This window comes from Phoenix dactylifera, chromosome 3 (genome assembly GCF_051530095.1).
Source record: "Phoenix dactylifera cultivar Ajwa chromosome 3, Ajwa_hap1_PhDact_Kaust_v1.1, whole genome shotgun sequence".
Classification (NCBI taxonomy): domain Eukaryota; kingdom Viridiplantae; phylum Streptophyta; class Magnoliopsida; order Arecales; family Arecaceae; genus Phoenix; species Phoenix dactylifera.
The window spans coordinates 15,154,653-15,226,741 of record NC_143192.1 but is presented as its reverse complement, the minus strand read 5'-3'; the positions used below and the strand labels follow the sequence as shown (position 1 = coordinate 15,226,741).

The following is a 72,089-nucleotide window of genomic DNA, read 5'->3' as shown; positions in this document are numbered from 1 at the left end:
TTCATGATCTGGCACGTAAAAAATAAAAATGAGCGATTGAGACTTCATAATTGAATAAAAATGACGAGCTAAAGATGTTAGGGCCACCGCGATGCTTTTGCAACACGCTCAATTTTTTTGTGCACTTGCTACAATTAAACGATCCTCGTTAGATAATTCGTCCAACCCAAGGATAGCTATAATGTCCTTAAGTTCTTTGTGATGTTGTGAAGTTTGTTTAAAGCCACACACGGATAGTAATGTTCCTAGAATAAGGATGCCCACTCTTTTTTTTCAATGAGAAAAACGAGGTATGGCTGAAAATTATCAAAAAAAAAAGTCTCTTAAATAAAATCAAGCAAAAACATAAAGTTCAACATTCGAATATATCTTGTCAAATCCCCATTCTCCAAAATCTGAGATTTAAAATATTGAAAAAAAAGAGGCTAAAAGAAGATGAAACAAACCAAGTATCATATCTTGAGAAAGCCATTGCTCTCGCCATGCATCAAGCTTGCATTTCTTTCAATTTTATGGATCGACTTGTCTGATGAGTAAGAAAATATCTAAAAGAAACCATCAATAAACAAACTTCCAAAAGACAAAAAAAAAATAAATAGATCTTGAATTGATTTGATTCTATTTGCATCAATTTGATCAATAATCTTTATCATCTTTGGTGACCTAAGAGGTTTGATTTTAATGATGCGGAATATTTGAGTAAAAAATTTATCAATCACTTGTTTGGAGTGAACTAGAATACTCAGAGGAAGCCAAAATGATATCAATCCATAACTCCCAATGTGGAAGAATGAAATCAAATTTATAAAGTTCTGCACTGAAGGAGTCGACCCTAAGAACACTATGAGCCGACCTTTGAACGTCCAAAGGCAAAAATAGAATACTTCAACTTTGGGTTGTTTCATGAGTAGACCCAGAAAAAATACGTATCAAAGACTAGCATGCCTTCACGAGTCGACCCCTGGATCAAACGAGCCAACCCTGAAACAATCTCAGAAGAAAAACAGAGAGGAGTAAAAAATCTACGCCTTTATTAGTCAACCCTAGAACAATCTCCGAAGAAAGATAGAAGATCTAAAAATCTACACATTCATTAGTCGACCCTTAAATATCACGAGCCAACTCCTGTTGGACAAGAGTCGACCCTCGAATAGTTGACCCTAGAATGGCCATAGATAGAAAACAAAAAGAAACCAAAATCAGCATGTTAGAAAGTTAACCTTAAAGGACCACGAGTTGACCCCCAATCATGGATGGTTGATCCCAAAGAATGGAAGACTCGACTCCACAATGACCTCAAGCAAAAGACAAAGTGCAACAAAAATAGAAATTTTCTCAAGTCAACTCTAGAAAATCATAAGTCGACCCCTAAAGAAGTCGAGTCAACCCATCTACGCCTGACAATAGGAACGACTAGTTATCTCGTAAATCAGAATGGTGGTTTTTTGCATCATAATGGCTCTTTTAGCCTATCTAATGGCTGGATATATTTTCCACCACCTTTCAAAGCTATAAATAAATAAGAGCACCTAAGGAAGACAAGAAGTGAAAAAGGGAGAAAATTATAACAAGAAAAAGAAGGAAAATATGAAGTGCATTAATGAGAGCTTAAAGTTCACACCTTCCATTGTTAAAGAGAGTCGGTGAAGAGCATTCAGCCTATTTAAGGCCAACCAACTGCTTCCAAGAGCTCCAATAATTCTTTGTCAATTTTTTTTGGATATCTTTACTTTGTTTTTTTTTATTGCAATTTCTTATACTCTGTTGCGACAAATTTCGAGGATTGAAACTTAGGAGAAGGTCCATCCAAACCGTGAATTAGATTGATTTCTATAAGATGTGATAATACTAGTGCAATAAACTTAAGTAAAAATCCTATAAAATATTGAAGAACTAAACACATTGAGATAAGACATCATTTCATAAAAGATCATGTTCAAAATGATGATATGATGCTTGATTTTGTTATCACTGATAAATTATTAGCTGACTTCTTTACCAAATCCCATAATGAAGATAAATTTAGCATGATAAGGGATGAGCTAGGAGTGTGTGATCCTTTTAATTAAAAATCACTCCTCTAAGCCCTTGATTGTTCATTAATTTCCTTGTTGATTAATCTGATTTCATTCCAATTTTTGACTCAAAAGAAAACCCCATTGTATTATCTCCTTCCTTCTGAAGAGCCGACTCTTAGTCTGAAGAGTTAACCCTTTGGAGTGAGGGGGAACTTTGAGTCAATTTAAAAGTGAATGAGAGTCAACTCGAGGCTCTGCAGGCTATGGAGGAGTTGACTTATAGAAATTGACGAGTTGACCCCCCCACTCAGGAGTTGACTGAAGGATTAATTTGAGTTGCCCCCTGTGTCGAGAGACATGTTTTATACCCGAGTCGTCCCTATTCCATTTCATTTCAAATGCTCTTCACTCTCATTCAAAGCTTTCTCCTACTCTCCTCTCTTCCAAAATCACCCATTCCAAGCCCTAGCTTTCCTCTCCTTTGGGTCAATTTGGTCTCTCTTGGCTTCATGGAAGCAACTCACTCAATGGATGAAGTGGACAGAAATCCTAATTCTGTCAGAATAGCAAAGAAAGGCAAGGCCTGACTACATTCCTCCACTAGTTGAAGAGCTAGTTCCCTCTCCTCCTCAAATAACTTCTAATAAGATATCCCTCTCTGCTAGAATTGTTGCCAATGGGAGAAAGGTGGACTTTTATTTTTTGGAACAAGAGGGTTTCTCTATCGGGAGAAGGTTTCTCTATCGGGAGAAAGTTCAAAAAGATAAGATGGAAGTTTGTTTTCTCTTTGGATGTCCCTACTTACCCCAACCTAGTCAGAAATCTCAGTGGAAACATGAAGTTTGGCGTATGAAGCTTGGATTCCACAAACAAGGGGACTCAGATTCTTCTAATGTGCTGAGTTTGAGGAGGCTTCTTCGAATGCTAACTGATGGATCTTCTGTAGGCCGTCTAGACGAGCATAGGATTGGACTCCAACACATTTTGGGATGTGAGGACATTGGTGAGCTAGAGGAAGTCAATGCTAGTCAGTTGTCTATGAAGATGAGGCTCCTTCATCACATGATCAGTAGAATATTCTTTTTCAAGTTGGAAAATTTTGATTTTGTATCTGAAAGAAATATTATGGTGATGTTTCATGTTCTTAGGAAGTATCCCCCGAATTTTTCCGCACTTATGTTCTGCCAAATGCATAAGGCAGTGAGTACGTCGAAGATATCTCTATCTTATGGCATAATATTGACCTTACTATTTAGGAAATATGGTGTTGAGCTCGAGAAAGAAACCTCAAGAGTATTGTTGCACACGACGCCTACAATGACTGCTCACTACACAAGATGGGATACAATAAGATTGACGGTCAATGAGTGCGTCATCATGGAGGTCGTAGGCATGATGAGACTAGAGGAGATGAGCACTATCATCCAGAGGCCGAACCCAGTGAGCCTGCTAAGGATATCGACCCGACTGCCCTCGATGCCTTTTGTAGTACCGGAGATTCTATTGCAGCATGGAGCTGGAGATTTCTCTGCATCTTTTGACTTTTAACCTCTACATTCAGAGAGCAGCACAACTTATACTGCCAAATTGGATGAGTATCAGATGAGATCTATAATGGAGCAGGTGATTACTGGACTGACAGCATCTGAAGCCTTCAAGAAAGGAGAGCAGAGGGCACCTGTGTGGTGCACTACCTACTAATCAAATAGTGGAGACTTGTGTTTCCACTCTAACTCAAATGGTGATGGACTTGAGGCATGACATCTGAGATATTCATCTCTTGGTGAGTAGCTAGCTTAGGAGGTTGCCGATATCGAGAGTGGGGCGAGATTTGTGCAGACCTCTATCCAGGTTGACATGAGGAGATTCACTGCTGAAGCATAGAGGTTGGGGAGCGAGATTCATAGTATGATCAAGGACGCTCGAGATGAGTCAAGGAGATAGATCGATTCTCTCACTGCTATCATCCAAGTGCTTGGGGTATTCACTCAGAAGATGAGAGCCAATCGACCCTTTCATCCTTTTTTTGCTCAACTTAGACCCTCTAGACCATTAGCCTCTAGATCTAGAAGATCTGCCATTCACTGTACCTATCAAAGCTCATTTCATCTTCATCCTTATCTTTTGATTAGTCACCTAGGAAACCTCTATCCTCTTTTTGTACAGACTCCTAGGGTTTTCAGAATTTCAACTTATATGAGCTCTTAAAAGAAGAATATGATGAAGTTATCTTTTTGTATGACTCTTTGCATGAAGTTATTTCTTTGTATGTATATATGGTTATGTACTATTGAACTTATATGTGATTTTGTCTTAATTGTATCTTGTGGAATTCTCACTTCCATCTTTTGTGTATATGCCTCTTAGCATAATAATTCCTTTCAGTCTCTTACTTTCACTTTTATGTGTTTATATGGTCATCATAACTTTTTGATTTTGACAAAAAGAGGGAGAATTATGGTAGTACGAAATAACCAAAATTTTAAAGGAGAATTTCTCAAATCTTAAAAGATTTTAACATTAAGAGGATAAAAGTCTTATACAAACTTTTTTAAGAAAATTATAAAGCAATGCAAATCAATAGAAATTGAAGCACTATTTCTATATGATTAAGCACTATTTTTTGTATGATTCAATTAAGAGTAATAGTGAATTCTATAAATCAATTTAGTATCAAAAGGGATGTTGTTCTCTTCTATACTATTTTCTTTGATTCAATTAAGCACTTATATGGTCTCCTAATTTTCTTAAACCTTAGTGGAGGACGGGTGGCAATCCCGGTGTCTAGTACAATCACAAAGAGACTTAACAACTTCTAGGCCAAGATATTTAAAATTTATTCATGGTTTCATTTATGTGCATTCTAGAGTTCAAATGTTGGAATAAGTGCAGTAGAGTGCTTAGAAAATGCTACTATTGTAGATGCTAATGGTTTTTCTTATCACCCAAATTTGAAAGTAACTTTTCATTGTTATTAAATCCACAAACTAATCAACAGCAACTTTCCCTAGTATTTCTAATTTCAATTTGAAAAGAAAAGGTACCATTTTTTTAAGAAATAGGTTGGGGGCTTAAAAGCTGATAGTTTACATGATAAACTTCATTAGATCCACATTAACATTAATATGATTTGTGAAAAAAGAAAAAGTATGTTGCTTTTACTTGCTATACCTATTTCCAATCAACATGTCTATAAATTTATAAAAATTAGGCAAGTGAAACATGTATAAATGTGAACAACTTCGACTGTCAAATTTTTCATCCCTAAAAAGTTAATATACACAAGTGGCATATAAAAATATGTACAATATATCATTGAAATGTTTAATATTTTTTCTCTGAATTTTTAAAGATTCTTCCATCTTCCTGTGTTCATTGTTCCAACAACCTTTCTCAATAGGAAAAAAATAGAAAACCTTATTAAGTTTGCTCCTATCACCCCACCTCTCTCTCTCTCCTCTCTCTATTCAAATAGCCATTCATAAATTATTGACTTTTCCTTGGCCTCTCTTATTCCCTAACTTTGTCTATTTGGTGAATTGAACCAATCTGAATTATAGAAATTTAAAATAGAAAGATAACAAACATACCCGTGATAGTAGAGATGACAAGATTATCATTAGTCTTTCCAACAATCTCCCTTAAGTTGGAGTATGAAAATTTTGACCATCCAATTTGTCAAGATTTAATATGGTGCATCATTTTTTAAGAAGTATCTTTATCCATATTTTACATATGTCTACATACTAGATGTACAACAAACTTGTTGCATAGCTTCAAAAAAAATTGTGCATCATTTTACTGAACACTACATAACTTCAATGCAAGTTGTGCAGATTATGGGCTATGAAATACTCGCATAGTGTGAAGTAAAAGTTGTGGATCTTTTAAGAATATTTTTGAAATTTAATATATTGTACACATACCTTTACTTGTTATTACATAGTTTAATCATTATAGAAAAACTTGCTTAGCATGATAACATAAGTTGTGCATCTTTTGAAGAAATTTGCACACAATACTATATAATATGCACCTTATATGCCATTGTGCACATTAACCTTAATAGATAACATGTGTAACTTGACAAATATGCTTGATACACCTTTATATATATAGTATGTAGCTAGACCAAGGGAGAGAGGGAGGGAGAGGGAGAAGCTGATGAGGATCTTCCTTTCCTCTATAGTTCAAAATTGCTAACCAATATTATGAATGTCATTGTAACAAATAGAAGAAACAAAGCATGAATTACAACAATATAAAGAAAATTTTGCATCTTTAATACTGTGCATATCAACCATGATGGATAGCCAACATAAGTTGACCACAAGAGTTACACATCTTTATATTCAAGTTGCCTCCCTTGGTTTCTTGAAAAGTTAGTAATGGACCGTCATAAGGTAGGGACCGTGAAAATCAAATGTTTACATAAAATATTGCAACCATGTCATTTGTGATATATTGTTCACATTAGAATGACAATTCAATCTACAATCTCCTTACACATCATAATTTCTTCTATTAATTCAAATATTTCATATATTTATCATCATATTGGGACTATGCATAAAGTTTTATATGAGGGAAGAAGGGGTAGAAAGGAGAGAAAGGAGACTTCAGTGGCATGGAGCTTATTATAAAATGAAGTATTAGAGATCGACAAACCACAATAAATAGTCAATGACATTATATCAATCTTGATCTAATTGATTATTTATGATAGATTAATTTTAGCCACTTGTGACACATGCAAGAGCTTACGTTTAGATAGATGTTTGCTTGAATTGACTATCCAAGAGAAGCAATTAGGATGAGTTATTTCTGCATGTCACCACTAGCAACCACTACGAAAAGAGTTGCCGAGTCATGAAACTACTAAAAAATGATAGTAATTGCTAGAAATAACTACAAATCTATATCATAAAAAAAGAAAGATCCAAGCGAAAGAAGGCTAATTAACTAATAATGATTGATCGACAATGTTGCTCAACTATACAGCCCAAGAGGAAAAGTAAATTAGGTTTTTCAAAAACTTTAACTAACAATGCAGAAGAATTAAATGCTTGATAAAGAAAAATAAATTCCAGCAAGTGATTAATTAGTGAAAGAAATGAAGATAAAGATAAAAAGATCAAGCAATGCAAATACAAAAAAAATTATAATAGTTCGGTGCTAACCCTGTACCTACATCCACTCTCCAAGATTTTTTCTTGAAAATTCTACTAAAATCTATAACCCATACTACAACCCAATTATTTTGTAGATTCACAACCAAACTCAATTAATTTTTTTAGGTTAATCAACTAAAATCTAAACTGATTGTTTTCCAAGTTCACAACCAATCCAGTTGATTTTTTAGGCAATGAACCAAAACCTTCCTTCCGAGCCTATCCTAGGCTCAACACAATCCAATTTCAGATTTGAATGGACCTTTCTCAAGTTTCAATCCCTAAAACTTGTTACAGTAAAGAATAAAAATAATTAAATATCGATACAGTAAATACAACTCTAGGACAATAAATACAAAATAATAAATGGAGCTACACTTTGTTGGTTGACTTGAATGCTTATGAATACGCTTCACCAACTCTATGATGTTGATTTGAATACGCTTCACCACTCTATTGGTTGACTTGTATGTCCTCTAAGACTGCTCTGCGGCCGACTTGCGATCCGTTGGAGTTGGCTCGTGAAGGTGTATCAGTTAGCGACAGTGTACTAAGGTCGACTCATTGCAAGCTTGGGGTCGACTCTAGTGGCAGCTCAGAATGAAATTTTCTATGCTTATATGTGAGCTTCCAATAAATATTTTCATAGTTTTTTGGAGTTTAGCTTCTTGATGTGGAGTTAATCTTCTTTTGAGAGTGGTTGAAGGCTTTCTTCTTTACTTTCTGAAATTTATCACATAAACTCAAAGCAAATAAATTAGTCAACTCTTGACTCAATTGTTTTGCATCATCAAAATCAACTTTTTAGGTTCAACTGACCAAGACCAGAGTATGCCATTCAACAAAATTGAACAACTAAGGCCAGAAATTACTAGGCAATTGAAAGCATTAAATGGACCAAGACAAGGAAAGGTCAATTAACTAGAATAGCCAATTGACCAAAAAATACTTATTGATCAAAACATTTCTTCATGTCGACTACAAACAATAGCATGAAAGATGACAATTGATCGTACAAAATCATTTTTTGTTATTTTTTTTTACCTTGTTTGGCTATTATGGGTGCTCCTTTAGTAAGAACTGGTGCAATGCTGTGGGTACTCACAGTGCATATATCCTACACTAAATAAGATGTGTCTCTAATTATCCACTACCATGGCTGATAGACTTTGGTCAATATTTTTTATAGTCAATCAATAAGTATTGGCTTATGTTTTTTGGCTCAATATATATGTTCATTTTAATTAAGCTAAATGGGGTATTGATTTTTATAAAAAGTAAAATTCTCAACTACAATAGATAGTTAATGACAGTATGTCAACCTTGGTTCAATTAATCATTTATGGATAATATGTAATTAGATTATAATTGCCACTTGCGACACCTACAGGAGGCTACATTTGGGTAGTTAGTTGAAAGAATTAACTATCCAAGAGTAGTTAATAGGACAATAAGGAGTTATTCCAGAAAATAACTACCAGCAACCACCAAGAAGAGTTTGCAAGATACCGCCAAAAGAGAGTAGCCTCTAATTTTAGATTTAGGTTTCTTAAGTGAAATTGATCTCCAAATTAAATCTTAGTTTCATATCAAATATCTATGAAATCAGATTGAATGAAGGTGGATTCTTTTCTACTTTCTAATCTAGTCTCTCTCTTTGATGCCTGCCGTAAGTTTTTTTTTTTCTGGTTTTGTGCATGAAATGTGTCACGGTATATTTATTTGGATCAATGGAAGTCGATCCATTTTTTATTCTAATCTAGCTCATCTCTTTGACGCTTCGCCTAGTCAATCATTTGGTATATCGAAGAGATACGAAATGGGATTGGATAAAGATCAATATTTTTTCCTTTCCTTTTATCTAATTCATTCTTTTTGATTCTCATCTCTCTTTTTTTTTTCATGTCTACTTAACATATTTTAAATTCTCTTACTCGAGGCATGAAAAGGAATCCGGGCAGTCCTCTAATCAATCTAAACTAAGGTCGAGTATGAGAGGAAATTAAAATGTGGGAACACATGGCGTGCAGCATAATCCCAAAGACCAAAACCCGACCATATGTTTTGGAGGAATGATATGGAAATAAGAGGAACACAGGCATGTCTATGTATATTTGGGATATTTTGCATGCGGAATAAGGTTTTTTTCCTGTGACCAATCATTCTATTCCATTAACTTCCATAAAGTATTGCTGGGTGGGCTGGTTTGGAATTCAAAATTCCATGCTCAAATCTTTTCAGCATAATAACATAAGAAATTATGGCATGTTACATGATGCACATAAGATAGGGTGCTCATAATGATACTCGGAAATAATAACCAATTTTGAGAACAGTGCTTTTTCTATGCATGCATGCATGCATGCATGCATGCATGCATTGAATTTTCTAGATCGAGTATATATCCACAATCAAAATGGATGTCTGACCATCTTCTCTCTTACCTAGCACCACGGCGAGGAAAAGGATATATAGATGTGTGGATCTTTAGTCAGATGGGATGTACATCAGGTGCAATGCAAACTGTGAACCCAATAGTCCATCGAAATGCCAATGGAAGCAAATGAAAGATATTAGAAATCCATCTTCATATATTTCCCAATTAACATCGTTCATTTGATACATGATGCTTTGTGGATTATGTGATATAAAACAGCATTAATTTCAAACTCCTATCTCAAAAAATTGCCAAAAAAAGAATGAATGTGCCAATTCCAGTTCTATTTCTTTTTTTTTAACAGATTTTTGTTTTTCGAATGAAGAAGGCTTTTCTTCTTCTATTTTTCAAAAAACATAAGATGAATTTTTGTTCTCGTAGCTATAAAATTGTGGATAATCCAGAACATTTAATAGTTATAGTTACATCAAAGAATTAGTTTTGAGGGTGAAAAACTCACTCCATCGCAATAAATTTAAACACCGAGGCTCTGTTTGATTGCCAAGAAAAAAATATATACCAAATTTGGAATCAGAATTTTCTCCAACCACTGTTAAATTTTTCCTCTCCAAGAGATAGAGATTTAAAAAATAAAATAAAATAAAATAAAATAACTTTAAATAATGATTTAGTTAACATAACACCTATTCTATCAAACAAGAAAAAATTTTCAACTTTTTTCTTGACCTTTCTACTGCAACTAAACAATAGTTTTTTTCCTTCCATTTTCCATAATAGAAATTTTTATTATTCAGACTTTCTCAGCAACCAAAGTCGTGGCCAACTCTTAAAAAATATCAAACAGTGAAAATGATAAGTGACCCACAGCCGCAGAACAAGGGCAGCCGGACCTAAGAAGGCCTCCAAAACTTCTTGACCCATAGAGTAACGCAAATCCGCAGCCAGTTAATTTCTTTTCCATTCATTTCTTTTTCTTTTTGCGATGCATAAAGATCACCTGTCAGGCTTTGAAAAGTTTAATAAGATCTCCGATACAATAGCAGGAAATCTAAATAACAAGTATATTAAAGCTCTCTCTGGTACCGTTGAACAAAACATGAAAATTGAAACAAAAACCTATTTGATAGAGAAACCTATTTTTTATTTCTAAAAGATTCTATTTTGATTTTTCAGAAACAAAAAATCTATATTATAAAAAACTCTTTTAAAAAGAGAAACAGATCTTTTTACAACTGCTCTGGCCATCACCGCCAACATCATCTCTGTCAGGCTTTGAAAAGTTTAATAAGATCTCCGATACAATAGCAGGAAATCTAAATAACAAGTATATTAAAGCTCTCTCTGGTACCGTTGAACAAAACATGAAAATTGAAACAAAAACCTATTTGATAGAGAAACCTATTTTTTATTTCTAAAAGATTCTATTTTGATTTTTCAGAAACAAAAAATCTATATTAAAAATAACTCTTTTAAAAAGAGAAACAGATCTATTTATCCCTCTCTTTCCTACCACCACCGCCACAACTGCTCTGGCCATCACCGCCAAACATCATACTGCTGCTGCCTCTACCACCATCATTGCTATTCCTGCGATCGCCATCATGGCTAACACCACTTATAAAACATATATTAATATTTTTTATGGACAATAGAATATGCCACACGCCTTTTTTACGATTCAGAAAAAACAGAGATAATTTAAATTTTTAGATTTCAAAAACAGAAAACTGGGCAAAATGGCAAAGCAAATGCAGCAAAAGTTTTTTACTTACTACTTACTGCTAACAATTCAATTTTTTCAGGAAAAACAAACTAGGATAGAAAATCCTGGCCAAAATCACAGCTTTTCAATTCTCACCACATAATCACAGCTTTTCCAAGATCTGTAGCCACGAACTCTGAAGACATCAAATGATACAGCATGCAACGTACTTCAGTCTCATCATCACCTCACGAGTAAATGAACAGTATAACTAGGCTAGAACTACAACTCCCCAACATAAAACAGCATCCCCAGGGATCTGCAAGCAAGGGGAACCACGAGTTCAGAGCACATCTACAACTCAAATTAATGAGAAGACAGCTCGCACTAAATTGAAGGCTTATATCCAAAACCAACTCATTCACTGCTGATAATATCCCCAATGATCAATATGACTGAAATGGTGAAAATAAATTACAAAGATGATGCCAGAACTAATCTGCAAAAGGGCGATGTTACATTAAAAGAAACTTCGGAAAAAAAAAGAGCTATTGTGAGATCTTAAAGTTTTTACAAAAAATAGTGGAAAATAGTTCAACATTGATTAGTACCAAAAGCTACCCCCGGCCATGGGACCTCCTTGGCGACCTCCTCGAAAAATCAGAAGAGGTTCTATTTCTTCCATCTGCATCTGGCTTCTCCTTGGGATCAGATGCTGCTTTCTGCTTTCGCATCATGTCTTCCACATATCGGTGCCAGAGGTACTCTCGGTCTTTAGTAGGCATTTTCAAGTACCTTGGATCAGGCTTTAGAAGGCGTTTTGCTTCTGACCAAGAACTCAGAATAGTCTTTCCATCATCTCTTGTTTGGGCAGCTGCTTCTGCAGTTATAACTTCAGATAGCAGCAACCGGAAGTCGCGTGCACAACGCTGGACATGATACAGGGCAATATAAGGACTATGCCTTTGTACTACTATAAAGGATAAGCCTATGAACTGGCCATTCAAAGACAACTACTAATTGACATCTGAGAAGTGAACCATTTAAAAATGCAAACACAAATGGCTCAAGGATACGTATTTCAGATTTTAAACAAAATGAGCAAAACTACCAATGGCTTCTTATGCATTAACTGAAAGTAAAACTAGAAATAAAAATTTCTTTTAAGAATAGTTCAGCAAACAAGATGCCACTTCTTATTTACAAGCCATTATGTTTAATCTCTTGAGCTCAAGCTTGCCATGGAATGTTAGCTTTTTAAATTATAACTAGAAAATTAGTTTATTGCACATCTTGAGTGGACAACCCTTCTAAGATTAGGAGGGCAGAATTCCCATATTTTTCTCCTATACCCACTCCACCCATCGAGGGTTGACTCCAACTCAAGGTCTACTATGCCAGTACCGAGCACCGAACCGGTTGCCCGGCGGCACGAATCGGTACAGGCCGTACCGGGCCCGTAGCAGGAGACAAAACCAGCCAAAGCCGGAAAAGGAGAAGAGAGAACGAGGGAGGGAGGGAGGGAGAAGGAGCGGCCGCGAACGCCTGCGGAGGGCCGCGGGAGCGCGGCAAAGGCCAAGACCGCAGCTACGTCCCTTGTTTTGATTTTTATTCTAGTTGTTTTTTTCTATAAAGCTGTCCATATTTTTGAAATGAGCAGTTTATATTTGTCATCCTGTCCGGATGATAACCTGTTATCCCATGAAAATCTTCCACCTGAACTCTCCACAGTCCACACCCCTCTCTAGGCTTGCCCTTTCTCGCATTCTCTTTCTATCTTCCTACCTCTTTTCACACAGTTGAGAGAGAGCAAGAGAGATCCTATTTTTTAGAAAAAATTGGTAACTAGAATCGTAAACATTTAAATATCTATTTTGCCCTTCATAATTTTAAAGGCTGAGATTTAATGCAGAGAATAGTAACTATCTTTTAAAAAAAAATGAATCGAAGCAAAACTCATCATAATTAAACTGGGTAACATAACCTCAGTGTTGGTACAAGATCTGAACCTAAAGGATAAATATGATTGAACATAAAATCATAGTATATCAAAGTGAGTGCCTGGAAATAATTAAATGAAAGCAAACATTCATGAGTTGATTAGTTGACCTAACAAGTCTGTTTTATCATTCTTGTTCAAGACAGACCCTGTGGATCCGATAATTCTACAGCAATTTTTTCTCCAAAAAAGAAAAAGATATTCCTACAGCATTAAGCTTAACTGTAATTACTGTGAAAACAATAAGAAATTTGATGGAGAATTGAGTATGGAGCTCATGCTATATGTCAAACAGTTCATGGTATGGTTCTAGTGCAGGCAGCATTATGACAATGATTTAGCAAAACACAACCAATAAGCAGTTGCAAGTAAGCAGAATAGAATTACCTCATACAAGTCCTTGACATGATCCCGAAATAGTTTCTCTGCATCTCCTTGGCCCAGATCAAGATTTGTTGCACGGCCCTGAGGATCCTTCTCTAGTTTGGGCTTAGATTCAGTCCAAGATGCCTATGAAAGATACGGCAATTTAAAGTTCAAGACATTACATTAAAGTTGCAGAAAAGAAGAAAGCAGCAACTGCCAATTGCCTACTGAAATTAGTCCTGCAGTTTGGATACCGAATAGTTAACTGGGTTTTTCCTTTTTTTTTAAGAAGGGGGGGGGTTGATAAATTAACTAAACCATTGGTAACCACTCCCTAACCAGATATCCAGGGATGTGAGTTATTCACTGTTTGGTTGACATTTTGAGGGTTAGAGAGATAAGCTGTGGAAAAAGTAACAACAGAGAAGTGAGAGCGTTGGGGGTTAACCCTAATTCATGCTCCCCTTGAAATAAAGTTAATCAAGTTAGGCTGCTTCTTTAGGCTATGATTGGACATTCCATTTTTAAGTTATCTAGAAGTATCAACCAAAGTTCGCCGTCATGATACCGGACCCTGTACTGCTACCATCCTGTTATTATGTCGATGCGCTCGGTACAGGGGCCAATTCTGCATACCGACACTCGGTATGCCACGTGTACCATATATCGATTATGTACCGGTACGGTATGATTGGCACACAGCAGTACCGATTGGTACGGCAAACCAGTGTGTCAACACTTCTAGATACGTGGACACAGCAAGACACAATATGACATAGCTAGAAACTCCACTTTAAAGTGTCTTGCCGACATCAGCAAAAAGTGTCCAGCACTTGACACTTTTTTAGGGTGCAGAGGATTAGTTTTTAATACCACACTTCCATTGAAGAGTCTCCAAGTTTTTCTCTATACGTCAAGCAAAATTTCCGTATGTTTCTAATATAAAGTTATCACGATTATAGACATTTTAAGCAATGTATCATTATATTTTTAATATAATGTTACCTTAGCTGTATGAAAACTTAAGCAAAATGTCCTTATATTCTAAATATAAATATACCAAGGTTAGTTATCATTTAAAGTATCTCAACACAACTTGAATGAACCTAGAAATAAATTAAACAACTTGCAAACTTATGACCATGGTATTAATTTATTTGTTAAATATAATTTAAAGTTTCTGATTTCTTTGAATAAGTCAGTACTCGATTTAGTTGGTACCACCCAACCAATTTTGTTCAGCCAATTCAATCGTTTACTCAAAAAATGAGTCAATTTTGTTCAGCCAATTCTTTTTGAAAAATGTCAAGTAGATGAAATCGTGATCCCCTATATCGAACACTCATTACTATCTATTGATAGAAAGATCTAAGAATCAAAATGCACAAATACACTACATACACAGATACATAAACAAACAGATACACATAAAGACATGTAAATCCATATACTTATGTATGTGTTTATGTATATATATATGTACATGTATATATTTATAACTATATCTATATAGATATGTATATGTATGCATGTATGTCTATATGTATATGCATATGAGACACTTGCACACTTGGCACCTATGCCTGAGTGTCTAGGTAACATGGATTTTAATTTGGGATGTCAACCAAGTTTAACACACCATTTTGGGATCTTGTTTGGCTGGTTAAACCGCTAACCCACCCCTAACCATCACATAACTAGCAACCAAACAGCACCTAAGAAATAACAATGTAATAGGCATTCACATGGCCTATCAAGTTAAGGAAAAAGATGGAAGTATATTAAATTCAATCAACAAGCCCTAGACATTTAGGCTAATAGATGAACATTAACTGCACCACAACTATATACAGGAAATTTAACGGAGCAAGTTCTGTAAGTCTGTAACTCTACAATACTGTCGCCAGGGAAGTCTTTGGGTAATCTTATCTACAATTAGCAATAAATTGGCAGCATCGCTGGAACATGAATAACGTCGAAAGTGATTTTTTAGGATAGCAAACCACCTTAGGATCTTTTATTGTTTCAACGAGTAAAGCTTGATAAGAAGCTACTGCCTCTTTCCTGCGAACTTTCAATCTCACTCTCTCCATTTCTTGTTCTTCTCTTTCTTTTCTTTTTCGCGTCTCCCGCTCCCTCTCCTTTAATTTCTCCTGGAAAGATTAATATTAACATATAGATGAGAGAATCCCATGTGCAACTTGCATGCATGCTTAATGTACCACCTCGCATACCAGATCTATGAATCAAACAAAACTAGATTAAGAAGAGCGATTTCAAACTTGACTAGAAATTCAATTGACCTGCTCATCCCTTTTGGCCCTTGCAGATCGTTCTGCTTCCTCTTCAGCAGCTTTCAGTTCAGATATATACTCATTAAACAAAGTTACCCTCTCTTCGTGCTTCACGGCCTTGTATCTTGGATCGTTCCTTAAATTATCTTTCACCTGAAAATATTATGTCACGTATTCATAAGAAGACTAACAGAAAAATGGTAGAACATCTAATCAAAAATAATTTCACGTGTTTGTGATCATACACATTAGAACAAAGGATATCATTTCCTATAGAAAAAATGGGCTAAGTATATTACAGCAGTTCTTGACATGAGAGAAGAAAATATAAATGCAGAATTAATTACAAAGACCAAATAATAGTTATTATGAAGGTAGTATCTGAAAAGGTTTTACATCTTGTACTTCATATTAACACCTGGATCAAATGCTCAGATAGCCAATCGACCATAATTGAACAAATGCTCAATAGTAAAAATACCACAAATGCAAGGCAGTCATAATAGTTCGAAAAAGTACAGTTGAACGGAAATGCATACATGATCGACGACACGAAGCATGGCTTTGTTCTCATAAAAAAACTTTGCATGTAAACTTAAAAAAGAAGAGATAAAGGCATGTGCATTGCAGAGATTCATGCAGATACAGCTGACATCCGATTGAAACCCAAAAAATGTGTTAAATGGTGATTGCATCAACAGAATTTAATATGGGCCATTGTTGATGAACATGCAAATAAATGATTGTGATACACATGACAATCACATGACAACTTGTGGGTTAAGCAGCAGGGACACGCAAAAGCAAATTTAAAATGGCTATCAGGGAAACCACCTCAAAGTAATAGATTTACTCCAAAAGAGGGGGGGAAATGTACTTGATAGTTGAGTTGGCCTCACAAGGGCTTGAAGGGGGTATATATACATACATGCATGCACACACGTGCGCACACACAAATACACGTCTATACATACATACGTATACATACGTCTATACATACATACGTATCTACAGATGTCTATCTCACACACACAAGATATATATATATATATATATATACACACACACACACACGGAGAGGGGGAGCAGAGAGTAAAATTAGAAACTTATTAAAAGCTAAAAGATGCAAACTGCAAAGCAAGGCTATAGGTTTCGCCAAAAATGATTAGATTTTTGGTCGAAGTCAACAAAATTTTGATTTCTTGTTTTAATAAGTAATGTGTTTACTATTCTCTTTTAACAAGTAATATGTTTACTATTCTAGATAATTAATAAGTTCTAATATTATTTGATCATTAATATTATTTATTAATATGTTTATTCAGGACATTTATCCATCAAGGTATCACCTATCAGCATGTTTACATGATGACAGCTTTGAAATGTTGTGACATAGCTTAGACAGGAGATTTTTTGGAAATGGACTATTTAAGGAGAGAGCATTTTAACATGTGAACCATAAAAATGCAATGTGCCTATTAGACTTGAAGAATATTGCAACCTGTAAAGATAGCAGTGCAACTGTCTGGGGAGAAAGATTTCTTTAATTTAACGTATCAAGCTTCAATATAGTTCAACTTCAGCCTAAAAGTACCCAAACTACACAAATTGTGATGTGAAATGGCTTCTCTTGATTTATTTCTTACTTTTTCCTTAAATTTTATATTATTTGTATTTTTTCTGATTTTTTCAGCTGCATCTCTGAAACTCACAGCAGAACCACAAAAAACTATCAAAGCTTCCAAAATCGAAACTCTACCAGGCAGCCCTAACCAAAACCAAGTTTTAAAACCTTGCAGCAAATCTTTTTAAGGGATTCGTTCTTATTGGAGCCATGGAGATGAGATCATGATAAGAGGTATGCTACGGAAGATCAAATAAGGAACAAAGTTACCAGGTTACAGGTGGAAAAAGAGAAAGTCACCATTGTAGACATGCAGATCTGATTTTATAGTCTCATGCAAGGTTGTTGCCGGCTCATTGAGTTGGGCTTCATGAAAGTTTTGGATATACAGAACATAAACTAGGCCCATTGATAATCCTGGAGGACAGCATATGGTTCATCGGGGAAAGGTCACAATAGGAGGATAAAATGCATAGCAAAGAAAGGACTTAAGGCCTTTGGCAACCAATGGATAAGCAAAGGGTGATGGTAGTTATTAGAAGATAGGAGGATATGCTGGATGGAAGGCATGAATAGAGATGACAATTGATAAGCAAGCGGGCCTACCCTTCCATTCCAACTTAACACTGATTAAATTACTTTTATGGCTGATTGGTCAAGTAAATCTAAATTTAGATACAGTTAGGGGTGCAAATGGGTCGGGTCGGGTCGGATCCTAAGTGACCCCGATCCAACCCGGTTTTTTGTTCGGGTCCCAATTTTGGACCCGGACCCGACCCGGTTGAAGATCAGGTCGGGTCGGGTCGGGTCCGAGTCGGGTTCGGGTCGGATCCGGGTCTGATTCGGGTCGGGTCCGGGTCCGATCGGGTCCAATTTTTTTGTGCTTTTGGGAAAAAAATTAGGCAAATCTAATTTGGTCATATCATAATTATGAGGTGCTGGGTGACCCATGACTTGAAAGACTTTGCAATTGAGCTCCAGTCAGAACAGATGACCCATGACTTACTAAGTCGGTCTACAAGCCAAATTTCATATCACACTATTTTTTATCTATATGACTGATTGGACGGAACTTGGTGTCTCCCAGCTCCCCTCTCACGAGGACAAAAAAAATTCCAGACCTTCTTCCAAAATCCAATTCCATTACAGAAAACTGGCACATGACCCATATTCAGTTGCAGTGTTCCCTCACTTTCTCCCTTCAAAAGTTAAAAGAAACAAAAACCAAAAAACAGAAGGAAAAAAAAAAAAGGCAGCTACCGAGACACCAGAGGTCTCAACAGTGTAATAGATCCAGAGAGAATCCTGACGGGCCGACGTTCCTTTGGATTCTGTGAACCTATGCTTGTTGCTAACTTGCTATCCTCCCACACTGACCAACAGTACCACAACCCACGCCAAAAAAAAAAAAAGAAAAAGAAAAGACTTTCTTTTGCTTTTCCTCTCTCTCCCTTCGGGTCGGGTCGGGTCGGGTCGGGTCCGTTTGGTAAACCCAGACCCGACCCAGAAAATGATTCGGGTCCAATTTTTGGACCCGACCCGGACCCGCGGGTCCTAAAATTTGGGTCGGGTCGGATCTATGCGGGTCGGGTCGGGTCGGGTCTACGCGGGTCGGGTCGGGTCACGGGTCGACCCGACCCATTTGCAGCCTTAGATACAGTGAATGTGATAAAACATCACAAATTCATAACCATTTCTTTACTGCATGATATAATGTTTTCTACAGATGTCATCTGCTGTACCATACGTATTCTATATTTGATATTTTTATTTAATTTTTATCCATCCTAGAAATGTCATATGTACTTCCAATGTCTTTACCAAAGGATCATTTACAACATCCTCAAAACCTGAAATGCAAAAGCTTGGCAATCAAGTGTTGGAGTGCGTATAAACATTGTCAGAAGTGCGATAAAGAAAACTGCATGCAATTACCAGCACTTAAACCTAATGAACAATTGATCATCATCCTGTAAAACCAATGATCATAATCCAGACAATTAATAACCCTGTAAAATGAAAATCAATGATAACCCTCCAAAATGAGGGTCCAGACAATTGATCAAATCTGTAATGTCTAAAATGCCTCCAAACTAAAAATAACTAGTTTTGTAGGACTCTTGCTATGTACAAAATAGGCACAAAATGAAAGGTAGAAACATCTAGTGTGCAAAATTTTATTGTCGACTTCATAATTCGAAAGTCCGAACTATTGATCTTGATCTAGATACTTTGAAAATATAAAGACCAAAAATTAAGCCTATTTCGATGTTTTAAACAGTAAATCAAATAAAAGTACAGTATGTGTTGTGACTTGCAGGTAAATTACCTTTAAAATATATGAGGTTTTGGTTTCTACCCTCTTTAAACATTGTAGATCATGAGCAACAATGTGCATTTTCACTTTGAGAGGATTATTATCTATTCTCTTTAGGAAGCATTCGCGGCCAATGACTCTCAAAATCATTATAGCTTATTCTTTCCCTCCTTTAATAAATACACAAACCCAAACAAAGTAATCACCCCATTGATCATTCATATAGAAGTCATACATTCATTTGCAGCTCTTGAAGTGCCAAGTTTGCTCCAAAAAATCAACTGCTTTGGAAGCATGGTTTGCTGTACCAAGCCATCCAATGCTGTACCGAGCATACCATCCTATACCGGTAACAAATCAATAATGGGTACTGGGGGCATACCAAGTGTTCGTACCACAAACCAACCTGTACCGATACTGTACCAATATTGTATTGGTACAAATACCAAAATTGGTGCTGCCATGTATGAAAGTTTACATAAACCAAAAATCGTCCAAAAGGCAACTAAAAGAAGAAAAAAAAACAACCCATATAAAGTAAATAAGAACCTAGAACATCGAATGGATAGTCATAGATGATAAAATAGAACACAATTTAGCTATTACAGAATATAAAACGCATCTTAAAGCCAAATGAAACCCTAAAGCTAAGTAGATATTCAACAAAAGAAACAAAACATGCTACATCACTAAAAGATTGAGATAAAAAGAAATAAGTTGGTAGTCTAAACATAACAAGCCTAGAGAAGAACCTGAACTCTAGGATAAAGGTAAGGGACCATGATTAGTAAATGTAAAAAGTCCCGAAGGTAATGAAGATTGTGACAACAAGTAGCAAATGAAATGCATCAAAGAGTTGAGACACCAAAATTACGAAGAGGACCAACAAACAAGAAAAACACACAAGACAGAGCAATGGAGGAGAAAAAGTGCTTTGAAGAAATGGATTGAGGGTCCATAGGAACATGAAAAAGTTAGTTATCGAGAAATAATCAAAAGTTAATAGCGTGATATACTATCACTTTACAAAATTCTAATAGCACAGGTATATCTATTGATATAGTAAAAAATATATTATTATAAAATAATAAAATCATGATCCAACCTGTGTATAATAAGAAACAGAAAAGTATTGCATAAAGGGGATATCTAAATGCAATATGGCGGGGCCATTAGTGGTCTAATTATATTTTCCACCTTTTCCAACTGTTCTTGAAATGCAATATAGAATAGACATAGTAGAATAGATAGCAAAAATAGAATAGAATATAATATATATAAGAGCCTAATCATTTACTAAAATAAATTTTTGATATTAATATTATGATATACTAGCACTATACAGAGAAAATGATCCAACTTTTATATAATAAAAAATAGAAAAATATTGTTATATATAGGATATTTATACGTAGTATAGCAGGGTCATTAATAGTTGTACTTTCACTTTAAGTAAGATTTTGATTATAAAAAATACAATAGAAATTAATAAAATATTGGTGTATTCGCATGACCTACATGAGATATGGGCAAGATACAGTACTAATGAAAAGTGCTTTCATTAAAATCAGCATATATTAAGCAAATATTGCTATTAATAGTGTCGTTGATTCTGTATTAATTTAATAGTCTTAATGAAAAGTACTTTATTTAATACGATTTAATAGGCTAATAAGCTTTTTATTAATGATATTATATTAGTATATTTTGATAAAGAACCGTATCAAATGAGAGCCCTACTTAGTATCCAAAGTAACAAGATCATGATCCAACCTTAATATAATAAAAAATAAAAAAGTATTGCACATAGGGGATACTAGTGGTTGCACTTTCACTTTAAGTAAAATTATGGCCATCAAGATGCAATGGAAATTAATAAAATACTAGCATAATCTAATGACCTGCGTGAGATATAAGCAAGGTATAGTTACCTAATGAAAAGTGTTTTTCATTATCATCAGCATGCATTAAACAAATATGGTTATTAATAGTTTAATACATTAATTGTTGTATCAATTTAATAGTACTAATGAAAAGTTGTTTATTTAATCATGCTTGATAAGCTAATAAGCTTCTTATTATTGATATTATATTATCATTTTTTGATAAAGAACTATATTAAATAAGAGCCCTACTTATTATCCAAAATTAATACTGTAACAAATATGGACATTCACCTGGCGAATAGAGAGTTGTGCACAAGTAGAGTCTCTATTTTAGTATATATACATTAGACAAGTGGAATAAATATAAAGCAAAAGTCAAATATATCAAGCAACGTGGTTCGATGGATTATGTGTAAAAAGAGTTCTCAAAGATGAAACATGACTGAAATTAAGTACAGCTACAGTTGGAAAAAACAAAAGAGAAAATATATGTTTGAATGTGTTTGAATGCAGTGCACATGTAATAGTGTGACAAAATGGGGCATTCATATATCATAATTTGCCAAGAATGAGGCACTTACCCTGGACCATCGGCTAGTTGTAGTTATATCCTTATTGTCTCGAAGCATTGACTTGAAACTAGTCACAGCAGCCATGCGTATCGCTTGCATTTTATCTTCAGCAGCCTTTACCCTATAGAAATCCACAAATGCATGCTAACATATCATGGAAGAGCTAGACACTACGGAGCATTATAAATTTTACAACAGAAGGATCAGCTAAACATACTTCTCATTTAGGAGAAGCTCCCGCTCCTTACGATCTAAGGTCCCAAATCGTGGATCACTGCCCCATTTTCTTTTAAATGTTTGATAGTCAGTTTTGTGATCAATTTCCTGATAAGATTAGCTAGTCAGTGATGCTACTGTCATAATAAAATACCGCTGATGGGCACAAAATACCAAAGGGAAACTTATTGCAAAAATCTCATTAGAGAACAGTCAATTAATCAAATCATAATGAATGACAAGAGCATATGACCTCTGAGGCTTCTTCTAATAATTGTTTAAAAGCATCAATTGCAGCCTTCTGAGCTGCCCTTTTCTCCTTGCGCTCTTCTTCCACACGAGTCCGAACATAGTGCTCGAATATAGCCTTCCGAGCAGAATAACTTGGGACAGCCTGCAATGAAACTCATTTAAGTAAGACATATAATACAACTGGCATTTTAAACCCAGGTTAAAAAATTAACAATCTCAATAAAGGAGAAAGAAAGCCCTTGTTTACACAGATCAAATTATAATTGAAGCTACAGTACAGATGAAGAATACAAAGAAACACTTCTATAAGGTTTAAAAATTGACAATGTCAATAAAGGACAAAGAAAGCGCTTGTTTACACAGATCAAAAATCTAATTGAAGCTCCAATAAAGATGAAGAATATGAAGAAACACTTCTATAGAATAAAAAAATAAATAGTACGAAAGCAAAAAGACAGCACTTGTTTACAAAGCTTTAAAAATTAAATCATAGCTAGAGTCATGAGGATGATTCATCTTGTATTGCAGGAAACATTTATTAAAAGAAAGATTATCCCATAATTTTTTTGCCTAAAAGACATGCCAAGATGAATCAGTAAATGTTCGATGAGGTCTATGATTTTCAACAAAAAAAAACAATCAAAACACTTCTGAATAGGACTCCAGGACCCCACAGAAAGAAGGATTATTTGGGATTATGTGCATCAGGGTGTTCTCTCCATCTCTGAATCTAAGAAAACGAAGGTTATAGGACTCGAAGCTAATTTAAGGAAGGTGATAGATCAAAAAAAGGAAAAAAAGGGAGAAAAGAGAAAAGAAAAAAGAAAGGGGGCACTCCCATCAAGTGGATGGATTTTCAGCTACCATAACAAACTGAGCTAAGAGCATCAAGCTATGTAAAGGATAGCAAGTCTTTAGGACAAAGATTATAGACATTGCTTGAAGCAGGCACATTACGACCACCCTTGTTTGTGTATTTCTTGAAAACTGAAAGATGATCTATCTAATGGACACGGCCAATCCAATCTGCAACAAGTGTTTCAGCTAAAAAACCTTTTCCCCTCATAAAAAATACAGATAATATGAAAATTGATGACATTATAGTGTGTATACCTTCCCAGCAATTAGCACAGCTATACTATTTTAATCCTCTATGTTATGTTAAGAGATTTTAACCAGGAAGGTCTAACCAAAGGTATTACAGCTGCAAATCAACAGACCCAAGTGTAACAATATCTAGAAATGTTTCAAAGTTATATACCATCCTACCATAATAAGGAGATCATTAAACTTCCTTTTATTCCATTTATGTTTATATCGATGGATATCCATGCACAAATTCATCATTTGATCTTTGTATAAATGTCATTATGTTAATGTCATCAGTGAAAATGCCAAATGTAAGTCAAACCAAAAATAGGTGCAAACCAGGAGCCTCAATTACACAACCCTCGGACAAGCAGGGATTATCTTTACAATAAAGCAAGGGATGCTTGAAGAGTTAAAGCAGCACATTCCTTGAAGTTCATCAGCATGAAACTAAATAGATCCGTCCTATAATCCATTAGAGAGCTGAATGGAAAGACTATGCCATAAACATAATCATCAAGTATAACCCAACTATTTGGAGTTGGTTTGAAATTCTTATTCACCGTCATTATATCAAGGGCTGCCTCTGGGATTATTGCAAGGTTTCTTAAATCTTTTCCCACAACTTCCATCCATGTTATCTTAAGTGTTCTCATCTTCCTAACTCTTTTGACAGAGGTTACAGCATGGTTCAAAACCACCAGAATGGGATGGTTATGATCAGTACCGTATCATTCCGGCACAAAACTGGCACCGATGAGAGTGCCAAAATGCTGAAACAGCTATATTGGTACGTACTAGCCGTAACATCCATGCGGGTGCATACAGGTGGTATCACACCAGCTGTGCTAGTTGGTCTGGATGATTTTTCAATTTTTTTGGAATCAATTAGTTTCAGTGCATATCGTCAATACCAATACTATCAAGGTTCGCCATCTCGGTATAGGACCCATACCGATGCCACACTAGCACAGTATTGGTACGGTACGGTACGGAATTTTTTTGGAGTACCGAATGTCGATACCAGTACGCCGCCTGTACTGGATACCGGTACCAGTACCGAATCAATATGATACGGTATCCCCTGTACCGCCCGGTTCGGGCTGGTACAACATACCTTGGATACTATACTATTCCGACTGAAAAATGGTATGGGTCCGGCAACAATATTTAAAACTTTGGATTCTAGTACCACTCTATGTCAGTCTTCCCCATTGCACATGCTCATACTATCTCAATTAATTTCCCGTCACTTTGTCTTCAATTAACGCAACCTCTGTGACTATTCTAGTATACCATATGCTTGTTCCTCACTCAATCCATCCTAATTTTACCATACATCCATGCAACATTGTTTGCTTCTGTTATCCTTGGACCTCACTCAATCCCTGCCATGACAACACAATTGACATACCGAAGCTACTATAATGTCTGCTATTGCTCCAACAAACATGTCTATACCGTATACCTGTTCCTCACTCCATCTTTCCTAATTCTACTATACACGATGCAACATAGTCTACTTCTGTTACCTTTGGACCGGTATACAAAAATAGAAACTTGGAGCAAATCCTAGCACAAACCCCACCAGGACAATAACACTCTTGACATGCCACAACTACTACAAATGTTTGTATAGCTCCAACAAACATGTCAGCAATAATAACAAGTATGTTCCACCATGGAAAACTAACAAATCTAAACAAGCCATATTGCCAGGTTTATGAGCAGGAATTTTATGGAACAGCAATAAAGGACAATGATTTCTAGAAATAATCAAATTCTAGTATCAATATCTTATCAAGATACAGTCAACTTTATAGTGCCCTGAAACCCTTAGGTATGCATGAAAAGATATTAAGCAATTGGATTATCGAGGCTGCTTCAACTACAAAGAAGCAGTCTGGCAATAGATACTAGCAAAGTTCTCATGTTTATTGTTCTTCTTTACTCAGGATATGCAGTTCTTATAACTTGTGAAGAAACATGGGCAATTTTCCACAAAATGAAAACAAAGAACCAAGATGCTGAACATATATAAAGAGAGAGACATGCATGAACCCACACAAGTGCACACATAGGCAGAGGCACAGACGCGCACATGATGTGCGCGAGCACACAAACATATAAATATGCATCCATATACATGCATAGATATAAATATATATGGACATACATTGTGTCCTTATATATGTTTGTATCCTTACAGATGGATATGTATATGCATATGTACATATATACTATAACTCGATGCTCGTTATGCACGTGCACTATGTGGTGCAAAATACTACCTTCACTTTTTTTATTGGAGAGAGAGAGAGAGAGAGAGAGAGAGAGCTTTTAACTAGTTTTCCCCTCCAAAATGGGATCCCAAATATTATCTTGTTTATGTTCCTTCTCTTGTCTAGGGACTTGGGTCTCTTAGTGCACAACTAAAAATCGCCAGGCTAAGGACTTCAGCAGCCACGTGGCACTGTGGAAACTGAAAACATGGAAACTTTTGGAACCCAGCACGCATAAACAAATATTATTTTCTCTTCACAAAATTGCAATAGTTGTGATTTTTTTCAAGGTTACTTATAGATCCCATGAAGACCATAGCATCAAAAGGAGCCTCAGGCCTCCAAAGTATGCAATCAGTGGTTACATATACCATTAATCTCCAAGACACAGAGTGAAAACTCAGGTTTAACCACTTAAACTTGTTTCCAAGATGCCAGTCCCAGTAATAATAAGACTCAGATTCACAGAAGCTATCTCCAACTAAAGTAAATTCAGTTTTCTTCCTATCCAACCCCACTCATAAGAATTCTCTAACCACTTCTTGGTGCCAACACAAGAAGAATTGTTGCACCACATAACCAACTGGGACTTCACCTAGTCGAGCTCACAGACCTAATCCAAAACAAATACAAGTAGGTTTGCAATCATACCCTTTGGCCTCTTCTTTACAATGAGTGTGACCCCAAAAACACTTCTCAAACCTCTGCCATCAGCAGCCGGTCTCCACAACCATATGAAGAGAGTAAGTCATCTTCCCCTTGTAGATCCTAATCTCTCATATTAATATCCAAGCAAGGCAAGTCAACAACTTTATAACCTAAAATAACCCACCAGCATATAATGACCTAAAGAAACAAAAATAAACATATGCAATCCCAAAAGTCTAACACCTCAAGAATATAATTGGGAATAAATCAGAAGGCAAATAGATAGCACAGCCCAGTATCATGATAGAAGAATACAAATAAAGTAAAAGAGAAGAAATAAAGTTCACCCTGTCCCAAGTGATCACCATAAATGGGTCTAACAAACCTGAGCCATGGGGGTCCAGTTGTAGGAAAGGCCGAAAATTCATAACTTTAGACTCAACAAACCTTAAAGCGTGGATCAAACACTATCTTTGGCAGCTCTTTATCCCACTTCGAAAATGGCGCCACTCCTCGTTCTTTAAGCATTTCCTTTACAATGGAAAATATATGACAAAGCATAAATGTCAAGTTTAGAACCAAGCTTCAAATAGGAAAACCAAATGAATTGAGAAGTAGCATTAAATTTGGCAAAACATGGAAGAATAATAAAAATTCTACTTTTCTTTTTTTCAGTAGAAGCATTCAATACAAGCAAAAGTTACAAAAGAGCTGGTACCTCAACAAATATAACAAAAGTTAACATGGATATTATCAAAGTTGAAATACCAATTGGATGGTTGGACTAGTTTGAATAAATTGGAAATCACAAATTATTGGATGGATCGAACCATTTGCCATTTGAAGCAACAAAATAACAAAATATAAACCTTATACACTAGGCTTTCAACTGACATGGTACTTCAAGCAAATCACTTAAAGAATGCATGAAGGAAAAAAATTACCTTGAACTGAATAATGCACTCCTCTTTACTCGGACCACTTTCCTCATCATCTGAATCAGATGAGGAATCTGACATATTTCCATCATCTTTAACTTTGTCTTTGTTATTTGTCCCTTGTTGTCCCTTAGCTGCAGTCTCAACTGCTTTTGAGCCACTTAAATCAGATGCAGCTGGTCCAGAAGTTGGGGCAGGTGAGGATGTGATAGGAGTACCAGCATCCTGCAGTTTCTTTTTAACCAAATCCAATGCAGATGAAGAAACTGGTGCACCTGAAGTCCTAAGAGCCATAGAATCACGACCACCTGTCTCCACAGCAGGAGCACTCATACTAATAGGAGCAGATCCTTTATCAGCTACATTTTGTAGTTCATTCGCATGTAATTGATTTGCATTTCTTTTCAGGGTATCACTCTCTTGAGCCTTTCTCAGCTCCAAAATTTCCGCTGGGACTTGCCAGCTACTAACCTGAATTTTCCAAAACCTTATTAATGCCAGATACACCAGTACGCAGGTAGAGGTAGTAGATACAAAAAAAAAATATCAGCGATCATATGGCTTCCATTAATGGAAATGGTTGTCATAATTGTTGAATAAATATCTAAAAATTCCTTACTAGCACTTGAGTAGCGTTAATAAGTCAAATTCTATAATTAGGCCTATGAGTTACAATTGGAATGCTATACCAACAAAACTGATTTAACATATTTGGGTTTCCCCTGGCACAATTATTTGATGCTTCCTGAAACATTCTCCAATGATTTGATCAAAAGCACTAAATCAGCAGTTAAAAACCCTTTTTTGTAGATAATTACTGTTGGAAGTCCTCAGCTTAATCAAAAGTAGCATATTAAGTCAGCAAAATAAATTACAAAACGTCTCTTGAGAAGATGAGCATTTCAATGATGGAAATATAATTTTTACAACTACTCAAGGTTCGCCGTACCGGTACCGAACCCCGTACCGGTGCCGCACTAGTATAGGCGTACCGAGTGTCGGTACGGTACGGTACGCTCGGTACCGACCGTACCGATATTGGTGTACCGATACCGGTATCCATCGGTATGGGTACGGTACGCTCGGTACCGACCGGTACAGCGAACCTTGCAACTACTAGAAGTCCAAAAGGTCACATTAGTTTAATGATTAGAGCTAAAGACCCCTCCCGACTAGCCATAAATGAAACAATAGAAGAAATAAGACAATTCTATATACTTTGCTTCTTTGAAAAAGAGAGTAAAAATAACCTGACATTTTGCTGGAATTGAATTTTTCATCATTTAGGATTATGCATTGTGAAGGTGATGGCGTATTAATTAGCAGTGCCATAAGGGTCTCAGGTGCTCATATCTTTGTCTTCTCAGGTGTTCATGTCAGTCTCATTGTGTTTACACATATTAACGACTCTTGCATAATGTTTCAGATAACTTATGGACCAAAAATAAAATAGTAGATATTTGATTTATGACATCTTTTGCTGTTTAAAACAGACTATATTTCTTTAAGCAAAATTTTGACTGGAAAGGCTGCAAATATCCAATTATCTCACAAAACACAGAGTGGTGTCAAAAGAACCAAGATTAGTAAATACAAACAACTTTTAGCTAAAACATCTGAACTAGCATAATGCAGAAGCATGTTGAATCTAATGCTTCGAGAACATAATAAGGGTTCAATTAATGCATTATAACTTAGTCATCTTATAATATGATTTCCTTATCAATTTCTTTTACATTGCTTGTAGGAATAAAGAAAGATATAATAGTTATTACTGCTTAATCTGTGACTAGTATCAGTCATCAGTTATGCAGCTTGATAAATTTATTTAGGGCAAGCATAAAGAAAGTTAAGTTGAATGGAAAGAAGGTGAAGAGACACATGATTTAAGTTGTGCTTTGAAGGCTTCTGTGAGACGGAAGCATAACGTGTCATTTGGGAACACTTTCTTTTTTCTTAGTTTTAGAAATAGAAGAAATAGAATTTTTGGTCTATATTATGCCTAAACTTTTAAACATATAAACATGTTTGAAATAGTCAATTATTTTAAAAAAAGATAAACATAATGACGGTGGTCGAGGCAGTGATGGTAGTGGCAAAGATAGTGGAGGATGTAGGTAGTGGCGAAGCGACAATAGTGGCGAAGGTGCTAACTATGTGGCAATAGCAATGGTGGTAGGGGCACCAATGCTATAGTGGTGGCAGCAATGATAATAGTAGTGCCGCAGAGGTCAAGATGGCAGCAGCAATATAGCAGAGGTGAAGGTGGTGGCAGCAGCGATTGTGGTGATGGTGATGGCAACGGCAATAGTAGCAATGATGATGATGGAGACGACAACTATGGCAGAGACAGCAACAGCGGCACAGCTATTTGGTGGAGGAGACGGCGGTGGTGGCAATGGTAGTGGTGGAGAGGATGATGGTGGTGGTGGCATTAATGGCGCAATGGTGGAGGTGGCGTCGATGGTGGTATCACATGAATTTCTTGTTTTTGAAAATAGTAAAAGTAAAAAATTTCATACTTCCATTTTTTCCTAGAAAAATGAAATGACTTTCAAAAAACAAAGAAAGAAAAAACAATTGCATCAACTATGTTTTTGGCCTCAATTTCTATGATTTTATTTTTAAAAAAATAAGAAATGAAAGCAATGCCAAACAAGATCTAAATAATGTGGCCTTGCTTTGCAAGATTTTGTCTAGAATTTTTTTTTCTCCCTCTTTTCTTGTTTCCCTCACTTCTCCCTCACTTTATCAAATTTAATCTAAATTAGTCAAAGGATTAGCATAGAGATATTAATATTCTTTAATAAGCCACTTGCCAGTATAATTTAAACTATATAAGTTCAAAACATCAATGACCAAATCCGACAATTTAAGACGCTCTTCAGTCTGTTGATTTCACATTTACTGACTGTTAAATTTGAGAAGTGCAATGTAGATCACAAAATAACGACCCCCAATGCACCATGTTAGGTGAGCTTGTCCACTACTTAGTTGGCATCCACCTGGTATGTCTAAATCTCGCCTCTCTTTCAAATGGTGAACACATTCTACCATATAATCTACTAGCTAAGATAGGGTATTTTCCAATATTATTCATGCATTTCAGAGCATGAGTATCTTTAACACCCACTTCTTTCTTAATCTTAAAAATTTTGAGGAAACAAGAACATGAACAGATGTCATAATCCCAACTCAAGTAGTCTGGGTAACTTTTGATGGCTATGGTTGTGGTTACATCATTATGCCTCAATGCAGTTATAAAAATCCACTTTGAAATATGCTTCATTCAGATGCCCAAGTCATAAGCACACCAATCTTGGCATCACTAGGAATTCTAGACGATGATCCACCATTTCAGAATGAGCCCCATGTTTATCAAAGATAAACATGTCGACATAACTGCCTTAATGCTTAAATAGGTCATTCAAGAGAATTCATTATAAATTTTCTAAAACGAAGAGAAACATGGGGTATCATAAGTCAACACAACAAATTCAGCATACCTATCCAATAGGTAAAATACATATATGTCCAAGGAATATGTCCCATAATATATCAAATTGTCTAACTTATAACCACTTCCATAACCACTAAGCTTTGAAAACAGGCCAACCTTTTCTTTGCTCTTGCATGAACTCCTCCATTTAATTAGATAAACTGTTTTTTCAAATGATCTGAAAGCTCCACAACAAAGTTCTTTTAAATGCTTAATTCATCATTCACAATTACAGAGATATGGAGCACCACAATAACGAGTCTTTGTGCAGAAAAGGTTACAGATGACATTTTGATACAGTAATAGGTTATTATGGGGTAGGCTCCATGTTTAAATAGACTTGGATAAGTGTCAGGTGCAACCGCATGTCAAAGTAGCTGATCCTTTTTATGCTCTGATAATTTCCTCCTGTAGACTTATCAACCCAAGTACCTTACCTGCATCCATGGCTAAGTTTCAAGTGTGGGTAATTCAGGGTAAATTGAAGGGTTTGAAGAAGCCTAGTGTTGGATATGGTCTAGAATAAATATATAATTAGGAGAGAAGGTTTTTAATGAGAATGATGGTTAGGGAGCCTATAGGTTTTTTGAGCTGAAGTGCAAACAGCATACCCAATGGATCTGCATAAATAAAGGTGCCGTCCAACAATGAAAAGAAAAGAGGAAGAATTCTGTGCTACAGCAACTAGGAATTTACCTAGCCGAAAATACACCATCATCCCATTCTAAGGTCTCATCATGGAGAAAGAGGGTAAAATTTCTACAAATTTGTAATATAAAACTAATAGGAATTAACACTTTACATATGCCTCAAGATAATTATGTCATCATCCTCATCCTCAAAAGGTCACATCATAGAGCAAGAAGGTAAGATTCCTACAAAATTGTAACTTACAACTAATATGACTCTATGTTCTTGACTAAGCCTTCATTGGGGTCCTAGTATTAGCCAAAACACATATTAGCCTCTTTTCTTATCATGTTAGCTCCACTTAATTAAGGAAAAACTAGGAGTTAAACCTACAATCTCCAGTCCTAGTCCCCTCTAAAGAAACCAAGTTTCTGCTTTCATACCACATTACTTAAATCATAATAACGATGATACTTGTTCCAGCAATAAGTTTCAGGAGCAATAGTTCATATCGGTAAAAAGAGTAGGTTACAGTTAAGCAGTCCATTGATAGGACAAGTTCCTTTTTGTTCAATGTTAAAGACCAGTCCGTGACAGAATGGAACAAAAGAAAGGAGAAAAAGAATAAAATGTTAAATTCTTCCTTTTATGGTTCCATCGTTACAACCAAAAGGAAGAAATAAAGGAAAACACAACCAAGTAGATATTTCTGATTGAATATTTCAAACCTCATTATTCAACAAACACACTTTTTAACTTGCTCCATCATCCAATTTGATATCAAAGTTTTGATAAACAATGGTTGCCCTCCTCTCTCTCCGTCTCACACAGTGATGAAAACCTAACCTTCTTTATTTAACAAAGTTACTCGCTCTGTTAATTAAAAATTAAGGGTGTAGTTTGCTAGACTTTTTCTTCAAGAGCAAGACCACTATTGTTCAAAAGAACTAATGGAATAAACAACTAAGTTTGACAGATTAGCATCTTCATGAACACACATAACACACAAAACATATTACTGATTGCCAACAACATTTTTTTAATACATCTACTGCATGGAACTCTTGTGGCTTCAGTGTCCACCCAAACTGACTAATCTCACATCCGAACCATTCAGACCTATATTCTGCAACCATAACATAAGTGACAATATAACAGCCATGATCAAGAACAGTAGAGCCTTCCCTGAATGTATCAATATGAGAAATTACATTCCTAAACATTTATGAGTTATGACAATAATATACGATTCAACAACGCATGCTCATTAGCATAGGCACAACAATCCGTTCAGGGTTCATACAACATAGAGGGCTAAAAACAGAGCTACCTTGTTCTTGGCATCATAGTAGTACTTCCTTCCATCATTTGTAGTTACTAACGTCCAATTGGTACCAGCCAACTTCTCCCTGAGCAAATAATAAGAGAAAAAGAAATAGTATTAAATATACGATATGCAATATGTATTATAAGTCATAACTCCCACTTTTCAGCAAATTAGAGAATGAGCCATCTTGCTGAGACCACAAGTAGAATATCAGAGATTGACTCTAGTGAGACACAATCATGTTACTACACAACAAGTGTGTGATATCAATAGCATGCCCATCGAAGATGTCAAGAACAATACTGTTACATATGGGTCCACAAGTACATGATACAAAAGATTGCATCAAGGCATATTTTCTAACATGATATCACTGATCATATACAGAGATTCTCTTATTGTAGAAAACTGGTGTTCTCTAACATGTTCCTTCTAAACAAATGTTTGTGGAGTCACTTGCAGTACTAGTCAATGCTATGTCCAACAAGCAGACAAGTGTTGTGTGAAGAAACATAACCCACTGCATGGTATCACAAGTCATAAAAAGTTTCAGCAACAGCAATTAGAATGTCCATACTAATTAAATGGTAATCTTTTGTGGCCAGATTCGCCAACCTTTCTTTTGTCATGGCCGTGCCTTTCTTAGACTCCTAGTGCAATGAGTATAGAAGGAAACAGAAGGTCACTCATATCTATGCCATCTCCCAATCAGATTCCCTACCCACATAATCTATTCAGTCATGGATCTTATGTTCGGCTTCTTAGTTTAATACGAAACAACCAGCCAAAATAATTTTATATTTTGAATTTCAAAAAGAAACCATGGATGAGAAGGCACATCAATTATCCCTCCCATTTACACCGCACTTCCTAATAGGGATTGAAGCACCAATATTGGTGGCTGTACCAGTACATTATCAGTATGTTATGGTAAATCCCTATCAATATGATATAACATAATGGCACATGGTACTGTATCATGTGTCAATACAGTACTCTAGCGACGAGAAATATGACCAGACACCGTTATTCACCATCATGTACCACTATCTAATTCTTGTTTTCTAGAAATGTCTCCCCAAACACCTGAGGCTACTCCAACAGTCAACTTGAAGAAGAGTGTAAAAAACCAATACTCTTATCAGCATTTTTGCACTATGTATACCATGAGAAACTGATTTTTTTTTCTGGAAATGCAGTCTTAGCCTTAATCAGGAAGCATTACCCACACCAGTTTGAAGGATCAGGGCATAATCCAGGAAGGTGTGATGGACTCTGAAACTGGCATCCTCTAAACTAAAGACAGATTTTTGACTCATGCAACTTTGCTATGAAACCTAGGACAGAAGGCCTCCCCCCCCCCCTTTTTCTGAGAGAGAAAGAGAGATGGAGAGCAAAGACCTACTCAAGATTAACTAATCAGATACAGGTACTCCAGGGTGTGCCACCCAAGACTTCGACCTAGACCTTCCCCAAGGAGGGGGCAGGGGTATGATACTAGGCACGTTGGAAGATCTGCAATTTACTAGGGAGTTTAAGATCGAACTATTGAGAAGAAACCCTTAAGGTTTTCCAAACAGAATCCAAAAGAAAGGGAAGAGTGTAAAAATTAATAAAGGGAGCCATCATTTTAAAGCATAAATTAAGTAGATGTTTAAAATATTATATTGGAGAGTGGGAAATCCATTTCCTTCTTCAATTTAATCCCTCTATTTTCTTTGGTGCAAAAATGAAAGCAATCTGTAGAAGAAATAACAAGTTTTTGAAACATTTCAATTGGTAAAATTATCTACCAATGAATGGTTAAGTCACATGACATACTTGACATGAATTAGAAAATTAAGCACAAATATTAAATATTTAAATCACTCACATGCCTCAAAATCCAATTACAGATTTTGAAATGCTTAAATTGGTAAAATTATCCATTATTGGATGTGCATAACATATTTATGCATGTATTGAAAAGAAAATCCATAAAAATAAAGACAAGGTTTTTTCGATAAAAAAGAAAACATAACAATCACAGATAATTCTATGCTCCAGAAAAGTTTGTTATTGATACAAGTTGCAGAATAGTTGAGCTCAAGACTATTGATAAGCATTTGATTTTATATGATCCTCATAAAGTTGAACCACATAAAAACAATTAGGCTTGCTGTTTACTGCATACCATGAAACTGGAGTTGATCGAGCTGTAACGTTCTCTGGCTGCCAAAGGAAACCAAAGAAAGCAGATTAGTTAAGTAGCATTACCAAATAATCATATGCTGTCACTAGAATGAAGTCATATTACTTGATATAACAAGTCCTCTGTGCAAATACCTCCCCCTTAAAACTGGAAGGCTTATCATATGTTGACTCCCCAGTTACAGAATTGTAGTAGTATATGACACCTGATTCTGTCTTGTGTGCCGTCCAGGCATCTGCCTCTTCATTCTTGGTACTTTCTCCATCCTTGTGGGGATCATTAGCTTGTTTTTCATGATCTGCAGGAAATTGAACAGGCCAGTGACAGAAATTTCAAACTAGTGGTTGTTTACCCAGTTAATCAAGAGAAATAACCATACCAATGCCTATAGAAGGTGATTCTATGCCAACATTGCTCCCAGACTGACTAGATCCCACGGTGGTTGCAGCTGGTCCATGATTTGCCACCGTGGAAACACCAGGAGGCTGGATACTGGGCAAAGGAATAGCAGGAGGTGGCATGCCATGCAATGGCAAGTGAAAAGGAGTAGGAAGTACGCCAGAATATGGTAGAAATGGGGCTCGCTGCATGCCTCCAGCTTGAGGAGGATGCAACCAAAGAGCCTGAGGGGGTGGAATGGTGCCTGGTAGTGAAGGATAAGGTGCATAAAACTGCTGCTGAATATTTTGTTGAACTGGAACTGGAGTAGAAGTTGGTGGCAGAGAAACAGGCAATGGAACCATGGGCCTCAAAGGAGAAGAATTTGTGGCTGCTGGTTGACTTGTAACAGTAGAGGAAACTGTTGCAGAATTAGGTATTCCAGGGAGTCCCGGTGTTCCAGCAAGCCCTGCCATCCCAGGATGGCCAGTAAAAGATGGAGTACTTGGCATCAAAATGCCCGAAGAGTTTGCATTAGGATTTATACCCGAGGCTGTGGAGAAACTTGATGGCACAGTGGCTGACAATTGTGCAGACTGAGAATCAACTGATGTTGTAATGGTAGTGCCATCTTCTCTCGCAACAGCATCAGAGGTACCCTGTGATCATCAAAAAAAGGGTAAGATTAATTCATTAAATAATTTTTCACCATGCTAGCAAGAATTATGACCAAAAACATACTGTTGGAACCGCCAATGGCAACCGCATTGGTGCTGGACAACTTGGTGTAATAGCTCCAGGAACATTAGCACCAGGACAAACCGATTGCCCTGGAACTGGAGGTTGCAATGATCCAGCAGTAGTTGGTGGGGCACACCTTCCACCTTGCAAGTTAACTTGATTTGCAGCCTGAAAAAGACAATAATAATGAAAACCAGAATTACAAATCCAATTACATAGAGAATAAGAGATACAAATGACTTCCAATGGACAGGCCATGAGAATTACAGTAGTAAGTTGAAACTGCTGACCAGTTGCCGAGTTAGCATTAGCATTTGAAACCACATTATATGAAAATGAAGGTCTGTTTCCTAAAAATTGCCCCGGAACTGGTGGTTGAAGTGCTGATGCAGGCATTGGTGGAGTCAACCTCAAACCCTGCATTAAAATTGACTTGTATAAATTAAAAAAGATATCAAACTGAGAAATTGAAACTTCGAAATATGAGGAGCACAAGAAACTGAACACTAACAGGAGCAGATGAAGATTGTTGAGCACTCCCAGATGAAGAGTTCACCCTAGGAAATACACTGTAAGAAAATGAAGGAGCAGGGATAACATAGCCTTGTGGGGTAGCAAATTTTGCTCGAACAGGATCTTGAGATGGAGTGTTTGCATTTACAACAACACCCCTTGGAGGTGGTTGGCCTACAGAGGTCATTGTTGAAACAGTGACAGTCATTGATGGACCAGAATCTGTAGTTGGAGGGGATGTTACTGAAGTTATTGCAGTTGTAGCTGGTCCTCCGACTGAAGAAACTACCGTTGTAGAAGCCATAACTGAAACTGGTGGACTTGTAGCTGGTCCTCCGACAGGTGACTCTAAACCTTGGGATTTAGGTGTTGTGCTCGCTTGTGCCTCCTGTGGTAGCCAAGCTGGTGTCGACATTGTCTCTGTGAAAGGACAAAGGTAATGTGTAACATATTAGTATATTACCGCATTTATGTAAAATATCCTTGATGCTTCACATATGTGGCAGTCATTTATATATTAAGACATCCAACAGGCAACACTTCCATATATATTGAAACTCTAATGAGAGGTATCAACCTCCAGTTAAAGTGTTATACTGGTTATACCATTTAAATAAAATAAAAAGACAACAGAGTCATAGTTATGTTCGTTGGTATAAAAAAAATGTAATATGCCAATACATCTCATATTTATACATTTTAATTACAATCCCATCACAATATATAATATACAGCAAGTAAGGGGAAACATACTGAGTTTAATGTCGGATATTTTTTTTGCAAGTTGAGCTCTGCTAAGATAACTGCCAGATAGCCAAAATGAGGTAGAAGAAAACCAGGATTTAGATCATGTTACGCAAGGTTCTAAATACTGATGCCAAACCTCTACCATATCGGAATGGTACTGATGTCAAACCTCTACCTAGCGATGGTACGTACCCAAACTGAAAGCTTCAAAACAAATGAAAAACTATAGATATACACCAGTATAATCAGTATAGCACTGCCAGTATGTATCGGTACACATGGTGTCGACGTCCCAGCAACCATACAGATGCCAATTTCGCATCAAAATGGCATGTTACTCATCGTATCTTCCTGTTATGGCAATTCTTGAAACCATGATGTTACGTATACATGATTGTAGTTACAATTGTAATTTTGTTAGACATTGAGATCATGGATAAACAAATAGAGAATGAGAAACACAAAGAAGAAGCATTCTTCCAACCAATTGGGTAGGCTATGTGAATCTTATTTAACCATTCATTCATATTATCTTTGCATCATATGACTGTTATCTTTTGAAAATCCTTCCTCACAACTTCCAATTGTGTTAACCCAAGTCTTCTCTTCATTTTTCTAGAAACTAGAACAAATGCAACCCCATCCTGACCTGCATAAAATTATTGCAATGTTCATACCATCTCATTAGGTTCTCCATCACCCAGAATTATGAACATTAACCTCACAACCAACTTGCAAATGTAAAGTTCAGAATTATGTCAAACATCCAATTTTAAAATAAATACAAAAAGATCACAAATTATACGATCAACCTTAATTCCATTACTGCTAGAGATACAAAGCATAGACTTAGCAAGGACCCTTGTTTGCAAGTGATATGAAAGTAGAAACGACTAAAGTTATCTGATTCATTAAATAAAGTGGCTTCAGCAAATTTGAAAAGAAGTAAGCCATTGGAACTACATGGGATAGCAATAGAAGTTTAAAAAATGATTAAACAAGCTAAACATATGGTATAATATGAGGATCAAGGGAGTACACTGGTCTTCCAAGTTTAAAGACAAATAGTGGGCCTCTCCTCAGATACATTAAAGTACAATATAACTGATTTGGAAATTTATCTATTGCAACAACATATAATAATAAACATAATAAGGGTATGAAGCATTTTAAGTTGAAAAGGTAAAGAACCATATGGCCAACTATTAATATTTCTTTCTGCACCACCCCCTAGCTCCCCTTTGATAAGTCCAGCAATCAGGGGAAAGACAATAGGAAGGAGGAGTTGGGAGGCAAGAAGGTGAATGGAGATATTAAGGGAACAGAGGAACAATGATGCATATAGTTTTTTTTTTCTTTTGATTGATCATGCATACAGATTTCAAAAGCAATTTATTGCAGATTTTTAGCCATCTGATTTATTATTTTGATGCATACAAGGATTAATTTTGAGGTCTTTTGAGTTAAAAGTTCTAGATGCATAACTTGAGCTATACATGTTCATTTAGGCATTTGGGTTGTTGCAAAGCTAACTCCAATTCCTTCCAGTATTGTGTTCTGAGTTTTATCTAGTTCAATTTCAAAGTAGGCATAATATTTCCAAAAATGGATTAAGCTTCAGTTTCAGATTAGGAAAGTTTTTGTTGGTTTTTTGGGGTGCCTTAGGAGTCATGTAGTTTTATTCGGGAAGAGTTCTGCAAGTATCCTGGTTGATTTAAGAGTCATCTATTAGTTGGCAGAATCAGGAATGGGTGCCGAAGCGGGTGTGGTGAGGTAGGGGAAGCGAATATTTTAGAGGCACTTTTAACTAGGAAATGTATAGGAAGTGTGGGTTCGACCTTCCTGAAAGATTCCAAAGCATATGGGTAACCCTAACTAGAAGATCACGGCTACTAAGATTCTTTTTGATGGTTGTATATATTGGGAAAACCTTGATTACAAATTCACAATGTATTTTATCTGATTAATGACCCGTTTTTATTTCTCGTGATGGATTCCATGATATTGTAAGTTAACCCCCTCAGCCCCCACACTTACATTTGCAAATATTGGTATCAAAATCTTGCTTAGTGTCTACAAAAGCATGGACTAACAAACAAAATATGTCAAGTGATTGATCAAATCAACAAAAACAAATCCATGAATCCATAGACACTTAAGCAAGGTTCTATTCCAATTAATTCATTAACCAACAAAGACAAGATGCTTTGCTCAAAAAATGAGAAGAATCCATAGACACTTAAGCAAGGCTCTATTCCAATTAATTCATTAACCAACAAAGACAAGATGCTTTGCTCAAAAAATGAGAAGAAGAAAACCCGCTCCTTGAAGAGTAACAAAGTGAAAGCTACGTATAATAAAACACAATAGAGAAAAAAGACAATAATTAACAATGTTATGCATACCCATATATAGAACACTGATACCATTCTAGTTGTACAAAACTTCCATTAACCTCTTCCTACCAAGATCCAACTCCATAACTTCAACCAAGACTCGCTTTCTTGAAAAGTCAAAACAAATCGATCTCTTTAAAGCCAAATTAGGATCAGATTCTTACTATTTGCATGACTAGCATCAGTTTGCATGCCAATGCATGTGTAGAAGGGAAAATATAATCAAAGGCTACAATTGATCATAATTTAATTACAAGAGTTCATCAAATTACATTAGCATATTACTTGACATATTCAGGTCAGAATTGTAGTTTTGACCATAAAAATGCTTGATAGATAAGGTCAGGTAACTCAATTACACAACTATTCCAATTAGATTAGTAATTTTAATGTAATTGTTAATTGTTATAATAAAATTCATGTTAGAATTGTAGTTTGGAGATATGTTAGATCACATGGTCAAAGTCTATCGTAGTTCACATAGGACCCACAATCTTCCAAAAGGATTAAGTTTACACTGAAATATCAGTTTTCAGTGATCTAGGACTTGTTGAAAAGGTATTTTCGAGATTTGAAACTGATACTTCATGCTATGCTACCCAGACATTTGCATTTGACTCCAAAAACCCATGTAGGATTCGTATCCAAGTCGAATATGTATTAGACAAATGGATACGTATAAAGTTCAATCATTGCCACTTTTAAAGATTGCCGAAGAGTTGAACTCTTCCAACAATGGTTGTGGGCCACTTGTGGCCCTCTTTTTTCATGTTAGAAGTGATTTTTTTCCTTTTTACTAAATGTGCAAGGATGTAGATTTTCAAATAACCTTTTAAAATATCATTTTTCTTATATTCTTAAGTTAATTGGAAAGTTTGAATGAGAAACATATCTATTGAAAGATCTTAGCAAATAATATCTTCTTAAAATTTATTTTGATATTTAAATATAGAAGATTAAAAAGTACAAATATATATATAATTTAGTTAAAATTATAATTTTTCCTACACATCCATGTATATCCCTCTTTCCTTCTTGCCGAGTCAAACACTTGGATACGCGTCCATATCTAAATAAGGCTGCAAATGGATCGGGCTGACCCGTGACCCGACCCGACCCACTTAGACCCGACCAACCCCAAATTGGAGGGCCTACGGGGTCGGGTCGGATCCTAAAGTTGAACCCGTTCTATTTTTTGGGTCAGATCTGGGTTTACTGAATCTCGACCCGACCCGGACCCGACCGGATCCATTTTTTTTGGATCAATTTTGAATCGTTTACCCAACGACCCGATCCGACCCAACCCAAACCCAAATTATCCGTTTAGGCCCGCAGGCCCACAGTCTACCGGTAAAAACTAAGCTAAAAATATTTTTTATTAAAAAATGCACAAAAAATAGCAAAAGAAGGTGGGGGAGTGGTACAGTAGTACTTGCCCCCTAGATCACGCCTCCCCACTCCATATGGTGGCGGAGTGTCATGTCGCCCTTAATGATGACGGAACGGCTATAGATACGAGCATCCCCTCTCCCCCCTTTTCATCCGAAATCGGGTGGCCTTCCCTGTTCTCACCAGCTTTTTCTTTGAATTTTTTGGGCTGCAGGGCAGTGGAAATAGAAGGAGCCGCCGTGGTTGTTGCTGCTCCCGAGGGCAACAGTTGATCGTCATATGACAGGTGGCAGAATGTCATGTTGTTCTTAATAATGATGGGACGGGCTATAGATACGGACGAACCCTCTCCCCTTCTCATGTGAAATTGGGTGGCCCTCCGTGATCTCACCACGAAGTAAAAAATAAATAAATAAATAATAATGGCTTAGCTCTGTCGTTAACTCTTTCTTCTTCCACTCCTTTTTTAGCAGCAGCAGCAAAAAAACCCTTCTTTGCTAACTCCATGCCTTGCATTCATTCATAAATTAAAGCAGCAAGTCCGGACCCGACCCGAACCCGACCTGGACCCAAATTTTTTAGGTCAGGTTTGGGTTATGCATGAATCCGACCCGACCCGAATGACCCATTAGATCAAAAATTATAGTCGTGGAACCGATCCGACCCGATCTTCAATGGGGTCAAGTCTGGATCCAAAATTAGAACCCGAACAAGAAACCGGGTCGGATCGGGGTCACTCAAGACCCGACCCGCCCCGACCCATTTGCACCCCTACATCTGAATCTTGTATCCATGTCCATGCAACAATAATCTCATGGCCCTCATCAAAATTTCAATAGTTTCCAGGTCAAAAAGATAGCCTAAAACTATAGTCTAATTTGTTGAAAATTTTCTAAAACTTTTTAATGCATAAATTTTGCAAGAAAATCGGATTTCAAGACCTTTGATTCATGCAAGAATTTTGCAAGAATAACTTTGAGACCTACAAGGCTACAACTGATTCTTCATAGCTCTTGGCGAAGTTCCAATATTTTCTAGGTCAGATGATGGCCAAGTCTATCGTTATAAACCAGTGTTTTGAAAGGCGCATTTAAGTGCAAAATGCAGGTGAGGCACACCCCTAATGCCTCGCTTTGGTCTAGGCTCATTTAATCAAGTGTGCGTGTATAGGCTTAGAGGCCCGTACGTCGTTGAAGCCCTAAGATGCCAAAAAGGCTGCCTTGTTTAAATGAGGTGCAAGCACAAATCAAAATTGTCCATCAACTAAGTGGTTTCTTTAGTTAGGAAAAAAAGGGGAAGAAAGTGGATCAGATCTAGGACTAGGTTTGTTACGGTCTTCTCCACTTCCCACTTCTTTTGTTTGGCAACATCCAGCCACTTCTAGCAGTAGCTAGGCCTCTTCTGGCAGCATCTAGGCCTCTTCTGGTCCGAGTAAGTTCTTCTTCTTCTTCATGTTGCTGGAATAGGGACCGTGTCCCCTATGTCCTCTTCTTCCCAACATTCTTCTTCTTTCTTTTCTTCTTCCTATTGCTAGAATTGGCTTCCTCTTCAAGTTGCTAGAACAAGATCTTCTTCTTCTTCTCCCTTAGCAGTAGCAGCTACTACTTCTCTATTCTATGAAACAGGTGGTGTGAAATAGAAAATACTTTGATAGGCAAATTTTGTGGTAAAGTTACAAAGGAAAGGATATATCAAACAAAGCAACAGATTGTTAAAGGATATAGAAATCCCAAACCTTATAAGAAATGCCCAGAGCATGTTAAGGAATAAATAAGCTAATGAATTCGTTGATGAAGAAGATGAGGAAGATGACGCTATGGAGATCGGTCATCATGTGAAAGACCCATGAGTTCAAGTACAGGGAGAACTATCCAATCCGAATATAAAAAGCGAAAGCCTTAGTGTCCCATGGATTTACCCCTTACTTTTGATATAGAACATGTAGTGGACAAAAGAAAAGAAGGCAAGTCGATCAATAAAGCGTGCAAGACATGACAACACGAATGTTTGGTGCAAGGATTGCATTTAAAGCAATGACCTTAAATAACTTTAAAGTGATGATTAAATCCATAGAACAATATGGACCTGGTTTACAAACACCAAGTTATCATGAAGTGAGAATTCCTTCCTTCAAAAGAGCAGGGGATAGCACAGCTAAGATGATGGACCATAGGGAGGAGTCAGCAAAAAATGGGTGTCCAATCATGTCTACTAGATGGAGTGATAAAAGAAAAAAGCATGGTACGTCGTACTGTACGGAACCGAACGAGGCATACCGAACCGAGTGGTACGGAGCATATCGTACCATGCCGGTTCGGTACCTGTACACGGTGTGGGGGGCGTACTAACACTCTGTACGCCGAACCGGCCTCGTACCATACCATACAATATACATAGTGACAGAGTGGCATTGGTACAGAGCCCAGTACTGAGGCGGCGTACCTTGGAGAGAAAACTTATTACTTTTTGGTAAATGCTTGAGAAGGACTATGTTTATTGCATCTATGGATTATTTGTTTGTTGAGCCTATAGATCCTTTCTCATATGTGAGGGTAGGTGATAGGTTGTTTGAACTTCTTGATGGTATGGTGGAGCATATTGGGGACAACTATTGTTCAAGTGATCACATTCAAGTTATGCGATGGCTAGTAAGAATTTGGATATCTTTCTATTTGATTATTGATTAAAGATATGAAAATTTGAACGTATCTATTAGCCTATTTCTTGATTCCTTTTATGTTAATCTTATAATTGAATTTCTTTCTTTTGTAAAGGGAGATTGCCAGATACTAAGCAATCACATTTTTATTGGACAAACATGTGCCACATATTGCTTGGATTTGATTATGGAAGACAGGGAAACTGGCTGATATTAAGAGGATATGGAGGCTAAACAGCTTCATCTAAATCCGGTGATATTAAATATGATGAGGTGATCTACAGGGCAAAAGGAATTGCTTAGGCCAGTAGTCACTTGATTTGCTACCACTTTCCTAACACTTTTGAGCATACATTGCAAAAGAGACAACATAAGAAAGATGTTTATGTAAGGAACAGAAGGGTAAAAGAGTGGCTGAAATTGTTATAATGCCGTACTTTTGGAACATGGTAGTTTATAGCCTCAAACTAACCGAGCCAGTTGTTCATGTTCTATGGATGGTTGATGGTGAAAAAAAGCTGGCCATGGGGTATATTTATTGAACTATGGATACAGCTAAAGAAGCCATTGCTGTGAGCTTCAAAATGAAGGAAGAGAAGTGTAAGGAAGTATTTGAAATCAATGATAGAAGGTACAATTGTCAGTTACATCACCCTGTACATGCAGTTGGGTATTTCTTGAACCCATAATTCTATTATAACAATCCAAACGTTTAGAATGATCAGAAGGTTTATATTAATCCATAGCAAGGTTGGTTCCATCCATCAAGATGTGGGACCTGACAACAGAGGAGTTGACTTATAAACAAGCTGATGATATCTTTGGAATGGACATGACCCTTGGGCAAATAAAGATGAAAGCATCAAGTAAAACTACCTTTAGCCATTAGGACAAACAATAATATTATACTAGACTTACTAGTGGATTTATAAAAATTGATTGGATATTAATTACAACTTACTAGTTGAAAACAATACATATTTTTGTAGTAAGGTGGTGGGCTTCATATGGAGCTTCTCTTCGTAATCAAGAACAGTTTGCGATAAGGGTTTTGAGCTTGACATGTAGTGCATCCAAATATGAAGGAACTTGGAGTACTTTTGAGTTTTGAACATGTGAGTCACTAGTGCATAATTACGTGATTGAAAGTAGATAGGAATAGAATCTTCATAAATTAAATATTCCATCAAGAAATCTTAGTTTTATGCCAAATTCTTGATAAAACTTGTCTTTCAAAATCTTGCAGCTTAATAACAAGAAGAGAAATAGGTTAGATCAAAGTCAGTTGAATGATTTGGCATTTGTCAAGTACAATCGAGCTTTGAAGCAACGAGACAAGTTTTGTGGTACAATTGAATTATTTATTATATATACATACAGATTAAGACAAAAGTCATTAGGACAACGATTCATTGCTACTAGTTTTGACAAACTATAGCTTAGAGCCGCCCCTCATACCCGCCATTGTTTTAATAGACTAGAGACGGGCTACCAGGGGGACGCTTGGCAAATCTACCAGGCAGGTGCCCAGAGTTCCATGAATATAGAAGAAAATTAAAAGAACATATATCTCAACACAAATTAAGAATCAAGTATAAAGTAATTACCAAACATCTGTTAATTACTAAATACCAGTACAATATAGACAAGAAAGTAAGTCGTGTAATGGAAAAAGACAGTCATGTTCGAATTCCCTCGACTTTTAAGTCCCATATTACAATCACAAATGGTGAGATTTCAGATATAATAGTTAATTATTTTCTAAATTTTTTAGCACTCTGGCAACAGGTTGTCAGCCTCGACACTCGGCACCTAACCAGCCGGCGACGCCGCCCCACCAGCGGCAGCCCCAAGAACAGCCGCTGCTGCTGATGCCGGCGGCAGCCCTACCTGCAGCAGCTGCTGCCGTAGCTGCCATGGAGGCAGCATCAAACAAGAAAAGGGAAAAGATTTGGGGATTACGTGAAAAAATGAATCGAACAGACTACCTGCGCTCGACCACCGAACGCTGGCCGCTGAATGCCCCACCAAGCGCCGATCACCGCAACTCCGAAGATCCTTTTCTTCTCTCGCTCCCTGCTCTCTCCCTCGACCAACTAGGGTTTAGAGTTCTGAGATCTTGGGGCGTTAATAGCGAAATGGATCAGAAGGGAAGCGGGATAAGTTGAGTCGCAGGGGTTGGGTTCCGGATTACGTGTATCCCGACCCTGTCTCCCTCTTTCCCACTCGGGTTCTCGACTAAAAGCGAGCCGGCCGCGGGCGCGCAGAGCTGTACCCACACCGGACCCAATCCGGAGATACCTATAGATGGTCATGGGTCCAGGAATAGAATCTAGAAGTTTTTCATATTAGGCATAGGTCTGCTACCTTTCTTGATTAGGACACTAGCTCACATAGTATTTTGGAGTATTGCTTTGATTTTTATGAACCCAACTTCTGGCATGGACCCGAACAAACCCAAATCTAGACATGCAATTCTTTAACCAGGTATACAATACAATATATAGTTTTAGATTTATATTCCTACATTTTTTAAAACATATTAAATAGAGGCTAAAAGCTATCCTTAAATACTTTTGATTGCACAAGTTATATCGAGCTTTACAAGTAACAAACTAAGCGTAATACAAGTTTCAATCATCACAAGGGTAAGATCTAGCAACTCAATATATTTATGAAATGATATAGTTAATAACCCAATGGAAGTCAATGGTGATACAACTAAATCCTCAACTTGTTTATTGCATGTTGGCGACTCAACAATGAACTAGGACTCACTCCAATTGTTATGCTTCTTTTTCTTAACGATTAGAGGTTATTGCAGTGCATCCTCAAAAGGTTAAACCTAGATAATTATAGTATAACCTATTTTCTCTTAGGACTCATTATTCTTAACTTACATATGATGATTTTACAAAGATTAAATGAGATAACGAAAAAAATATATATCAAATTTATATGATGATATAAGCTCAAAATGCCTAAATTGAACTTGCAATTATAGGATGCAATTTTTTATTACCTTAATTATTGGAAATTCGTGCATCCCATTACACTCAACAAATAAAAGGACTTCAATATGTCACACCTAGCAACGCATAGATGACAGCAACTTCACAACTATCTTAATGTCTGTCGTCTCCAGCTCATTGCCAAATTGACTTAGGTCATCTTTTATTATGAGAAGATAAGAATTAAAGGGACAAAGCAATTTTGTGATCAAAGCCTTGACCCATATGTTTTCTAAGTTTCATACAATTAAGACTCAAGTTTATACCTACGCTCCTCTACTTTTATTCTATATTCATAGCCACGAGTCATCAAAGTGGGGTCTCTAGTTGGATCATCTCCCTCAAAATTTCCATCTTGCCATCTTCTCATTGAAGTGTTATCACAATCTTGAACCTCCATTTTAAAATTTACATCTATTCTCTCTCTAGTTGGAAGCCTAACAACTCATAGGTCCCTGCATCGCACCTTACATTTAGTTCAAAGAAATTCAGCCATTGTAATTATTGTTAAAACATCTATAGACCTGATAGAATCTATTAAAAAGAGAAAGAAAGAAAAGTTTTCTTATAAAACCTAGGGCCTAAATGTATTGCCTAATCATGATAATTCTTCTACTATCATCTATGAGCTTCTCTCCTTCCTAAGATTTAGCATTTGAAGCTGCTACCTAGCTTAGGTAGCTAGGAACATAATTTGGACGAGGCAAAGAGTTAGATTTAGGCTAATAGGGAAAGGGCCATAAGTGCACTCCCCCATTCCTCCTAAGAGAAAGTCCTAAAGGAAAGAAAGAATTTTCTATCCTATTCTTATGCATGATAGTAAATAAAAAAGAAAAGAAAGGAGGGGGGGAAGAGGGAGAGAGAGAGGGAGCGCATGATGGTAGTGGAAGAGGGAGGGAGCATATTGGCACTCGAAGCTCCTCGAGAGCTCTTTCTTGAATAGATGTTATTGGAGAGGCCAAGATTAGGGATTCATGGAAGAGGAAGGGAAGAGGGGAGCAAGATGAAGCTAAGGTTAAGGATTTGGAGGGGAATTCAAAGCGGCCTCTCTAAGCCTTGCTAATTTTAGCCTAATTTCTAAAGGGTTAACTAATTTTATTTGGGACAGAAGAGAGTATATTTATAAAGGAGGGTGGGTGATTCAGTATTTGAGATTTAGGAAGAAAAAGGGCAGAGCTATATCTAAAGGATAAGAAATAATAGGTACCTTAATCCTATTGGCTCTATAACTTTGAAGGGATTAATAAGGTGGCTAGGATTGAGGGTTAAGATACATGGAGGGTGTATTTATTGTACTTTTTTAAGAAACTAAGAGTTAGGAACTTATGATTGTTTGAGAGAGAGAGAGAGGTTGATTTAAGGGTCGAGATTTAGGTTTGCGAGATCTAGAGGCTAGGATAGGTTTGAGATGGCTTATTCTTATTAGTTAGAAGGTAGATGCATAAAATTAAAAATGTGTAGGGTTAAGATTCAAGACGTGTGTGTTTTCATATTGGTGTTTGGTGCAAAAATAAAACTGCTCTCCCAAGTGTAGGAGATTCGCACAAGTAATATAACTCGGGAGTCCGAGGTCGATTTCTCAGGGAACGATCTAAAGATTATTAGCGTAATTTTTAGATGTAATTTTCAGTTGATTTTCAAAAGTTAAAAGCAGAGGATTAATAGATAATTAAACAAAGTTCAAAAATATAGAGAAGGCTGGGGATCCGGAACCCTCCTTGACAATATTACTTTCAATAAATAAACTCGGCGATTCTTGATTAAAGATTAATATGATAGAGTAGTTCTAATCATGGAGTATACAATCTGAAAACATGAATTCAACATCTAAGTATTTATCGTGCCGGTTACGTCTACGACAAATCAAACATCGAAACAATCCATGCATCAATATATATATAAACCATAAAAGATCTATCTAATAAATAAATATTCAAGAATTCAAAACATACCAATGGATATAAAACAATTAGAATAAAAGTTTAGAGTATACTTGATGAAAGCAACATGACAAGGATTCATCCATCACCCTTTGCCAACGGAATTAGCAAACCATTACAAACATCAGCCTCTCTCTTTCTCACTCTTTTTTTTTCTTAATAACAGAAACAGGGCATCCCCTGTTTCTCTTTACACTTTTTTTTTTCTTTCCACTCCAGCCGCCCGGCTCCTCCTCTGTTTCTCCTCCTTTCACCCCTTTCTCAGCCGTTTACCTCTTATACTCATCTCCCCCCTCTATGGATCTTGGGGATGCATTGGAGATCAATGCGAACGGCTGATCTTGGGCGCGTGAGGTTGGAAGGATGAGGTCGCGGATGATGTGGAGGAGGCGGACGGCTGGGCGGTGATCGCAGATGGCCGGAGGAGGCGGAGGTGTGGAGGCTTGGCATGAATCCCGATCTTCTTCAAATGGATGCACAGAGATGCTCGGGAGCTGATCGCGGATGCTGGGAGATCGTTGTGAGAGGATCATGGACGCTGATCTCGGGTGAGGACGACGCGCTATGGATGAAATGCGGGAAGGCTGGAAGTCCGCTGCTGAGAATGCGGGGTAGGCGGATCCTGGCTGGCCGTGGGATGCTCGGACGCGAGTTCCGGCTGTGAATCGGCTAGGAGATGCAGCGGGATCGGAGGAGGCTCTGATACGGGGTTGCACGCTCGGGAATGGAGATGGAGGAAGCTGGGAGGCGCGTGATCTCTTCCGGACGGCCGCTGGGAGGATTCACGGAATGCTGGAAACAGCCGGATCCGACGCTGATGCTGGGAGATGATTACGGGCTGAAGCATGGGAGCGTTGATCGGGTTGTGAATGGACTCGAGGAGGAGCGGACGCTGGGAAGCCTCTGAGATCAAATCACGAATCCGGGAGCTCGCGGTATGCTGAAGATGGTAATGGATGAGGGCTGCAGCAGGATCTTTGGCATGTGTCACGGGAAGAAGCTATGGCATGTAGATATGTGTAGCTCCGGTGCAAATGTGCTTGACCAGGTTCAATTATGCTCCTAACATCATTAGGCTTGGAGCCATGCCTTATCCCAAACTATACAAAATGCGCATTTAAACTCTTGATTTACAATAACCTTTGCACCACAAAAATATAATATTAATGCAACACTTTTATCATTATTTATTAGCAATAATATTAATTTAAGTGATGTGTAAATCGCACTTTTGTGCTCTCATCACACCCCCCAACTAGCTTATTGCTAGTCTCTTAGCAATTAACGGACAAATGAAAAAAAATGAGAGTGCAAAAGGTGTGGTTTAAACTATGACTTTTTATTGAAGCTAAAGATACAAAACTAAGATACGTACCCACTTTCATAGGGCATCACGATTGCACTTAGCACGTGCAACAAGCCGTTAAACCCCTAGGTTATCCTAGTGGACGAGTGTTGTCTCGTGAGGGTTTGTAGAGATGTTACCCACAAACATCATTCATAAAATGATATGACATGAGGTCCTAAATTCTAAGCTAATACCCATGTAATTAATATATATTTTCAAGCATGGCAACTATCAAAGCAAGGGGAAATACGAAAGTGTAGTGTGCATAAAATAGTATGACTTTCTCAGAGTACTAATACCTCCACCACAACATGGTACCGCTTGAATTTTAGGTGTACTACTCAAGTTCACAAGTGTTTACTACAGTTTATTAGAGCCTGATCCATCAAATTTTCGGAATATCTTATGTTGTCTAAAATTGTCAAGAATGGTTCGCATAAAAAGAAGGAGCTATCAATCCCAACTAAATATCCAAAGTACACAAAGGTCCAATACAATGGAGTCAAACCAGCCATTACCACATGTCACTGGGTTCAACCCGACCAACCCTATTCATGCTTTTTTTTTTTTTTTTACCAATGGTGATTACAATAGTCCAACCCCCTTAGGCTCTAGCAAGGTCCATGTAGCGAGTTTTCGGCTAATGACTCCTGATCCAGTTGGCTCAAGGCATTAGGTGAAACACCCCTCGGGCTTAATTACTCGAACCAGACTACGCCACGAGGTTAGACTTGTCATCTCCTCATTTATTTATTTATTTATTTTAATTTTTTTTTCAAGATAGAGAAGGTAAACTGAACCATATAATGTGACTGCAACGTGACTATAGGTCAACCAAGGTCGGAACATAAGGCACTTAGATGATCTAGCCGGAGTATTCAATCTCTATCTTTATGTGAAAACCAAATCAAGAACCTTATAGTACGGACAAGGATACTCGTACTTCTTTTACAGATATGGCTTAATAAAAATGCATTAAACAAATGTGAACTCCTGAGGCCTTCCTATAATCATTAAATACATGTGCGGGGATCTAATAATAGGTCTCTGATCAGTCATAGTACGCATGTATTTCTTGCCTTAATAGTTGCACAAACTCAATATGAAAATACATGTGCATTTGCTTAGAAAAGAATGCAAAATTTTTTATTATTATTTTTTTTTCAAAATACTTCCCTCCCCCCAACTTAAACATTGCATTGTCCTCAATGTAATAGATACAAGAAAGCTATAATGAAAGACAGTAGAGAAAATAATATTGAAGAGAAGAAGAATACCTTGAGCTGTTGATATCCAGAAAATAAAACCTACAAAACTAGAAAAATAATCCTAACTAATATACACATACCTTTGCCTTCATGCTCAGTCATAAGAAGGCTCCCCCAAGAAAAAGGAGTCCTCTTCATCTGCAAAATTCTCAAGAAAAGGTTTTAACCTATGTCCATTTACCTTAAAAATTCTACCATCCCGTGAATTCTCAATCTCAACCGCCCCATGTGGAAGAACAGTTTTTATAATGTAAGGACCTGTCCATCTCGATCGCAACTTACCAGGAAACAGATGTAAGCGGGAATCATATAAAAGAACTTTTTGCAATGGTTCAAAAGATTTTTTTTAAATTGATTTATCATGTAAGATCTTCATTCGTTCTTTGCAAATTTTAGCATTGTCATAAGCATCTCTGCGAATCTCATTAAGCTCGTTTAATTGCAATTTTCTAGCTAGACCGGCATCTTGTAAATCAAAATTCAATTTTCTAATTGCCCAATACGATTTATGTTCTATTTCTACAGGCAGATGACACGCTTTTCCATAGACTAGCCGGTAGGGAGACATGCCAAGAATGGTTTTGTATGCAGTATGATAGGCCCATAATGCATCTGATAATCTCAAGGACCAATCTTTTCGTGATAGGTTCACCGTTTTCTCTAAAATACGCTTGATCTCCCTATTGGCTAATTCTACTTGGCCACTAGTTTGCGGGTGATATGGGGTAGCAACTTTGTGGGTGACACCATACTTTTTTAATAATGTCTCAAAAGGCTTATTACAAAAGTGTTTTCCACCATCACTAATTATGACCTTAGGCATCCCAAATCGTGAAAAAATATTTTCTTTTAAAAACTTCAGGACGAGTTTGTGATCATTGGTCTTACAAGCAACAGCTTCTACCCATTTGGACACATATTCGACACCGACTAAAATGTACTCATATCCAAAAGATGGTGGGAATGGCCCCATAAAATCGATGCCCCAACAATCGAAAATTTCGATAATAGTAATGGGTTGAAGAGGCATCATTTGCCTACGAGTTAGACTTCCAATACGTTGACATGGATCACATGTCCTGCAGAACTCGTGGGCATCTTTGAACATAGTGGGCCAATAGAAACCACATTGCAAAACTTTTGCAACAGTTTTCTTAGAGGCAAAGTGTCCACCGCAAGCATCAGTGTGGCAGAAAGAAAGTACGCTTTGTATATCATGATCCGGTATGCATCGTCTAAAGATTTGATCATTGCAATATTTAAACAAATAGGGTTCGTCATAGTAATAATTCTTTACTTCGCGCAAGAAAATTTTTCTATCTGTCGACCCCCAATGCTCCGGCATCCGGCTTGTAACAAGAAAATTTACAATATCTGCATACCATGGTATACTAGAAAGTGCAAACAACTGCTCTTCGGAGAATGAGTCCTTGATGGAAAATTGTGGCACTGAATCATGAAAAACTAATCGTGATAAATGGTCAGCAACCACATTCTCTACTCCTTTTTTATCTTTGATAGTGATGTCAAATTCTTAGAGTAGAAGTATCCATCGTATTAAGCGTGGTTTGGCCTCTTTCTTATCCAACAAATATTTTAGTGCCGTATGGTCTGTAAAGATAACAATAGGAGCACCAAGGATATAAGAGCGAAATTTATCTAAGGCAAATACTACTGTAAGCAATTCCTTTTCGGTGGTAGTGTAATTCATTTGAGCATCGTTTAAGGTTTTGCTTGCATAGTAAATGACATATGGCTTATTATCCTTGCGTTGTCCTAGGACAGCTCCTATTGCATAGTCGCTAGCGTCGCACATAATCTCAAAAGGTAATGACCAATCGGGTGGTCGCACGATGGGTGCAGTGCTAAGCATAGACTTCAACTTTTCGAATGCCTCCTGACAGGTTTCAGTCCAATTGAACGGTGTATCAAGGGATAGGAGATTACATAATGGTCGAGATATGACACTAAAGTCCTTGATGAATCTCCTATAAAATCCGGCGTGACCCAAAAATGATCTAACATCTCTAACCGTCTTGGGTGCAGGTAGCTTAGCAATTAAATCAGTCTTAGCTCTATCTACTTCCATGCCCTTCGATGAAACAATATGTCCTAAGACAATTCCCTTTGGCACCATGAAGTGGCATTTCTCCCAATTCAGTATCAAATTCTTTTCCATACATCGAGCTAAGACAGCTTGTAAATGTGACAGGCAATCATCAAATGTGTTGCCAAAAACGGAGAAGTCGTCCATGAACACTTCCAAAAATTTCTCGTTCATGTCTTCAAAGATGCTGAGCATGCATCTTTGAAATGTTGCAGGTGCATTACACAACCCGAATGGCATTCGTCGGAAAGCAAATGTGCCAAAAGGACAAGTGAAGGTAGTCTTCTCTTGATCTTCCGGTGAAATTTCAATTTGATAATATCCCGAATAGCCATCGAGAAAACAATAGAAATCATGCCCTGCAACCCTCTCCAATACTTGGTCTAGGAAGGGTAGAGGAAAGTGATCCTTTCGTGTGACCAAATTCAGCTTTCGGTAGTCAACACACATGCGCCAACTCGTCGGGACACGAGTTGGAACTAGTTCACCTTGTCATTTTCTACTACCGTCAAACCCGATTTCTTAGGAACGACTTGAGTAGGGCTTACCCACTTGCTGTCAGAAATTGGGTAAATAATACCCACGTCAAGCAACTTGAGGACTTCTGCCTTAACCACATCTCTCATTGTAGGATTTAACCTTCATTGCATTTGCCTTGTGGTTTTGGCATTGTCCTCCAAATATATCCGGTGCGTGCAAATTAAGGGGCTAATTCCCTTCAAATCGGCAATAGACCACCCTAAGGCTCCTTTATGATTCTTTAAAACATCAATTAATTTTCTTTCTTGGGTATGATCAAGTCCAGACGAGATGATTACAGAAAAAGTATCTTCGGGTCCAAGAAAAGCATACTTAAGTTCCTTTGGTAAGGGTTTCAATTCGAGCTTGGGTGCTTGCTCATGGGATGGTACTATTTTCACCTCTCGAGGCGACAATCTCTCAAATTCTCCTTCTTTTGGTCTCCACCCATTGACCATCTTGATATCCAGATTATCCACAATAGGTGTGACTGACAAATCATCATCATTGGTTCCATTAGGACACCAATCAATTAAGCTATCATTGAATGGGTCGTTAATTGCTTTAGCTAATAAATAATCTTCTGCGATGGTTTCAACCCAATCAACCTCCTTACTCTCTTCGGGATCATTGAGTTGTTTGCACACATTAAAAATGTTCAATTCTAAGGTCATGTTACCAAAGGAAAGCTTCATGACGCCATTCCTACAATTAATCAATGCATTAGAAGTTGCAAGGAATGGACGTCCTAAAATGACCGGAATCTGAGACTGTGAGTTCGAAGCCGGATGTGTGTCCAATACAATAAAATCGACAGGAAAGTAAAACTTGTCTACTTGGACTAATACATCCTCGATAATCCTCCTTGGAATTTTAACTGACTTGTCAGCTAATTGCAAAGTGACGGAGGTTGGCTTCAACTCACCTAAATCAAGTTGCTCATATACAGAATATGGCAACAAATTTACACTCGCCCCTAAATCTAACAATGCTCGCTCTATCCTAAAGTTGCCTATGATGCATGAGATGGTTGGGCAACCTAGATCTTTATATTTAGGGAGAATGTTGTGCTGCAAAATAGCACTCACATTTTCAGTTAAAAATGCCTTCTTCTTAACATTTAATCGGCGCTTAACAGTACACAAGTCCTTCAAAAATTTGGCATATGAGGGTACTTGTTTGATTGCATCAAGAAGAGGTATGTTGATCTTTACTTGTTTAAAAAGCTCAAGAATTTCAGAATTAGGTTCGAGCTTTTGCAACGGCTTTAACCGTTGTGGAAAAGGTGGAGGAAAAGGACATTCAACTTTCTTGGTAGAAGTTGGGACCTCAACTTCTTCTTTGTTCCTTTCATCGACTTTGGGAGCATCAGAATTAGAAGTGACTCGCGGTCTCAATGGGACGGTCTGATCGATAACTTTTCCATTACGCAAAGTCATAATGCTTTTTGCATGTTCTGTATGCGAACTAGAGGGAGCCGTATTATTACTACCGTGCATTTGTGGGTTAGGTTGGGGTTGAGCTGGAAGCTTACCCTTCTCTTGTGTACTTAGGACGGTAGTCAACATTGACAATTGGTTCCTTATATCTTCAAAATTTCGAGTATTTTGAGCATTGATATTAGCTTGACCTTGTAGAAAAGTTTGTATAGATTGCAAGGTATCCTCAATATTCGGCTTCTGAGTGGGTGGTGATGCAAAAGTAGGATGTGCAGGTGGAGGAGCTGAATGGTGTGACTGTTGAGGATGATCATTTTTCCACCTAAAATTTGGATGATTCTTCCAACCAGGGTTATAGGTATTCGAGTATGGATCGTTATAAGGCTTTTGGTAGGAGTTCATAGCATTTGCTTGATCGTGCAAGACTTCTTTGAATGTCGGTATGGTGGGACAATCTGTAGTAGTATGACCCGACATATCGCAGATACCACAACACTCGTTTCTAAGCTCTATAGTCTTGACAGGCTCAACCTTCCTAAGCTCAATTTCTTCTACCTTCCTAGTGAGGGCTGCCATTTTAGCATGAAGATCATCCTCAGTTCTGAGGTTGTAAAGGCCTCCCTGTACAGAGCTAGTAGGCTTAGGCAAAGACTTGTTGTTTCTATCCCCGTTATCCCAAAGTTGGGCAGTCTCAGCAAGGGAATCCAAATACTCCCATGCCTCATCAGGTTGTTTTTCTAAAAATCTACCATTGCACATGGTCTCTACAAACTGTTTCAACTGTGGAAATAAACCTTCATAAAAGAAGCTAATGGTTCTCCAAGTTTCGAATCCGTGATGAGGGCATGAGAGAAGAAGGTCTTTAAATCTTTCCCAACATTCATAAAATGTTTCATTATCTTTTTGTTGGAAATTGCTGATATGTCTTTTCAAAAAGTTGGTCCTTTGTGTGGGGAAGAACTTCTTTAAAAATTCTCTCTGCATATCTTGCCAATTTCTTATTGATCTAAGTCGCAAAGGGTTTGCCATATTTTGGCCTTATCCTTTAGAGAGAAATGAAACAATGTCAACTTGAGGACATCCTCGGTGACATTTGGCACTCTAAATATAATGCTCAATTCTTCAAAATCCTTTAAATGAAGATACGGACTCTCAGACTCTAACCCGTGGAACTTGGGCAGCAATTGAATTATCCCGGGTTTGATGTCAAAATGTCCTACATTATCAGAAAAAATTATGCATGAAGGCTGACTAGTCCTAGCCGGTTGTAGGTATTGTCTTAGAGTCATAACATGGGGTTCTCGTTCTTGATTGTGGTGACTCCCCGCATCTTCATTTAAATCAGCCATCTCACAAGGTGTGAGATACTGCGAAGGAATTTCAGGGGTATGTCCTAAGGGATGATCTAAAGTTGTACGACTTAATCGACCGGTGTCGTCCCTATTCCACTTTAGCATGCAAAATATTTTCCTCTCTTTTTTTTTCTTTTTTTTTAAAAAAAATAAAAAAATAAATATAAGTACCAACTAAAGTTACCCTAAAACGATATCCTAAAACAAAAATTTTATTCACAATCAAACATGCAACAAAACATTACACCTCAATTTCTAATGTTTTTCTTAAATTTCTAGACAGCTCCTAACTGGTTTGAAGAGGACACCTAAGTTTCCAATCCGGTCTAATGAACCGAGTTGACCAGGTAAGCTCCCAGGTAAGTGGAGGGGTCACGATGCGTTCGCAAAGGTCCCACTTAAAACCCACTTGCCTCGAACAGATGAACTGTCTCCCTTATAGGGACAAAGCTTGCCTAGACATCAACTAAGCCACAGAGCGAAATTGGTGCAACTTTCGGTGGTCTTCATCCTATTGAGCTCGAATGTCCTTAGAGGCCAACGTCTAGTTGATTTTAGTTAAGCTTAGGATATTTATGCATTGGGGTGATTTTTTGGGCTAAGGACGAGTGATGAAATCCCGACCTTATCTTTTTAAATGGGTTATGCCCTTAAAATATTTTATGCTGATGCCTTATACTATATGCAACAATCAAGATTTTTTTTTTAAATGTTTTATGACATGACATTAAATTTCATTGAATAGGTGATCAAGCAAATTATTTATTTATTTTTTTAAAAAAATTTATGAGTTGAAGTCTGAAATTTGAAATTTAAAATTTGAAATTTAAAATTATTAAAATTTTAGGTTTTCCCTCTTTTTCTAATTTTGAATGATCACACTTGATCTTTTCTTAAAGTTTTTTTTTTTTTCAATTTTCAATTATCAACAAGGGTTAATAAGATATGATAACAATAAATTTCTTATTCTAAAAAAAATTAAATGCAGAAAATTTAAAGCAGAAAGCAGCAAGGTTTCGTATTAATCTAATGATCTTAAAAGTCTCAGAATGTCAATCAGACCGTTCAGATTATTAAAAAATATGTCTTGCACCAGCGGACAAAATTTGAGTCCAATCAGACGGCTAATTTCTATGATATCAGAGTTTGATGCAGACTATGCAGTGAATTAAAAATAGTAGTAATTTTTTTTTTCAAAAGAAAAATACTAACTACTAAGGTAAAAATTAAATCTAAAATTATACTAATAACTCAGCCGTTCCCCGGCAACGACGCCAAAAACTTGGTGCAAAAATAAAACTGCTCTCCCAAGTGCTGGAGATTCGCACAAGTAATATAACTCGGGAGTCCGAGGTCGATTCCTCAGGGAACGATCTAAAGATTATTAGCGTAATTTTTAGATGTAATTTTCAGTTGATTTTCAAAAGTTAAAAGCAGAGGATTAATAGATAATTAAACAAAGTTCAAAAATATAGAGAAGGCTGGGGATCCGGAACCCTCCTTGACAATATTACTTTCAATAAATAAACTCGGCGATTCTTGATTAAAGATTAATATGATAGAGTAGTTCTAATCATGGAGTATACAATCTGAAAACATGAATTCAACATCTAAGTATTTATCGTGCCGGTTACGTCTACGACAAATCAAACATCGAAACAATCCATGCATCAATATATATATATAAACCATAAAAGATCTATCTAATAAATAAATATTCAAGAATTCAAAACATACCAATGGATATAAAACAATTAGAATAAAAGTTTAGAGTATACTTGATGAAAGCAACATGACAAGGATTCATCCATCACCCTTTGCCAACGGAATTAGCAAACCATTACAAACATCAGCCTCTCTCTTTCTCACTCTTTTTTTTCTTAATAACAGAAACAGGGCATCCCCTGTTTCTCTTTACACTTTTTTTTTTCTTTCCACTCCAGCCGCCCGGCTCCTCCTCTGTTTCTCCTCCTTTCACCCCTTTCTCAGCCGTTTACCTCTTATACTCATCTCCCCCCTCTATGGATCTTGGGGATGCGTTGGAGATCAATGCGAACGGCTGATCTTGGGCGCGTGAGGTTGGAAGGATGAGGTCGCGGATGCTGTGGAGGAGGCGGACGGCTGGGCGGTGATCGCGGATGGCCGGAGGAGGCTGAGGTGTGGAGGCTTGGCATGAATCCCGATCTTCTTCAAATGGATGCACAGAGATGCTCGGGAGCTGATCGCGGATGCTGGGAGATCGTTGTGAGAGGATCATGGACGCTGATCTCGGGTGAGGACGACGCGCTATGGATGAAATGCGGGAAGGCTGGAAGTCCGCTGCTGAGAATGCGGGGTAGGCGGATCCTGGCTGGCCGTGGGATGCTCGGACGCGAGTTTCGGCTGTGAATCGGCTAGGAGATGCAGCGGGATCGGAGGAGGCTCTGATACGGGGTCGCACGCTCGGGAATGGAGATGGAGGAAGCTGGGAGGCGCGTGATCTCTTCCGGACGGCCGCTGGGAGGATTCACGGAATGCTGGAAACGGCCGGATCCGACGCTGATGCTGGGAGATGATTACGGGCTGAAGCATGGGAGCGTTGATCGGGTTGTGAATGGACTCGAGGAGGAGCGGACGCTGGGAAGCCTCTAAGATCAAATCACGAATCCGGGAGCTCGCGGTATGCTGAAGATGGTAATGGATGAGGGCTGCAGCAGGATCTTTGGCATGTGTCACGGGAAGAGGCTATGGCATGTAGATATGTGTAGCTCCGGTGCAAATGTGCTTGACCAGGTTCAATTATGCTCCTAACATCATTAGGCTTGGAGCCATGCCTTATCCCAAACTATACAAAATGCGCATTTAAACTCTTGATTTACAATAACCTTTGCACCACAAAAATATAATATTAATGCAACACTTTTATCATTATTTATTAGCAATAATATTAATTTAAGTGATGTGTAAATCGCACTTTTGTGCTCTCATCAGTGTTTCTTGGGTGGCTAGGATCAAAGAATAAAGGAGAGGACTAGGATTGGGGGGAATCAATTCTCATCTAAGGTTTGGAAGATAGGCTGGGTGGAGGAAGAGGATTGGGTCTTTTCTCTTCTCTTAGATTGGTGAGCTGTAAGGGAAATGAAGGATTGGGAGGAGGAGAAAAAGATCAAAAGATGGAGACCAATGATGGCAAGTATGCTAATTTGAATAGATTTAGGAAAAAGCTTAAGAGTTAATTAAATCTTTTAGAGAGGATATGAGGGGTACATACAAAACACTCTTTCTGACCCAATGTGTATTATGATGATTGCATTAAGAGATGATAAGATTTATTATCGAGGATATCTTGAGTTTTTCATGTAGTGGAGATAATATTTAGTGCAAGAAGAGGAGAATGTGATGAGAATATTAGAGAGGACGCATGGTAATAGGAGGATAAATGAGGGATTTGGTTATAAGAAATATCTTAGATGGTATACTAGAAGGTGACACATGATAAGCGCGTCATATGTATTTATGACCTCCTTGAGAGAGAGATGGAGAATAAATATGGAAAGATTTTATCAAAGCGCATCATATGTATTTATGAAGATTCCAATTTGGGGTGCACTTATGATAAAAGAGGTAATTATGAGTTATGGATATCAAGGGGTCCATAAGCTGGTTCATGATATAGCCTAAATCTATAAAGTCCATGATAGGTCTAATTTAGATGCACTGACAGAATTTTAGGCTATTTAGATGTATTTGTGATGACTTGGCCATTGAGATTGGGTTACTAAGGCTAAGTCAAGGTTTTAAATCTCATAGGATGGGGATGTTCCAGTTTTCTATGGAACGAGACATTGATCTTGCCTTGTCCCAGTGGCAATTCATTTTTCTTCTTCTTTCTTTTTTTATCCTTTCCTTTGCTTCCAGCTTTCTTTCTTTTTTCTTTTTCTTTCTCTTTCCTTTCTTCCTTCTTTCTTTCTTTTCTTTTTTTTTCTTCTCCCTTTCTTGCTTTCCTTTTTCTTCTTCTTTCCTTTTACTTTTCCTTTTCTTCATCTTTTCTTTCTTTCTTTCTTTTTTCCTTCTTCTTTTTCTACATGGATGGGTTTCAAAATCTCGATCATGTTTCGGTCTCATTTTTTTGTCGAAACAAAACCGGATAGGACAACCAAGATGCCTTCCGTCCCATCGAAACTTAAAACCTTGGGCTAAGTTGAGTTAGGTAAATAGAACTAGGTTGGGACAGTGTTGAATTTGGTCATATTGGATGAATAAGGTCAGGATTGGGTATGATTAGGTTCAATTATGTTGGTTGGATTGGGTTGAATTGGATAGGATTATGCTAGCTCAAGTTGGATTGGTTAAAATTGAGTTGGAGTGGATGAGCATAAGCTAGATTAGGTTGGATTAGGGTTAGATTGGCTAGGACTAGATTGGATTGGTACGATTGGGCTAAATTTTGTTTGATTGGGGCTACATAAATTGAGGGACATTAGTATTATCCTCCAATGCAACTAACAGAGAAAGTTATGCCCAGTGATGCAGCTGGGGAGTGAATAAACCATCATAAAATCTCAAGATGGAAGGATTAAAATAATGCCACATAATGGCCTAACGCTTGGCATACCAGTAGGATTGGAAAAGTTACCTAAGGACTTCTTTCTCTCATCAAAAGCACTACATGGATCCATAACATCATTTAACTATAAAGATTTGGAATATTTCTTCACCCTTACCTCCCCAATTGATTGAGCTAATAAGTAGATAAAGCTTTCAAATCTTATCGATAGCTCATTTTTTATGTTGGTTTTGACTAACAACTATCAAGATTTGTAAACAAATATCACCACATTGGCATTGAAGAATTTTCCAATGCCAAGAGGATCTAACAAGGCTAGCATATTACTCCCACTTATCATGGAAGTTATATTCAATTTGTTAAAATATTTAGCACGTTAACATAAGACAAGCCGTCAAGAAATTGTAAGATATTTATTGGCATAAATACATTAGACTGCTAGCGAGAAACTGGAAAACTCTTTTGTATGATAAAAAGTTGGAAGATGGACGAGAAAGGCATTGAGAAACTTGGAGCTATTTTGTTTCATGGAGTCCTAAATGCTTGGATGCGCTACACAAGATATATGCCACAACAAATATTTTTATTGATTGAGTGTGGTGGGCTACAGAAGTTTTCTATAGCTAGGGTTGTAGAGGAGTGCAACCGCAATTATGACCTTCATCTGATATCAACCAAGAAAAGAGTAAATTGATAGAATAAATTGAAAAGAATTTGACCTATTTGGGTGAAGATGAGATAAATTATTCATAAAAAAAGCTTTTTACAATGGGCTAAATATACAAACTATATGCTGATCCCACTATATTCTCCAAACAAAACTATTTATGATAGAAGACATAGTAAATATAAACAAGGAGGAAATAGCTTTTTTGCCTTTATTTATATATATTCTTACACTAAAGGCGAGAGTATTTGATGGTTTTCCTCAAAACCTGTTCATGGTTCACCAGTTCAATCATTGGGTCAACCAAAATTGAATCATGATATCATGATCATATAATAAATATATAAACAATTAATTACTTATATATAGAAAAATAAGATTGAAACCACTTTGAGAGGTTCTTTATTTAAAACCTATTATTTTTTTCATCAATTTAGATGTCAAAACAAGTAATGCTAGTTGTGCATAAGAAGGTCCAATTTTATAGAACTTGATGAGATCCTACCATCCATGATTTGTGGTTGGGGAAGAACCTCTAAAGCTATCCTTCCAAGTCTCTTTCCTTCTAACCTCTGAGAAAAACATCTCAGCAGCCAACTTCCAAAATTCTGAGGACCTCAGTAGTCATTTTCTAACCAACATGGGTCATAGAAGAGAAGAAGAGTTCTGGCAACCCAAACAGTGTCATAACAGTGTACGTGGAACTTTCTATGGAGGAAGATAGAACGATTTGGAAATAGGATAGGAAAAATGCATTCACTGTTACAGGCTATTACAAATTCTTTAGCCATGGCGAAATCCGTCCAAACTTCCCAAAGGTTATTTGGCAACTCACTCTACTACAGAAAGTCAAAAGTATATATTCACCTGGCTCTCCTTCTAGAATAAGATCTCCATAGTCAAACATTTACGGAAGAAGCAGTTCCCTGCTCCATCGGCATTCATTCCTTGTCGTGAAGAGGATGAAAATACAAATCGCCTCTTTCTGAACTGTGCCTACACCAGGATTTTCTGGATGGAAGTTGAAAGCAAACTGCCCCTCCCACAAACAGTGAGAGATCTATGGATGCACTAGCAAAGACAAATTCTAAAAAATCAATCAAAAGAAAGCAAGGGACCATCTAATATCCACTAGTTGTTGGTGCACAGAAAGAAAGGAACAAGCACAGCTTTGATCATGAAGCTGATTCCCCATGAAGGCTGCTTCAGAAGTGTACATGGCTGCTTGAAAGCTGGACGTAAAATGCCAGAATGTAAGCACCAACCAATAATAGCCGAAATGATGAGGGCATTAGGACAATGGGAAGTCCCAGCTGAGACTGGAGGAACGTGACAGGAATGGAAAGCATAGTTAAAAGAGTTACTTTTTATTTTTTTATTTTTTATTTTTTTGATAAGGGGCAACTCACACCATACGCGTATGAGTGTACCCATAGAAATCAAAAAAGTAAAAGTTGACCAAAGAGTTACTGTTTTTTTTGCTCCCTCTCTCTACGTGGTCAGTTATCATCTCCGTACATTAGCCGCCTCATGGGCTGAGTATAGGTCCACATCTTATCTCCCTCCCTTTTCATCAAAAAAAAAAAAAGCATCCTACCATCCAAAATATATTTCGGGTTTGAACAATTACAGATGCTCTATTAAACCTATTAACTTATTATAATCTTTGTTTAAACAATAACCATGGATAACCCTTCAACCTAAATTAATAAAAAAATAAAATGATACAAATTATTTAGATGATTGTAAATATTAAGCACAATATCTTGTTCTCAAAATATCCACAAAAGCATATCATTAAAATTCATTGTTCTACAAGAACCTTCATGTAATCCCATCAAAGCACCAAGAAAAACGAAGCTTCTAGAAACCCTATGTGAGACCCAAGACTGAGCCCGGTCTACTTGACTGGAGTCGCCCCCCCCCCCCCCCCCCCCCCCCCCCCCCCGCGCGCCGATCGTAATGAAATAAGGAGTTCATCGCGATCCGGAGATTGACTGGAGATCATGACAACGGGCTGATTGATCTTGGCTTCGACACCCCGAGATTAACATAGTGCAACAATCGGCAGGAGTAGGTCAAAGTATGGGAGCCATTTGCCTAGGATCGTCTTGGACCACTGTCCGATTCTAATCAATACCTCATCCCCACTCATTATTGTTGCCCCTTTAGATTTGAGAAATTCTGGCTGTCATATCCTTGCTTCTGGAAGGTGGTTCGAGAGGCTTAGCAGGCACCTGTCCTAGGTTGTGCTATGTACAGAGTATCTCGGAAGCTGGAGATCACTAAACGACATCTGCGATGGTGGAATAAGGAGAAGGTGAGGAACATTTTCAGAAAGGTTGAGGAGTCCGAGGTAGCTATATCTAAACTGCAGACCCTGAAGGTGCAGAGGGGGCCTATCGACTGAGGAAATGGAGGAGTTCAGGTCCCACTTGTCCACCCATGACACTCTTCTTCGGTAGCAAAAGACATTCTGGAGGCAAAAGTCTCGAGTTTAGTGAATCAAGGAAGGAGATCGGAACACTAGGTTCTTTCATCAGTCAACCATCATAAGAAGATAGAGGGGTGATCTGGAGATCAACCAGATGAATAGGAGATCCAGAGATTCCTGAAGATTCTTTCAATTATTGGCTTTTTAGTTAGACTAGTTATAGTATTTAATTTGATTTATATTATTAGTTAGCACATACTACTTTGAAACTATTGTAAGAATTATTTGAATAAATTAATTGTTGACCCCCTAATGGATTTTGACGAATACAAAACACTAGAGTATAATTCCATTTATCTTAACAATTTATTTGAGAATTTCAGGTGATTAACTAATAATATTGTTAAGAAATGTCTAGGCAAGTTGCCATAATTTTTAAGGATTTATTGAAGAATTTTTGAGTTGAAGAAAATAGATCAGGGACAGCCGAGACGTCTCCGGGTTGTCTCAGAGACGTCTCTGGCACAAACAGGAAGAACTGGCACGTCTGGAGACGTCCCCGGCACCTGGCGAGGCGTCTCGCAGGGTCGGAGTCGACTCTCTCAGAGGCGGAGTCGACTCTCTCAGAGGCGGCAGAAAGGCCGATTTCAAGGGATGCGCGCGAGTCGTCTCCACAGGACGCGGAGTCGTCCCTGTGAGTAAAAAGCAGACTTCCGGAGTTGTCCCCGAGGTAGCGGAGTCGACTCTCTCAGGGTATTCCAGAGGATATCTTTTTCGGTGATAAGACAGCGGAGACGTCCCCTGAAAAAGCGGAGTCGACTCTCTCAGAGAATTCCAGAGGACTTGTTTTTCGAAGATAAAACAGCGGAGTCGTCCCCGAGGCAGCGGAGTCGTCCCCATGCAAAAAGTGCAAACATCCCGAGACGTCCCCGTAAAGCGCCGAGTCGACCCCAAACAACGTCAAAAGAAAAATCTTACAGCCGAGACGTCTCGCGTTGAAGCGAAGACGTCTCCGGAGTGCCTGGGACGCGACTGACACCTTTTTGCAGGTTTGTTTGAATTTCAAACGTCTCTTTCTTTGTGTCTAACGGCTATATTTACTTTTTGGGCTATAAAAGGGAGTTCTTAAGTGCCTTCCAACAACTTCTCACCAACCCAACACAAGATCATTCAAGAGAGAAGTAAGAGAAAGAGGTTCAAGGGAGTTAGTGCATTCAAGTGAAGAAATCAAGTGCTTTCAAGCTTTCCAACTGATTTCGAGCTCAACTACTCTCTCCCGATCGGCATTCAAAGCTCACATTCAAGACAACGCGAGCCACATCGGAAGAACCACCATTTCCCACGCTTCCAACGGCTAAAAGGGTTCTTCCGGGTTTTATTATTTCTCACTGTTTTATCTGCTTATTTAGAGCTTTCAAATCTCTTGTAAAACCTTTGGTTATTGTGCTTGTTCCAGTCAAGGGACTTGGAACAAGGAAAAGGCGTCCCAAGCCTAGGTGAAATTGGGGGTTGTAGGGTTCGTTGTTAGTCCGGTGTAAAACAACGAGTTGGGTAGTGCACTCGCAAAACTACCGGACTGTAATCTTGGATTATAGTGGAAATTCCCAAAGGTGCTTTGGGGAGTGGATGTAGGAGCAGTGGAAGCTCCGAACCACTATAAAACCTTGTCTTTGCGATTGTCTGTTTTCATACCTCTATTTCTACTTTAGCTCATACATTTGTGTGTTTTATTTTTAATTGGACAAAAAGTTTTAAAACACCCAATTCACCCCCCTCTTAGGTGACCATCTCTGGGCAACAAGTGGTATCAGAGCAGGTGCTCTGTGTATTTCTTGAAGACCTAACCGTCTTAGCCAAAGATCTAGATGGCAACACCCTTCAACAATGTTCCTGCTGAGGGGCAGGCAACCAATAGACCTCCACTCTTCAATGGGACAAATTATACCTATTGGAAGACTAGAATGAGGATTTTTATTCAAGCACAAGATTATGCCTTGTGGAGGATTATAATCAAGGGACCACACGAACCATCTCACATGGTAAATGGCATTCAAGTTCCCAAACCTGAGGATGATTGGGATGAGAATGATAGTAGGATGGTTCAACTCAATTCTAGAGCCATGAACTCATTATTTTGTGCTCTAGATGTAAATGAGTTCAATAGAGTCTCCACCTGTAGTTCCGCCAAGGAAATATGGGATAAGCTTGAAGTTACCCACGAGGGTACAAATCAAGTCAAAGAATCTAAAGTGAACATTCTAGTTCACAAATATGAGTTGTTTAAAATGGAACCCAATGAAACCATCACATGCATGTTCACACGCTTCACCGATATAATAAATGGTTTAAAGAATTTGGGTAAATCTTATACTAACCCAGAACTTGTGAGTAAAATTCTCAGGTCTTTGCCGAAAGCTTGGGAAGCGAAGGTCACGGCGATTGTAGAAGCTAAAGACCTCAACACATTGGCACTCGAACAACTATTGGGCTCATTGATGACGCATGAGCTCACAATGAAGCAACATGAAGAAGATGTGCCAAAGAAGAAGACAATCGCACTCAAGGCCACTTCGAGTGTGTGTGAAGAAGAAAGTAGTGAGAGTGAAGAAGAAAGCGAAGATGAGGACTTGGGTTTAATAGTAAGGAAGTTTAAGAAATTCATGAGAAGAAAGAAACCCTTCCCAAGAAAGAAGTTTGGAGGGAGAAATGATTGGGAAAAGGAAAAAGAAAAGGAAAGAGACCCAATCATTTGTTATGATTGCAAGAGACCGGGACACATCCGTTCCGAATGCCCTCAACAGAAGAAGCACTTTGGAAAGAAGAAGAAGAAGGCATTGAAAGCAACATGGGATGATAGTGACACATCCTCCTCCGAGGAAGAGAAGGAAGAAACCGCCAACTTGTGCTTCATGGCATTCGAAGATGACGAGGTATGTCAAAGCTCAACTATAAATTTTACTTTAGAAGAATTATATGAAGCTTTTCAAGAGCTCATGAGTGATTGCGGTATGTTAGGAGCAAAAAATAAAGAATTAAAAGCCTCCAATCAAAAACTAAAGGATGACATTGAAAACCTATTGATTGCGAAGGAGAGCCATGAAAATGTTAACACCATTGACCTAGAAAATAAAAATTCAAAACTTAGCATTGAAAATGAAACGGCAAAAATACTAATTAAGGAATTAAATCTAAAAGTTAAATCCCTACTTAATAGTAATACCTTACTTGCACAAAATGTTGAATCCCTTAAAAATGATAAGGAAGAATTAGTTAAAGAAAATTCGGATCTTAAGAATGAGGTACATAAGTACAAACCAATTGTTGAAAAATTTACACAAAGCTCTGAAAAATTAAATCTTATTCTATCCAATCAAAGAGCTGTTTTTAATAAAGCCGGATTAGGATATAAAACTAGCAAACAACAAAAGTATCTAAAGAATTTCTTTGTGAAGGCAAAAGAGGTCAAAACTGAAAAACCTACATGCTTTCACTGTGGAAAAAATAGACATAAAGCCTATTCTTGCATTCAAAGAAAGATTCAAACTAACAAGAATACATTTGTAAAGGGTAAAACCACAACTAGAGTATGGGTGCCTAAGGGAACCAACTACACTAACCAAGAAGGACCCAAGAAAACTTGGGTACCTAAGAGCTTCACATGATTATTTTGCAGGTATGCCTTGCAGCCGGAAATAGAAAAAGAATGTGGTATCTTGATAGTGGTTGCTCAAGGCATATGACCGGTGACAAGAGTCTCTTCGTCACCTTGAAATCAAAAGAAGGAGGAGTAGTCACATTTGGAGATAATGCTAAAGGTCAAATCGTTGGTGTTGGTAAAATCTCCATATCACCCTCCTCTTTTATTGACAATGTATTGTTAGTTAATGGACTAAAACATAATTTATTAAGTATAAGTCAATTTTGTGACAAGGGCTTTAAAGTGTCATTTGAATCATCACTATGCATAATTAGTAGTCCAATTGACAATGAGATCATACTCACAGGACATAGGCATGGAAATGTTTACATGGTAGATCTTGATGATCTCACCATGAAGGATGGCCAATGTCTTGTAGCCATGGATCCCAAAGTCAATGAGACTAGTTGGTTATGGCATCGTAGGTTAGGGCATGCTAGCATGGATTTAATCTCTAAATTAATTACAAAAGATCTAGTCAAAGGACTACCAAAAATAAACTTTAAAAAGAACAAAATTTGTGCTGCATGTCAATTAGGAAAACAAACAAGAAGTTCTTTCAAGTCTAAGAACATAGTCTCAACATCAAAACCTTTAGAACTAATTCACATGGATTTGTTTGGACCCACTAGAACTGCTAGTCTAGGAGGTAAGAAATTTGGTCTTGTAATTGTTGATGATTTTTCATGTTTTACATGGGTTTCATTTCTTGCACATAAAGATGAGTCCTTTCCCGCTTTTATCAAGTTTCATAATAGGGTTTCGAATGAACTCAATCTTAAACTAAAAGCAATTAGGAGTGATCATGGTACCGAGTTTGAAAATCAACATTTTGAAAAATTTTGTGACGAAAATGGTATCAATCACAATTTCTCGGCCCCTAGGACACCCCAACAAAATGGGGTGGTAGAAAGGAAGAATCGCACACTAGCAGATATGGCTCGTACCATGTTGTGCGAATCGGATCTACCAAAATATTTTTGGGCTGAAGCGATAAATACTGCATGTCACATCTTAAACCGTGCATTAGTCAGATCTATTTTAAAGAAAACACCTTATGAGTTGCTGAATAATAAGAAGCCAAATATATGTTACTTTCATGTTTTCGGTTGTCGGTGTTTTATTTTAAACAATGGAAAGGACAATCTAAGTAAATTTAGTGCTAAATCAGATGAGGGAATCTTCTTAGGTTATTCCTCATCTAGTAGAGCATACAGGGTCTTCAACAAGAGAACTCTCGTTGTTGAAGAATCCATTCATGTTGTTTTTGATGAAGCTAATGGAGATTCTTCTAGAAAAGAAGAAGATAGTGATGCAGGTATACTTGAAGACAGAATGAAGGAGTTCTCCATACAAGACAAACAACTTGAAGATGAGGTCAAGGAAGATACAATTCAGCAAGATGAAGAAGATCAACCTCAAGCAAAAAATCAAGATCTTCCGAGGGAATGGAGGTATGCACATGGTCATCCAAGGGATTTAATCCTTGGTGATCCCTCACAAGGGGTAAGGACAAGATCCTCTCTAAGAAATACTAGTAATTATCTTGCTTTCGTTTCACAAATAGAGCCTAAGTCACTAGAGGAAGCCGAAAAGGATGAAAATTGGATAAATGCTATGCAAGAGGAATTAAATCAATTTGAAAGAAATCAAGTTTGGACTCTAATGAAAAGACCCCCTAATGTTTCAATCATAGGCACCAAGTGGGTGTATAGAAATAAACTAGATGAAGATGGAATAGTTATAAGAAACAAAGCTAGACTAGTTGCCAAAGGCTATAATCAGGAGGAAGGAATAGATTTTGATGAAACTTTTGCTCCTGTTGCTAGGTTAGAGGCTATTAGGCTACTTTTGGCATATGCTTGCTTCATGGATTTTAAACTCTATCAAATGGATGTAAAAAGTGCATTTTTAAATGGTTATATAATGGAGGAAGTTTATGTATGACAACCTCCAGGTTTTGAAAACCACTTACATCCAGATTATGTTTATAAATTACATAAAGCATTGTATGGACTGAAGCAAGCCCCTAGGGCATGGTATGAAAGATTAAGTAATTTCCTAATTGAAAATAAATTTAAGAGAGGAAATGTAGACAAAACCCTCTTCATTAAAAGAAAAGGAAATGACTTATTGCTTGTACAAATTTATGTGGATGATATAATTTTTGGTGCTACTAATGATAATCTTTGTCAAGAGTTTGCCAAGCTTATGCAGGGAGAATTTGAAATGAGCATGATGGGTGAGCTCAACTTCTTCCTTGGGCTGCAAATAAAACAATCAGAAGAAGGCATCTTCATCAGTCAGTCCAAATATATCAAGGAAATGTTGGAAAAATTCAAAATGAAGGATGCAAAGGAAATCAGCACACCCATGGGCTCAAGTTGCAAGCTTGACAAAGATGAAAAAGATAAAAGTATAGACTGCAAATTGTACAGAGGTATGATAGGCTCTTTACTTTACCTTACTGCTAGTAGACCAGACATATTATTCAGTGTTTGTATGTGTGCTAGATACCAAGCATGTCCTAAGAAATCACACTTGCAAGCTGTTAAAAGAATTTTTAGATATCTAGTAGGGACATCTAATGTAGGCTTATGGTATTCTAAACAATCTGACATAAATTTAATTGCTTATTCCGATGCTGATTTTGCCGGGTGCAAACTCGACAGAAAAAGCACAAGTGGCACATGTCAATTCTTGGGTGCTAATTTGGTTTCTTGGTTTAGCAAGAAACAGAATTCAGTTGCCTTGTCCACAGCTGAGGCTGAGTACATTGCAGCTGGAAGCTGTTGTGCCCAAGTTCTATGGATTAAGCAACAACTTGAAGACTTCGGTATCAAAATGGACAATATACCAATTAGATGTGATAATACAAGCGCAATTAATTTAACAAAAAATCCTGTCCAACACTCAAAATCAAAACATATAGAGATTAGGCATCACTTTATTAGGGATCATGTGCTGAAAAATGATGTGATGATTGAGTATGTATGTACTGAAAATCAATTGGCCGATATCTTTACAAAGCCCCTTTGTAAAGATAGGTTCAACTATTTAAGGAATGCTTTAAGCTTGTATGATCCTAGCAAATAAATTGAACGTGTATTGCAATGATTTGCTACTCAAACTAATAATCCACCTCAAAGTCACAAATAGCAAACCTAGTATCTATTAAGTGAAAGCATGAATCTATCTAAGTTAAATGACGAACTGTTTGACTTTCCGGAGGATGGTTACCCTCTCTTGGACTCTTCATGGAGATATTTTCAGAGCCTATTTCATAGATATTCGAAATTTGGTCAAACATTCCTCATTTTAATATTAATAATTCAAAAATTATTATCAAACTTTTATAAGGTATATTATTAAAGGGAAGGATCACAAACAAACTCACCCTATATTCACCAAAAGAAATCATGGTGATTAGTGTGGTTAAATGAAATAAATTAGGAAAAGATAGAATTCAGTCTGAAATTTTTCAGTGCCGGAGACGTCTCTGGCAAATCGCAGAGACGT

General features: G+C 37.3%; 1 protein-coding gene and 1 non-coding gene across 4 annotated transcripts; one reads left to right on the top strand and one right to left on the bottom strand.

Annotated features, from left to right (window-relative positions):
• Positions 1–11,677: 11,677 nt before the first annotated feature.
• Positions 11,678–46,520, bottom strand: PRP40C (pre-mRNA-processing protein 40C). 3 transcript variants are annotated; one of them, XM_088717855.2, is made up of 18 exons: positions 46,231–46,377; positions 37,050–37,471; positions 36,806–36,955; positions 36,539–36,706; positions 35,799–36,456; positions 35,554–35,717; positions 35,402–35,439; positions 33,232–33,310; positions 28,048–28,243; positions 27,779–27,948; positions 27,282–27,365; positions 22,817–22,957; positions 22,565–22,671; positions 22,357–22,468; positions 15,958–16,101; positions 15,661–15,807; positions 13,676–13,798; positions 11,678–12,218 (listed from the first exon to the last, which is right to left on the bottom strand). In XM_088717855.2, the coding sequence occupies exons 2-18, from the start codon at positions 37,464–37,466 to the stop codon at positions 11,907–11,909; spliced, it is 3,210 nt and encodes a 1,069-aa protein (XP_088573981.2). In that variant the 5' UTR covers positions 37,467–37,471; positions 46,231–46,377; the 3' UTR covers positions 11,678–11,906. The 3 variants fall into 3 exon arrangements, with proteins under 3 accessions (XP_088573981.2, XP_088573982.2, XP_088573980.2); XM_088717856.2 differs by having other exon boundaries at positions 27,779–28,243; positions 36,829–36,955; positions 46,231–46,520; XM_088717854.2 differs by having other exon boundaries at positions 27,779–28,243; positions 46,231–46,458.
• Positions 46,521–56,703: 10,183 nt separating this feature from the next.
• LOC120110345 (small nucleolar RNA R71) lies at positions 56,704–56,812 on the top strand. The gene has a single exon (XR_005511287.3). It is a non-coding gene; the product is annotated as a small nucleolar RNA R71 (small nucleolar RNA).
• The last annotated feature ends 15,277 nt before the right edge of the window (positions 56,813–72,089 follow it).

What these genes read in the sequence shown, in the direction of transcription:
- PRP40C (XM_088717854.2), bottom strand. Translation starts at nt 37,466, where the DNA reads ATGTCGACACCAGCTTGGCTACCACAGGAGGCACAAGCGAGCACAACA. An exon ending in CAACTAGCCGATGGTCCAGG is followed by an intron (nt 16,102 to 22,356) that starts GTAAGTGCCTCA and finishes TAATATTTTCAG; the next exon opens with GTGAAAGATAATTTAAGGAA. An exon ending in GGGCCAAAAGGGATGAGCAG is followed by an intron (nt 15,808 to 15,957) that starts GTCAATTGAATT and finishes TAATCTTTCCAG; the next exon opens with GAGAAATTAAAGGAGAGGGA.